A 72,089-nucleotide genomic window follows, 5' to 3' on the forward strand; every position below is an offset into this window, starting at 1 on the left:
GAAGAAGAAGAAAAAATTAAAGTCATGTATTGACTTTGGAAAAAAGCTATGACAAATAGCAAATATGTTGTCTAGTTTCACCAAGAGATTTGAGGCCTCTTTACTACAACTTACTTGGTGAAAAAGACATGATGTATTTTTTCATATATTTGGTGATTGTGAAATTAATTTATTGGATATAAAGAAGTAAATAAAATAGTCAAATATGAAATTGTCATGATAAGAAAAGGTAAAGTGATCACTATAATTTGACAATAGCAGAAAGAATATCATTGATAGTATTCTTTTGCGAAAGAATCGATAATTGAACATAGTGGGGATGTTGGTTTTGTGAATTTTCAAGATACAAATAAATATAAAGTTTCAGCATATGGTATAGATAACTAAGATAGCTATGTTGGAAAGTCAAAAATTTGGGGTGAGATACAAGCCCATAATATTTAAGTCACCCATTATGGAAACTCAACTCAACACTTGGTATAATGTCAAGTCTTGAATTTAATGAGACAAAGTACATCATCAGTATGTGACTGCTAGCACTATAAAAATAACAATATCATCCTAGGATGAAAAATGCTAGGTACCCATAATAATAAATGGAAGGATGAATATTATACTCTTAATAGACCCATAACATAGATGTGTTAAAGTGTTATAATTACGAGAACACTCTCGATGAGATCTACTTATGTGACTGGAAGTGTAGCCGCTTCTAGGACCTCAAGGGCTTCTCTCTGACAGCACTCATGAAAAGAGATTACAAACACATAGCCATAATAGTGCCCCTGGATACTATACATTGATTGGTGTTGAAATCATTGTGTGAGATGTGTTCGGTTAATCAAATGGAATAGTTGGTTCAAAGCATAATCTACCATCCAATTTTGATTAACTTTAACATGTTTTCATTAAGTGAAGGTTTAGTCGTAAGACACCTTCGTTTATGCAATTGAATTCCAAGATTAACAAAATTTAAAATAAATTGAAAATGGGAGGAGATTGTTGGAAGATTTTCAAAATATTTATAATGTTCTAATAGTTATATCTGAAAAGTTACAAGTGATCCAAAAATAATGTCACTTGGTAATTAAGCTAGAGTTGTCACTATTCATAGTGATCAGTTATGTCTCTTGTCACCAAAAGTTATATCACTTAATTAGTAAAAAAGGGTCATAATTATTCAAGTTAATACCTATTAAATAATTACGCTTGTGGTTAAAGATATGACTATCCATTTGGGTAGTATTGTCCCTATGAAGAGACATGAGACCTCCTATAAATAGGAGAGGAATTTCATTTGTTGTGTACACCCATAAACATAGAAAAAAAGTTTATTTCTGATCTCCCACAATATTTTTATATTCTTAGATTATTCTATAAGGAATTACTGTAGAAATTCTATATAGAAATTGGTATCCTTGTTATCCTCTGCTTAATGCTTAATGGATTGTTTCCATTAATGCAAAACGTAGACAATCATTAAGCTTCAATGTATCCACAAAGTTTATTTGCTAGCAACTCCTTTGCATACTATATATAGGTGAGGATAAATAGAACCTTAAAGAAAATGACATTGCTACACGCCTTGAAGCTTTCATTAATTTTTGATAAGTTTATTTTTATCTTTACGCACCAACATGTTAATTAATTAAAATCATTACATATTAGTACTTGATAATACCTATATTTTCCTATTAATCACCTTAGCCAAGATTTTTTCTTATTATTTACCTATAAAAATGGTAAAAAAATATAAAATATTATAGAAATTCACTTCTTCGTTCAAAGTGTAGCAGTTTAACCTCCACGATTGCATAACATATCTTTTTCTTCTTTCTGATTCTTTTCATCACGTTCTTTGGCTTTCAAGGCAAATATATAACAAAAACTGAAAAAAAAAATTGTTAAAGTTTATTCTTTTAAAGTGTTTTTCCCAATTTATAATTTTTATAATATTATATTTTAAATATTTTTTCTAAGTTTTTATATATATTATTTTTGAGATAGTTTTGGGTATTATATATATTTAATTAGGTGGTGAATAGTTGCTTTATCCCAAATCTAATAGATTTGAGACATAATACATGAAGAAACTGAATGTAGTAACTATATATATATTAGCAAACCCATCATTTTATTATAGATACATGCAAAAGAAACATAAAAGCAATTACTAAAAAAGTGTAAATTCCAGGAAATATATAAGGACTGTTGATTGCATGCATGATGCAGTAATCACTCATGAACTTCACACGTACAGTACATGGATTGTTGAAGGCAAAGAGTAGCGAGAGAGAGACAGCGATGGGCTTGATTTGACTAATTAAGTAGAAGGGCTTCCTTCGCAACTAAAAGCCTCGGGGTTGTTAAATCCGCAATACCTCATGAAGAGCTTCGTAGCTTCGTTAAAGTTGATAGGGAAGGCGCTCTTGGCTATGAAGGCAAAGCATACGCAACGAGCTGCATCTTCATCGCTGCAACCCTGAAATTGGGAGCAGCATCCGCAGTTAGGGTCAGGGGCTGCACCAAAGAAGGCCTCCACGAGAGTGGCTGGGCTTGCACTCAGATCTTGAGGACATTTTGGAGTCTGAGAGCTAACCAAACTGAAGAAAACAAGGTTGAGGGAATGGAGAAAGACAGTTGATGCTGAAGCCTTTGAACCCATTTTTTTTTTTTTCCAATTAAGAAGCTTTGGAAATCGGAATTGCTTGTTGCATAAGGTGTGAATCGTAGGGTTGCATGGTGAGAGGATTCTTATAGAAGGGAGATTGGATGAATTTACACGGGATGTATTGATCGTAGGTTGACACACCATCAGTAAACCACAAAGCATATTACTTGTTAAAAAAATATTACAATTATATCTACTTTTAATGATTTCAAAATTTATTTTGGATAACTTACTTAATCATTAATATATTTCTATTCTTATTATCGAAATATCAAAATTTTCAATTTAATAACTAACATATTATTTATTTTCATTTTAATTAACCTTAAATCTAAATAATTTAACAAATTTAATCTTCCATTTGTATTCAATTAATTTGGTAATATATCTTCATCATGCATCTAAGCCCCACTTCTGTCCCACCCCCATTCTGCATCCATTCTACATTCATTCTTCTCTTTCTAAAAAAAAAAAACCGAATCTGTTTAAAAAAATTTCAAAATAGTTTTTAAAAAACGAAAGCATTTTCAAGAAAACATATCCGCCACTTCTTCTTCCTCTATCCTTTTCAATCTATTAACTTCTCAACTCTGCAACTTCAAGAAAAAAACTAGAACTGATCATGTGGTGGGCTAGGACTCGCCTGAAAAATAGGAGAATTCTGGTAAAAATATAGACTCGAAAAATAGGCTTGGACAAAAACCTCGGGCAAGATTTTTTTAGCCTGGGTCTGGCTCCGGCCCAAATTATATAATAAATATTTTATTTTATTTTTAATCATTTTATATTTTTAACTTTATTTTTCTAATTTCACTTGCACTTTCCATTTGTACGTCGTTTTAAGAATTGTTTTAGTATCATTTATGTTTTTAAATGTATTTGATTTATTATATTTTAAATTGTTTTATTTAATAAAATAAGCTTAAAAATTTTAATATGGATCGGACCGACTTAGACTCGGGCTCGGGTTTAATAATTTTATTTTGGGCAGGGCTTAAATAATTTTTTAGATTCATATTTTGAGCCAGACTCGAATCTAAAAACTGATCTAGAATTTTGTTTGGACCGACCCGGCCTTGCACATAATAAGCTATAGAAAAAACCCTACTATCGCCTTTATGCCAACATTCTCAAAGTGGGTCGTTTTGGACCCACACTATTGCTGCATCTTTGGGTTCTTAATTTTAGTGCAATTATATATTTTTTAAATATATTTTGCAAATTAAAATTTGAGAATTTGGTTAGATTTGTTTAGAATTGAGATATAATTTATAGGAGAATGGCATAGTTTTTACTTAAGAATCTTACGTTAAGTTTAGTAGGAGTATTATACATATTTTAGTATATGAGTTAATAATAAATTAATTTAATTATAATATTTAATCTCTCCTATTACTTATTTTAGTAAGGACAAGGATTTTTTACTTATTTTAAAAATATTTTATTTTTATTAGAGTTATTACTCATGTTTCTAATTTCAAGTTCAAATTTATATTAACTATTCTTTATTTTATGTCTAATTATGGTAAGAGAATAACTTATATTAAGATCATCCTAAAAATATACTTTTAAGCACCAATAAAATAATATAGAATATTTTAAATTAATTGAGTTACTTATCCAATCTATTGAACTGAAACTTGAGTAATGATTTAAATAAATTCCTAATAACCTAACATTTAAGAATGAACATTTAATCAATAAACTATAAACTTAAAAGTACTAATTTTTGTGTAATCTTAATACATATAAATTATGTAATAACCTTATTAATAAACTAACACACAATAATTATACAATTTAATAAAATGCATACATAAATATATACAAATAAAATATGATTTTCTACTAAATAATATTTATTTGGGCTGAAAATATTTTTAAAAGAATTTAAATTTCAAAATCTTAAAATTCAAAAGCTTAATTAATCATCATTTGGTTTTCTTAGTCCATTCAAATCCATAATTCATTTAGTATTTTCATAGTGTAAAAATATGAATTTAAAGATTGAGTGTAGTACTAAAACATAAAAACTTGTATCATCAAAATCGGTTACCAAAATCTTAAGTTTTGAAGACCAAAACATAAGAAATCATTACAATTTGTACAGATTTTCCGAGTTAACAATTCAACTATCCTATTTTAAGGTCTCATATCTCTTAGCACAAGACTTATATGACCGAGTTAATTATTCCAAATGAAAATATACACTTCATACTATGAAAAACATCTAAATTTCAAAACAAATGAGCAACTAAATATGAATTTTTTTAGTTTGTAAAAATCAACTACTCAAAACTATCAAAACACATACATCAAAAACTTCAAAATTTATTCTCCTAAATTATTTTACCAAAATAGATATTACACACATCATTAGAAAAATCTTGAAGAGACATTTCAATTGATACCAATAATATCATCAAAAATTCGCATGAAAGTAATAATAATAATAATAATAATAATAATAAAGAGGATAGGTTTTACACCCAACCACTCAAAACATAAAAATATCAAATAAATATACACCTCTATTGCTAAAATCAAAATCGATTTGCCATTCCTTTTACCTTTCTTCCTCTTCTCTAAATTAGCTTCTCCAAAATTATCAAAGTCACCTTAAAAAAAAATGATACCTGAGTTTTTTTTTTTAATCTCTTCTTTTTATTGAAAAAAATACCTATAACCTATCTATTAAAATCGAGGTTGACAAATAATGGACTAACATAACCGCAACATAATTAATTGAGTATTTTTTTAAAGGTTAATTTATTCAATAGATGAAATCATACAATTCAGGAGAAAAAATAGCAAACATTCGTCGTACATGGTGGAGGACAAGCTCCATCAACACAACAAAGGCTTCAGGCTCAGCATCAATAGAATATTATGACACGTTGACAATTAGTTTTGTTACGACTCAAGCACGACATATCTAGAGTGATTGCAAGCACTCAATATGATAAGGAAATTAATCCCAAATGGTTTAAAGTGGCAAGCAAAAATCAACAAAAGAATCGAGCGTTCATCAAATTGGAGAGGATAACAACAAAATCATCTCTAAAATCACTTGTAAAACTAAGATTACATGCATAAGCAAGACTATCAAACGTGCTACAATAGCAGACAAAAACTTCTAAAACTGAAGACTTATTAAACAATAGAAAAACAAACAAAAAACATATAAAACTTAAGACAACATAGATCCAAATCGACTCATAAAATCATGTATTATTCTGAAATTATTAGAGATGTGACCCAAATTCATGATAAAATAAAATCAAGTGTGCAAAAGAAGTTTGAATAGAAGTATACTTCCTATGTTTAATGTTGATTTGAATAAAGTGTTTTAACCTTATTGCATTTCTTTTATTTTATTTTGATTAGAATATGGTTTTACACACCTATAAATAGACCTAGTCTACTCCTCTTGTAACCAATTCAAATTCAACATAGTGAATTCTCCTCTACCCGTGGTTTTTTCTCGAAAGGGTTTCCACGTAAAAACATGTGTGCTCTTTATTTTTTCTTTCTTTTTCTTTGTGATACATTGTCATTATCGACGTTTTATTTATTCGTAAATTGGTATCTGAGCTTTTTGGGTTGCTTATCTCAATCACGGTAATGGCGCCGTTGAAGTATGAAATTTCGCTGTTGGATCGCAACACCAGATTCGCGTTGTGGTAGATTAAGATGCAAGTAGTTCTCGCGCAAATGGATCTAGAGGATGCCCTGCTAAGGATAGATAAAATGCCTTCGACATTGACGGATGAAGAGAAGAAGTGTAAGAATTGAAAGGCTTTGACGCAATTACATTTTCATTTATCTAATGAAATTTTGCAAGATGTGATGACAGAAAGGACCGCTGCTGCATTATGGAAGAGGCTGGAGCAACTATGTATGTTGAAAGCTCTAACCAACAAGCTGCATATGAAGCAGCGTCTTTATGCTCATCGTTTGGAGAAAGGTGCGTCTGTGCACGAACACTTAACAGTGTTTAAATAAATTCTCTCAAACCTTGAGGCCATGAAGGTTCAGTATGATAAAGAAGATCTAGGGTTGATTATGCTTTGTTCATTGCCTCCATCTTATTCAACCTTTAGAGACACGATTTTGTATAGCCGCGAGTCTCTCACAGTTGATGAGGTTTATAATTCTTTGACCTCTTATGATAAGATAAAACATCTTGTTATTAAACCCGACTCTCAAGGAGATGTCACATTATTCGTATGAGACAATATTAGAATGTTGATGATGATCGTGGAATGACACAGGAACGGAATCCTCGCGATAAATCTAAAGGAAGATCAAAGTCTTAAAATAGAGGTAAAAATTGTAACTTCTATAAGAAGAATGGGTACATTAAATCTGAGTGTTTTAAGCTACAGAACAAGATCAAAAGGGAAGCTGTGAATCAAAAAAACAAACAACCAGAAAAATCCGGTGAAGCTAATGTTGTAGAAGACTACAATGACGTTGAACTTTAGTCACTTCTGTTAACAATTCTAAAGTGAGCGAGGAGTGGATCATTGATTCAGGTTTTACCTTCCACATGAGTCCCAATCGAGATTGATTTACAACTTACGAAATAATGTCTAAATATGTTATTTTAATAAGAAGTAATACTTCATGTAAAATCGCTGGTGTTGGAGTGATTAAAGTTAAGATGTTTAACGGAGTTGTCAAAACACTTAGTGACGTGCGACATGTTCCAGAATTGAAGAGAAATTTGATTTTTTTGAGTACTTTTGATTCAAAATGGTACAAATACACAGTTGAAAGTGGGGTTTTGAATATTTCCAAAGGTTCCCTCGTTATGATGAAAGGGTAAAGAAAGATTGTCAAGTTATATGTATTGCAGGTTTTACAGTTACTGGTGATGTCACTTCTTCTTCCTTGTTAGATGATGACATTACTAGACTTTAGCATATGCACTTAGAGCATATGAGTGAGAATGACATGACAATTGAGCAAAAGAGGATATCTTTATGGGCAAGGAATTTGTAAACTAAAGTTCTGTGAGCACTGTATTATTTGGGAAGAAAAAGAGATTTCGATTCACCAAAGGAATCCATAACACAAAAGGAACATTGGAGTATATTCATTCTATGCTGTGAAGGTCATCCAGAGTGCTTTCGAGAGGTGGAGTTAATTATATGCTAACACTTATTGATAATTTTTCTAGAAAAGTTTAGGCATATTTCCTAAAGCAAAAAAGTGATGTGTTTACCGCATTTAAGTCCTTGAAAGCTATGATTAAAAAATAGACAGAAAAATAAATAAAACACCTCTGCATAGACAACGGCTTAAAATTCTATTCTGATGAGTTTAGACACTTGACAATTCGTCATACTTCACAGCAAAACAGTGTTGCAGAATGAATGAACAGAACGATCATGGAAAAGGTTCGATGTATGTTATCGAATAACAACTTACCAAAGCCGTTTTGGGCTAAAGCAGCCTCTACTACATTTTTTTTATCAATTGATCTCCATCTATTACCATTGAGAAAATGACTCTACAAGAGGTATGGTCTGGTAATCCTATTGATTATTCTGATTTAAAAATCTTTGAGTGTTCTGCATATACACGTTGATAATGGAAAATTGGAACCGAGATCCATTAAATGTGTTTTTCTTGGTTATAAAACTGGTGTAAAAGGGTATAAGTTATGGTGTCTTGAAAATAGAAAAGCTGTGATTAGCATAGATGTTGTTTTTTTATGAAAATGCTATGCTACCTAACTTATTTCTTAAAGACTTTTCCAATAAAGAATAGCAAAAGCAAGTGGAGCATCAGATTAATCCAGAATCTATAACAAAGTCGACTTCTCAAGTCAATACAGAAATTCAAATAAAGTTAATTCTTCACCACAATACTCTATCACCAAACACAGAACTAGAAGAGAGATTAAACCTTCAAAGAGGTATGTCGAGGCTGATCTAGTTGTTTATGCTTTAAATGTGGCTAAAGATATAGATGCAAACCAAGAGCCATCTACTTATTTTGAGGTGAATAGTTGTGAATACTCAGAAAAATGGATGTTTTCTATACAAGAAGAGATGGAATTACTCCACAAAATAGAACATGGGTCTTGTGAAACTTCCTAAAGGCAAAAAGGCTATTCATTGTAAATGGGTATTTAAAAAGAAAGAAGGGACTCTAGGAGTTGAGAAACCCAGATATAAAGCAAGGCTTGTTGCAAATGGCAACAGTCAAATTCCAGGTGTGGACTTCACAGATGTATTATCTCTAGTTGTGAAGCATAGTTCGATTTGAGCTTTGCTTGGTGTTGTGGCCATATATGATTTGGAGCTTGAGCAATTAGATGTGAAAACTACATTTTTGCATGAAGAACTTAAGGAGGATATTTACATGCAACAACAAGAAGGTTTTACAATCTCAAAAAAAGATGAATATGTTTGTTTGTTGAAAAAGTCTATTTTACAATTTGAAACAGTCACTAAGATAGTGATACAAAAGGTTTGATTCCTTTATGACTTCTCATGATTTCAAAAGAAGTAGTTTTGACAGTTGTGTTTATTTAAGAAAAACAATGATGGTTCTTTTGTGTATCTACTCCTCTATGTTGATGACATGTTGAAAGCAGTAAAAGATAAAGAAAAGATAAGAAAGGTCAAAGCCCAACTTAGTGAAAAATTTGAGCTGAAAAATTTGGGATCAGCAAAGAAGATACTTGGTATAAAGATTCTCATAGATAGAAAAGCAAGTAAATTGTACTTAAGTCAGAAGGGGTACATTGGAAAAGTTCCTTGCAGGTTCAATATACAGAGTACTAAGCCTGTTAGTACTCCTTTAGCAGCCCATTTCAGACTTTCATCAGCTTTGTCTCTACAATCAGATGATGAGATTGAGTACATGTCACATGTTCCATATTCTAGTACAGTGGGATCTCTTATGTATGTTATGGTTTGTTTACGTCCAAATTTATCATATGCAGTCAGTGCAATTAGCAGATACATGGCGAATCATGGTAAAAAATACTGGAAAGCAGTTCAGTTGATTTTAAGATACTTATGAAGTACTACTGATGTTTGCTTACAGTTTGGAAGAATTAGAGATGTAGTCATTGGGTATGTTGATCCTAACTTTGCTGGATACCTTAATAGAAGAAAATCTCTCACAGGTTATATATTTACAATCAGAGGTTGTGCTATCAGTTGGAAAGTCACTTTTCAAACTACAGTCACTTTATCTACCACTAAAGCTAAGTACATGGCGATTACTGAGGCTTGTAAAGTAGTCATTTGGTTGAAGGGACTCTTTAGTGAACTCAATGAAGACTTTCAAATAGTACAATATTTTGTGACAGTCAAAGTGTCATCTTCCTTACAAAAGATTAAATGTTTTATAAAAGAACAAAACACATTGATGTTCGGTATCATTTTGTTTGTGATATTATTGCTCGTGGTGATATTGTTGTGAGCAAAATTAGTACTCATGAAAAGCTTGCAGATATGCTGACTAAACCACTTCCTATAACCAAGTTTGAGCATTGCTTAGACTTGGTTGGTGTTCTTTATTGAAGTTAAACCCTTAAGGGGTTTTATAGAAGAGATAGAGAACTTGTTCGTTGAGAGTTCGTGATGAAGAACTTGTTTGTTGAAGAATTCGTGTCAAGGTGGAGATTGCTAGAGATGTGACCCAAATTCATGATAAAATAAAATACAAGTGGTAAAATACAAGTGTGCAAGAGAAGTTAGAATAGAAGTATACGTCATCTGTTTAATGTTTATTTGAATAAGGTGTTTTAACATTACTGCATTACCTCTATTTTTTTTATTAGAATATGGTTTTACACACCTATAAATAGACATAGTCTACTCCTCTTGTAATCAATTTGAATTCAACATAGTGAATTCTCCTCTGCCCGTGGTTTTTTTCCGAAAGGGTTTCCATGTAAAAATCTGTGTGTTCTTTATTTTTTTTCTTTCTTTTTCTTTGCGATACATTGTTATTATCGACGTTCTATTTTTTCACAGAAATACTCTCAAAATATAAATAAATTAAGAAGCTAATGAAGAGTCATCCACTTTCCAAGAAAACTACAGGTGGCCAATGGAGTTTTAGCAAATGACAGACACCGTCATCTGTCCATCTCAATTTGTGAAGACAACAAAGATACCTATAAAATAGATCTGCAAAATGAAAAGATAGAAAACATGTGAAGTGAATGAGGAAAAAATAATTGGTGGAAAGGAGAAAAAGGCAAGTGATAGCCAGCTGGAGACTGACACCGTCGCTGGGCAAAATAAAAAAAATAACAAACAAACGACTTAATTATTTGAATATTTTAAATTAAATGAAATGATCCATTTAAAATAATAGGTATTACATTCTCATAATAAAAGATTCTTATAATTGAAAATTACTGAAAAAAGAAAAATAAATTTAAGGTGAATTCACCAATTAAATTTAAATTTAAAATCTCTTATTTTTAAGACTTTCAATTTTATAAATTATTAATATAATCAATAAAAATAACTTTTACTTTTTAAAAAATCCGTTTGTTTTTATTTTTAAAAATTATTTTATATTTCAACCAAAATTTTTTAATATTTTGAAAATATAAATCTCAAGATATGTAAAAGGTACATTCAAGCAAGGAAAACAAAGAGGTTAAATCACATTAATGTCGGCATCAACAAGGATCCATACTTTAAAATATGCTTAGTAAGGGTACATTATTTCTCACTTTGAAAGATGCTCTTTTTTATGATAAAAGTATTATTTAAGTTTTTTATAATTCTCGAAATATAATTTTTAAAATTTATAATTATTACTCTTAATAATATATTTTTAAATTTAAATTTAAATTCAAATTTCGCTACACTTATTTTATTAGCATAAAATTTTATCAACCACCAACAAAATTTGAAGATACATACATAGATATTTGACCTTTCAAGCAAATCTGAATGATAGAGTACTAAACTTTTTCATATTACATCATTTTCAAAACAATTATACCTTCTAATTAATTATGTTTTCATTAGGTAAAAAAATGAAACTAAGGGTTTTTTCCAAATAAAATAAAGTTTGTATCGTGGAATAATTTATAAGGTTTTAGGCATTACTAAAATTTTGTTACATCATCAAATTTTAAAGACATAAAATTATTATTATACACTCATCTATATTCAATTCTACGTTTAAAAAAAACATAAGTAATTAAAATAAAAAAATCAAATAACATAGAAACTTTAAATTTTACACAATTTTTATTACCAAAGATTTAATGCTATATAATTTTACTTTTAAAAATATATAATATGAAATAGAAAACAATTTAAAATGGAAAAAGAAAAATTCACTGTTTAGAAACTTAAAAAAACTTTTTCCACAAAGATTAAAAATATTAAATTCTATAAAAAATAAAATAATTAAAATTGTAAAAGGAAAAGGAAAAGAGATGTTTATTTATAATTTAAAAAACAATTATTTTAGGTAGTTTAATTAAAGTTAAATTAAGTAGCATTTATTAAAATACTAAAACGAATTGTAGCGTTGATTGTAGAACGATTCATTTGTGTTTTGGATGGTTTCAAAATGCATTTATTTGATTAACTTTGCATTTCTAGGTGATTTAAGGTTGTGTCTTCAATGCCTAACCTTGCGTTGTAAGAGTGAGAACAAGAGTTTGAATTTTGGTGTCCCCTTTTCTACTCTTCTTGTTTGATTAGGATTAATTTAATGCAACTTGAGGATACATTGAGTTTACAAACCCAATATATCATTATAGGTATACCTGTTTATGGCCTAGTTTGTTGCCCAATTCAAAGAAAAAATCAAGCCCGAATCTCTTAACCCAAGCGTATGACCCACTTTGCTTTTCATCTATTAATAAAATACTAAAAGTATATTTTCATATTAAAATTCATATGTTTTATAATTAAATTTAAATTAAAACATTCATTACTACTTAAATTGAATTTGGGACCTCTAGTCCGAAATTTACCAACTCAGACAAACCACTCAACCTGTAAATATGTCTAGCTACACAAAATCAATTTTCCTAATTCATTTAGGATTTGCTTTGCTGAAACTCTCATTCTTCTAGTGGTAGGGTTTTTCTTTTTTTTAGAAGGCCTTAGCTAGCAATGCATCTAGTTCCCGATGTAAAACCAAAATCAAATTGTAGTAGCTTCACCATTCAAAAGCCTTTTGTCGTATCATTTGGCACAATGTTTTTACATTTCATATTTCCATGTTATTTTTATGATGCACAAATGGAGGTGGTCTCATCTACTTGTTACTCTGTTGGTTGAAACTTAAGAAAGATCATTTTTGTTGGAATTGCTTGTTATACCTTGTGTAATATGCTTCGCAAACCTTATAGTGCACCTTGATACCTTGTGTAATGGGCTTCACAGACCTTATAACGTACCTCACAAACTTGATTGTGTATCTATAGAAAGTTGAACACATGTGAACCTAGGCTAGTTCATGAACCCCAACTCGCATAACCTTTAAGACTATGTGAGGGCTACATAGAGACTCAGAGAAATTGATTGTTAGCTACCCTAACATGTCTTATCGTAGGATGTCATATCACCGTCACTACCAAGGGTATTAAATCAAACTTTCACGTCAACAATCTTATGACAAGTAGCTAAGTTTGCCCCCCACTATAAAAGTTTTATGCAAACAACTCACGTAGGATCTCTCTCTCCCTCTCACTCTTCCCCTTCTAAATCTTCAAAATCTCTTCACGAAACTGCAATCTCTTCCCAACCTTCATACTCCTTCCCTTTATTCTATCTTCACCTTCTTTCCTTGTTCACCTCACTGGTTAACATTGCTCAACTTCAACATGGATTCTTTTGTGGATTCCAACATCATTATATTTTGTTAAATAGGAACTTAAAACTATTAGTTTATACAGTTATGTTTGAATTTCAACTTATTCAATTTATTCAGAAATTTTCAAATTATGATCTAATCTATTAGCATTCATGTAGGTAGTCTTGGCATAGATAAAAAAAGGGTACATTGAAATGTCTAAGAAAGAGTAAACTTCCTTTTTTTAAGAATGACTTAAAAACCAAAACTTAATCAAACTTTCTTTGGAACATAAATAAAATAGGATATTGTTGACATAAGAAAACAACAAGATGTAATGAGGAACGATGGTGGTGATTCACCTTGGCAGGGCGGAGAACCCTTGTACCAGATGGATAGGGACGATGGAGAAAATATCAAAGAGAGAGAGAGAGAAAGAGCAAAGAGGGGATCATTATGTTATGCTGTTGCTAGTTGCCTCCTTAGTATAATGGGAAGGCTTATATACATGAAATAAGGGCATGCCACATGTTAGGATCGCATTAGCAGTGAAGTTATATCTTCCCTTCTTATAGGAGTGCTAATGTGCCTTTATAAGATGGTTGAACAATCAACGGGCACAAGGTTTCATGCACTCTTAACGGAGGTAGTTCGTGGTGGAGGTCCTTTGGGCTTACTTTGGAGCTACCCGATGTCATAGGTTCACCCGGTGTGAATTTCACCTAAAGGGAACACGAGTAAGGCCTGTAGATTTAACACCCCTTACCCAACCTAGTCGTTGGACTTGAGCTTTAGGATGCTACAATAATTAACGGAACAGTATTATGCAAATCTAAAACCAAAAGTTCAATTAAACATCGGATGATCTCAAACATTTATACAAAAATCATGCTTTGCAAACAAAATCAAGTTTAAATTGAGCCTACGAAAGCTCTAAAGTTGACCCAAAATCAAGCAATGACTAATTTGACACTTTTACAAAATGAAGGCAAAAATGCAAACAGAGACTTGAACTATAGGATGCTACAATAATTAACGGAACAGTATTATGCAAATCTAAAACCAAAAGTTCAATTAAACATCGGATGATCTCAAACATTTACACAAAATCATGCTTTGCAAACAAAATCGAGTTTAAATTGAGCTTACGAAAGCTCTAAAGTTCACCCAAAATCAAGCAATGACTAATTTGAAACTTTTACAAAATGAAAGGAAAAAAATGCAAAACAGGGGTCACACAGCCTTGTGCTCAAGCCGTGTAACTCACTGTAGTCGCGTGAGTTAAAATACCAATTTTACCAAAAGTCACACGACCATATGGCTAGATCGTGTAACTAACTGAGGACATGTGTTAGCTCGTGTAGTGCAAAAATGTGCCATTAACAGCACATTTGGTTGGCTATAATAGTCAACCGGTTCCATGTCTATTCAGAGTGCAATGGTTCTCCATTAGTTTGGTTGGCAGAATGCTATTCTGCAGAATAGCTCATTACTTGACTATTCCCCAAAGTCCCTGAATAGCCATTCTTTACTTCATCTTCTCAATGGTTATTCCAAGCAACTCAGAACAGATATTTTTTTTATTATTTCTATTTTAACCCAACCAAAAACCAAAAGGAAAAGGAAAAGAAAAAAAAAGGTAAGAACAAAAATCATTCAACACATCCCCAATAGGGAAACTTGCAGCAAATTGAAGAGAAACTCTAATTGAGTTAATTCACAGTCATTAAATTTTCCTTAATTCACGGACACATTTTGGCTCCATTAGTCAAAGATTTTCAAAATATTATTCCCTTGAATTTATTTTAAAAACCTAATAATCAGACAGGGAAGATACACACTGAAATTTTCCAAGTTTTTGAGATATTTTTTCCTGCGTATTTTTTCAATCTGTTTTCCAGTGATAGACGAAGGCAAGGTTATTGTTCGTTGATCACTGCAGCCGTGCTACTGCCGTGTTCTTCTTGTTGTTGTATCCTGGGAGACAGTCGACCAACATTTCTCCAGCACCAAAAGAGCGGTTGAATTTGTCTTAAGGAGACTGTTAAAATAGGCCTCAACTACTAGTATAATATTTCAATCTAATTTTATTTTCTGTTTTCCAATTTCATATATATATATATATATATATATATATATGTCTATATTTTGCTCTGGTTCGATCTTGTGATTTAAATAAATCTTTTATATTACTATTATTTTACTAACATTTGAGCAACAAAATAACTTATATATTAATTAAAATTAATATTTTTATTAAATATTTTACTATTTTATTGAAATAATTTGAATATACATATTACATATTGAATAATAATTATATTAAATTATTTTTTATTTTTATTAAATTATATTTAATAATAAATTTATTAAAATTTAATAACAATAATAATTATCTATCTTTTTCTTTTTTTTTTTTTTTTTGCTAAGAGTACTCCACTCATTTCAGCTTTTTTTTTTTTTATGATATTACAAATCTATTTCATTCAACCAAATATAAGAATACTGTTATAGCTCTATTTCATTCCATTCAATCAAACAATTGAATTACTAATTATAGCTCTACTCCATTACAACTTTATTCTGTTTCAGTTGTATTTCATTTCCAGTTAACCAAACATAATGCAAGTGTCTAACTTGTGTCAAATCAAACCAATGACTCAAATGGTGCATATTTGGCCATTCAAACCTTCATAAAACCAATCTAAACACATGCCATTTCATTCATATTTGGTGCATCGGGATTGACGATCTACATGTAGGCCTCGGGATCATTACGTATAACGACGTCACAACTCGAGTTTCCTACCAAAAAGGCGTAATCATTTCCATCATTCGTTACATCAAAGTCACTAAAATCTTCACCTTCATGATCAGAACAACCATTATTATCGAATTCATCTTCACCATGCTCATCGATCTCAATAATGACTGGATGTATCTGTAAAGCAACATGGAGTGGATTTTCGGTCCATGTCAATATGGTTCCACCACCGTACTAGTTTAAACATCCAACATTAAGATCGATGTCAAAACTGCGCACAAACAACCTCCTATCAACGAACACTCTAGAAACTTTTGTACTTGGGTCTTCAACTCCATATTATTGACTCAACGGAGTTACATATTCAACCAGCTCCGCATTGGCTAAATCAGCAAACAACTGAATTTGTTTAGTGTTCACCCTCTCTGGCAAGCAATACAATGTGACCATTGTCTCGAGGTCGATAAATTTGATAGGATTTGACAAAATTAGAAATTTGTAGAATAGTTCCGACATCCTCCTTCCGTAACGCAGGGAATTTTTTGCACTGATCTTCTCTTTTATATCATCGATGGACACATTTCTATCGAACCTCATCCCTATTTTCTAGCAAGTTTCAAAAGTACAACTAACGATTGTTTCTAAAATAACACCATCGAAATTAATAGCTGCAAAAAATTGGTTCTCCACTTTTTTCTAAAACTGCAAAAATACAACCAAATTTATCTCAATAAACAAATGTTACAAAATAAACCTACACAATTCCAATAATTTAAACAAAATATAATATTGAAAATATCTAAATTAACACAATTCTAATAATTTTCATAGTTAACATACCTTCTAAACTAATAATAATGATTATTACAAAAAAATAATATTACAAACTAAAATATAAATAATTCTAAAATTACAAAAAAATATTAAAATACCTTTATTTTTCGACAGGGAACATTCCTCCTCCTTTTTTTTCAGCTGTGGCTAGATGTTAGTTTTTTTTCTTAACAGATTGTTGTTTTGTGAGGGTTGGGGACGAAACCAACCCCTTTTATAATGAAATATTTAATATATATATATATAATTTAAACAATAGATTTAAAAGAAAAAAATTGAAATATCTGGTTTTGGGACCTAGATCCGTGACTGACAGGTCACATCGGTGATAGGCTATCAGGCCGATGTCAGCTCGTCAATCACGGGTCCAATTCTCAATACTCAAAATTTCAAATTTTTTTTTAATTTAATAAATAAATAAATAAATAATTATTAAAATATTAAATAATTTCGATACCGCCTAACACATTATTGACACCATTAAAATATAACTTTTCAACAAGAAACGGTATAAATACATGGGCAATACAATATCGGTGTCGTTGATTACTAAGGCAGAACCAAAAAAAAATTTTATGCCAATTGGTTGGGCGACTCCATTTTATACTGAACATTTTGCCTGTATTGCCTATATTTGTAAATAATGGTCCGTTTAATTTATTTCAAAAAAAAAAATCAAAGAAAAGAAAATATCCCAAGAAAGGAAAGTTTTCAATGTAGTGTAGCACTAGCAGCATTAAAGGCCCAGGAGTGAAAGCCCAAGATAGAAAATTTGAAAGGTCTAATTTTAACTTTACTCCTTATATGATGTTAAAAATTTAAGATTTAATCATTTATTTTAATTTCGTATAATACTTTTATAACATTATTAGTAAGATTGCCTTTGGATGCCCAGTTGAGCATGGTTCAATGTGTTTAGTCCCCTTTTTCTCTCCATTGTTATGTAAAATAGTGTTTAAATAAACTATAACAAGTTTCAGTTAAATTTTGGTATCGCATTGGACTTCCTAATTTTCACTGATGTAAAATGCTTCGATTGAAAAAAGCTTCTGCAGTGGCAGTATATTTTTCCTATACTAACCCTTACTTTTTTTTATTAAAAAGAAAAATTGCCAGCTCTCTTTAGTCTTTTCACTCTGTAGGTATAGGCATATGGAGCTTGACTTTTTTTTTTCTCCTTCAATTAATTAAGTAAATATATAAAATTTAATCTAAGTATAATGTATTTTTATGAAAATAATAATTTTATTGTTATAAAAGAATAACTAACTATAATAAGTAATTAAAATTGATTATCATTTTATAATAAATAATTTAAATTGAATATGTAATTAATTAAAATATTTATAATAAAATATAAGAAGAAATATTTTATATTTTATTAAATAAATTTATAAATTCACATATTTTTAATAATTTCGTAAAAGTAAAATAATTTAAATAACTTTTATTATATATCATCTCTAATCTAATGTACTTAATAGTCATTTTTTATTATCATCTTACCGCTACAGCTGTGTTTAAATTCAAACACCCACCCACCGTTATTTCTAATCTCATCACTATAGTATCCAATTTTGAACTTAAGGTAAAACATTATCAATTTATACTTACTAGTAACATTATAAAAACTATAAAAGTAAAAACCAAATGGGTTAAAATTAAATAGGCTTAAAGGTGTAAAAAGCCTTCAAATTTTTTAAAAAAAGCAATTAAACCCCTCCTCTATTTTTGCACTCAATTGAGCACTTGATCTTTCAAAATGCATCAAAAAGGCCCTCAAACTTCTTCTTTTTTTTTTTTCATTCAATTAAGTACTTGAACTTTCAAAATGAATCAAAAAGACCCTAAAAAATCTTCAAAAAAGCAATAAATGTAATGACTCGATGGTCACGAGTGTCGAAAAATGTATTTCTGAGACTTCATTCCTGTAAATCGGATTCGTAAATATTTATTAAAAATATTTATGAAGCTAGTTGTGTGGTTAAATAGGTTTTGGTTAGATGGATTTGTATGAATTAAGAATAATTATGTATAAGAACTAAATTATATATAGGGTGAAAGTTGAATTATAGATTAAAGAATAATTAAAGGGATTAAATAAGCAATTATGCTATTGGCATTAAATGTGGCGGCATAAAATTAAAAATGTGTAAGTTTATTATATAATATATAATATAAAATCTTAATGTTTAAGTATATATATTATATTATAATAATAAAATAAGTAATAAAAGAAATAGAAAAAGAAACAAAGTAAAACGAAACAGAAAAGAATAATTAGTTAGTTAATTTAGTCTTTTTTTATAATTTTTATGTTTTTGGAATTCGTGTAAAAATACTACCTAACTCGTGTCAAAATTTTAGAAATTATTGAGTTTTTAAGTATTGTCTATGTTGAATAATTTTAGTATTAGGGGTTAAATTGATAGATTTTTAAATAAAAAGGATTAAATTGTAGAATAAATTGTAAATTTTGAGTAATAGGGACTAAATTGTGAAAAATTTAAAATTTAAGGATTTAAGTGAAAATGTGGAGTTAAATTTAGTCTAAAGTGAAATTTGCATGAAAATAAAGAATTAAATGTGAAGAATAAAAGTTAGTCTCGGTATAAGGACTAAATTGAAATTTAGACAAATATGGAATAAAAATTGAAATATTAATTATAAGATTGAATTGTGTTGTATTGATGATTTTTTTAATTGTTTTAATTCTGTAGCTAACATTGTATCAGAATCCTCAACTAAAAAGGGGAAAGATAAAGTCGACGAGGAATAGCTCAGAATTTCTGGTTTGTATTTTTATAATTTGAATCTAGTTATTAATTGTTGTATTTTTTATTTAATGTATATGATAAGTGTTGAGGTGAGTAATTGATATTTTGATAATTGATTGAATGAATTGAATAAGTAGATATATATATATTGAATTAATTAATTTTTGAATTAAAATGAATATATGTGTAATTATGTGATTATATGAAAAACCAGTATTGGATATTGATTATATCTGAAATGTAAAATTAAACCCTATTAACTATATCGGATTGAGTTGGATATAGATGGCATGCCATAAGATTGGAAGAGTTCAGGGATTTCTTCGAGTTCAAGTCAATGAGACACTAGGTGTCAATTTACTACTTCGGATTAATTTGATAAGGCGCTGGGTGTTAATTTACTTTGGTTTAGCCGATGAGACACAATGTGTCAAATTATTACTTCAAATTATTCGATGAGGCATTGGGTACCAAATTGATGTATTTTGGTTAGATTTGTGTATCCGTCTGAGTCCGAGTCATGTTAATAGGGGTAAATAAATAATAAAGTTTTATGATTGATATGGACATGACATGGTATGAGAAATGGAAGTGAAATAGTGAATTGAAAATAAATTATGAAAAACTATTTATATAACAAGTATGTGAATTTAGATATTTGTGAAACAAATGAAATATGATATGGTTGTTGTAATAAATATTAATATGTGTTTATATTTCAATTATATATTGTAAATTATTATCTTTAAATATTCGGATTATAGAAATACCACTGAGTTTTAATTAGTGTACGGTTTGTTTTCCATGTGCAAGTTAAGTACTTAATTTTGATCGCCTATTCAGCATCCAATAACAATCTCGATCTCAAACGTGGTGATGTTTATTCTTTTGAGTCGGCATGTACCTAAGGTGGCTAACAATTAATCATTTTGTGGATTGATTGTAAGTAAGATTATAAGTTAATATTGGTTGGTTATATACATATAAATATGTGTTTATGTTGAGGTCATATTATGACATGTTTAAGTTAATGTTTAAATGAACATGAAATAGGCAAAATAGATTGAATTTGGCATGTTTACAAATTAGACTTGGATGATACTTTGATGATATGATTTGATGATATAATTGTGATACCAATGAGGGTACATTGGTTAGGTACCTAGGATGTATATTTTGATATAATTTGGATGTGTTTGATCATATTTTGAATTGGTTAAATGAATGATTTTTGAGTTTCTAATTGTCCAAGCTTGCAAGAAATGGTAAACTTGTTGTTTAAGGTTCATTTTGAGTCCATACGGCCAGACACACGGGTGCGTGACTAGACTGTGTGAGACACACGGTTAGCATACAAACGTGTGAGGCCATTTCGAAAAGGCACACAGTTTGGCACACGGGGCGTGTGGCTTGACCGTGTGACCCAAGTCAAAGAGTTACATGGGTATAAACACGGGTTGAGACACCACCGTGTGTCCCTATTTCCAATACCCACACTGCCTGAGACACGGGCATGTCTCTTGACCGTGTGAGTCACACGGCCTGACCACACAGCCATATGAACCTTGAAGCTTTGAAAATTTTATTATTTTTCAAAAAAATTTCTGAGTTTCTAAATTAGTCCCAATTTGTTTCTAACACATATTTTTGGCCTCGAGGGCTCGAATAAGAGACAAAATGTATGAGTTTGATTGGTTTTGACTTGAATATTATATAATATGAAATGTTTGAAATTATGTCTGTTTGATCGGAAATGCTTCGAAATCCTATTCCGACGACGGATGTGGGTTAAGGGTGTTACAATTAAGCCCATGCTCTTACTAAAAATTAGAAAAAATTATAAATAAATAATAAATAAGAAAATTTAGAAAATTTATTTAATTTTAATAAAATATAAAATATTAAGATTTATTAAAATTATAATTTTTTATAAAATCATAAAAAATAAAAAACTTGTAAATGTTTATAAAAATCATAAAAAATTATAAAATACATCAAAAGTCCCTTTAACAATTAACTATAACTGTTGATCTTTAAAGTTAATAATCACTAGTGTTTTTTAATTAAAGTTATCACGTGTCGCAACACAACATGTCATGTGGCGAAAATGATAATAAAAAATAAATAAAATTTATAGAAAAATTATAAAATATTTCTTTTGGTATGATAATTTTATAATTTTTTTAAGAAATTTATATTTCTTTACATTTTGTATAATTTTCTTACGACTTTATAAAATTTTATATTTTTTACATTTCTATATATTTTATGATTTTTACTATTTTTATAAAATTTTACAATTTTTATATTTTTTACGATTTTATATTTTTCTAATTTTCAATAAAATTTTAATATTTAAATTTTATTAAAATTTAATAATATTTATAGCTTTTATTTTAATTTTTGTAATTTTTTTGTAATTTTTAATAAAAGCAGAGGTAATTTTATAATAAAAAATTTATAGAAAAATTATAAAATGTTTCTTTTGGTATGATAATTTTATAATTTTTTAAGAAATTTATATTTCTTTACATTTTGTATAATTTTCTTACGACTTTATAAAATTTTATATTTTTTACATTTCTATATATTTTATGATTTTTTACTATTTTATAAAATTTTACAATTTTTATATTTTTTACGATTTTTATATTTTTCTAATTTTCAATAAAATTTTAATATTTTAATTTTATTAAAATTTAATAATATTTATAGCTTTTTATTTTAATTTTTGTAATTTTTTTGTAATTTTTAATAAAAGCAGAGGTATGATTGGCTTTTTGGAAAAAGTTTAAGGGTCTTCTGGATGCATTTTGAAAGTTCAAGTACCCAATTGAGTGCAAAAAAAAGTATGGGCTTAATGGCTTTTTTTAAAAAGGTTTGAGGATTTTTTTGATGCACTTTAAAAGTTCAAGTACTCAAATAAGTACAAAAAATAAAAACAGAGGCTTAATTGTTTTTTTTCAAATTTTAAGGGCTTTTTGCACCTTTAAACCTATTAAATAAAAAGATTAAAAATCAAACAGTAGCATAGTATAAGGACTAAAACAACAATTAGACCAAATAGAAAAACCCTAGCTGAACTGAGCTGATATCCCTCAGTCGCCTCCACTCTCACGTATTTCGTCGCCATCGCATCGAATATAAGTACCGAATATCCTCCTTTTTATGCCCTTCATTTCCACAGAGAGAGAAAGAGCGTTCCAACAATCTTCGTCTCTTTCTCTTGCTTGCCGTTTTTTTCTCTTAGGTTTGCTCCTGTTGTCTTTCAATTTTATTAAGATTCGTCTCGTTTAGATCCTTGTACCCTCTTTTCTTGTTCATGATCTTAGATTAGATCCTGTTTTTTATTTTGGTTTTCTTTTCTGCGATGTCATAGGTTGTAAATCTGTATAGTAGTAAATCATGTAGTTAGTTAGCTCTGAAATATAGTTGAAAGTTTTTTAACATCTCGGTATTGGTTATATCTTATAAATAGCTAATATGATTTTAGATCTCGAAATATTTGGTTTTTTTTTATTTATTTATGGTTGAATTAGTGTTTTTGAGATTAAACTTGTTTAGATGTCACTGTGAATGTGTACTTTTTTGAAGACTAGAGCTTATGTATTTTGTTTGCTTGGCAGGTTTTGATTCTTCTTTATAGTTCGAGGTGTTTTAAAGACAAGTCAAGATGGTAAGTTGATTGAACTTTTTTCTTTTTTGCCTTTTTTTCTTTGTTTGGTTTTTATTTAAGACTTTTCTGTGACTTCCTTTTGATTTGATTTGAGTTGATGTTGGATGTATTACAGGTGAAGTTTACAGCTGAGGAGCTTCGTGCCATTATGGACAGGAAGCACAACATCCGTAATATGTCTGTTATTGCTCATGTGGACCACGGTATGCAGGTTTTTCTTTTTTCTTTTTATTATCATTAACTTGAAGTAAAATGATCAAAGCTCATTTAATTGGTGTTTATGGGTATTTTTATGGAATTTCATCTGTGTTTGATTTTTTAAAAGATGGTAATGGTAAAATGAAGATGAAACCTGTATGGAAGTTAAGCTAGATTAGTCTCAAATTGAGAGTCAGTTTACTGCAATAGCCCTTCAATTGTTGATGATTGTCAGGTGTTACTAGTTATTCTGTCCTTTGTGAAGTGTTGGCATTGGTTCTCATTTATTTTTTGTGATATGCAGGGAAATCAACTCTTACCGATTCTCTTGTGGCTGCTGCTGGAATTATTGCACAAGAAGTTGCTGGTGATGTTCGTATGACAGATACCCGTGCTGATGAGGCTGAGCGTGGTATCACAATCAAGTCTACTGGTATCTCTCTTTATTATGAAATGTCTGATGACTCTTTGAAGAGCTACAAAGGAGAGAGACAAGGGAATGAGTACCTCATCAATCTTATCGATTCCCCTGGGCACGTTGACTTTTCATCCGAGGTCACAGCTGCTCTACGTATTACTGATGGTGCCCTTGTGGTTGTTGATTGTATTGAAGGTGTCTGTGTGCAAACAGAGACTGTTCTCCGTCAGGCTCTTGGAGAAAGAATCAGGCCTGTCTTGACTGTTAACAAGATGGATAGGTGCTTCCTTGAGCTCCAGGTTGATGGAGAGGAGGCTTACCAGACATTCCAGAGAGTGATTGAAAATGCTAATGTCATCATGGCCACCTATGAAGATCCTCTTCTTGGTGATGTTCAAGTCTACCCAGAGAAGGGAACAGTTGCTTTCTCTGCTGGTTTGCATGGTTGGGCTTTTACCTTGACCAACTTTGCTAAAATGTACGCCTCTAAATTTGGAGTTGATGAGGCAAAGATGATGGAAAGACTTTGGGGTGAGAACTTTTTTGATCCAGCTACCAAGAAGTGGACCACCAAGAACACTGGCTCTGGTACCTGCAAGCGTGGATTTGTTCAGTTCTGTTATGAACCCATCAAGCAGATAATCAACACTTGTATGAATGACCAGAAGGATAAGCTCTGGCCCATGCTGCAAAAGCTTGGTGTCACCATGAAGTCTGATGAGAAGGACTTGATGGGGAAGTCCCTAATGAAACGTGTAATGCAGACGTGGCTTCCTGCTAGCAGTGCTCTCCTGGAAATGATGATCTTCCACCTTCCCTCTCCTAGCAAGGCTCAGAAATATCGTGTTGAGAACTTGTATGAGGGTCCTCTTGATGATGTCTATGCCAATGCTATCAGGAACTGTGATCCTGAGGGTCCTCTTATGCTCTATGTTTCAAAGATGATTCCTGCTTCTGATAAGGGTAGGTTCTATGCTTTTGGTCGTGTCTTCTCTGGCAAAGTTTCAACTGGCCTGAAGGTCAGGATCATGGGTCCAAACTATGTCCCTGGTGAGAAGAAAGATTTGTATGTCAAGAGCGTACAGAGAACTGTTATTTGGATGGGAAAGAAGCAGGAAACTGTTGAGGATGTTCCTTGTGGTAACACAGTGGCCATGGTTGGTCTGGATCAGTTTATCACCAAGAATGCTACTTTGACTAATGAGAAGGAAGTTGATGCGCACCCAATTCGTGCAATGAAGTTCTCTGTCTCTCCTGTTGTTCGTGTTGCTGTTCAGTGCAAGGTCGCATCTGATCTTCCCAAACTTGTTGAAGGGCTGAAGCGTTTGGCCAAGTCTGATCCTATGGTTGTTTGTACAATTGAAGAGTCGGGAGAGCACATTGTTGCTGGTGCTGGAGAGCTCCACCTTGAGATCTGTCTTAAGGATTTGCAAGAAGATTTTATGGGTGGTGCTGAGATCATCAAGTCAGACCCGGTTGTCTCATTCCGTGAAACTGTCCTAGAGAGGTCTTGCAGGACTGTGATGAGTAAGTCTCCCAACAAGCACAACCGATTATACATGGAAGCTCGACCCTTGGAGGAAGGTCTGGCTGAAGCCATTGATGAAGGTCGTATTGGTCCAAGAGATGATCCCAAGGTTCGTTCAAAAATTTTGGCTGAGGAGTATGGATGGGACAAAGATCTTGCTAAGAAGATATGGTGTTTTGGCCCTGAGACCACAGGTCCTAACATGGTGGTTGATATGTGTAAAGGAGTTCAGTACCTGAACGAAATTAAGGATTCTGTAGTCGCTGGGTTCCAATGGGCATCAAAGGAAGGTGCAATGGCCGAAGAGAACATGAGGGGTATATGCTTTGAAGTTTGTGATGTGGTTCTTCATACTGATGCTATCCATAGAGGTGGGGGTCAGATCATTCCAACTGCTAGGAGGGTTTTCTATGCTTCTCAGCTGACTGCCAAGCCGAGGCTGCTTGAGCCAGTGTACTTGGTGGAGATCCAAGCCCCAGAGCAAGCACTTGGTGGTATTTACAGTGTTCTTAACCAGAAGCGAGGACATGTGTTTGAGGAGATGCAGAGGCCTGGTACTCCACTATACAACATCAAAGCATACCTTCCTGTTATCGAGTCATTTGGATTCTCGAGCACCCTGAGGGCTGCAACTTCAGGACAGGCTTTCCCACAATGCGTGTTTGACCACTGGGATATGATGTCATCAGATCCATTGGAACCTGGTTCCCAGGCAGCCAACCATGTTGCTGAGATCCGTAAGAGGAAGGGATTGAAGGAGCAGATGACCCCGCTCTCCGATTACGAGGACAAGCTGTAAGCTAAGCAACAAAATAATAATTAATTGAAGAGGTTACGTTACCCATTTTATGCAATGCCGCTAGTTAGTTCCTTCTATATTTTGTTTACTGGTGGACTTCTTAGATGGTTTTTACAATGGACACGATTGTTATGTTTTTTTGTATTCAAATAGACAATTGGCTTTGTTAATGTTTTTGACCTCCATAATCTTCATTTTCTGACTTATTTACATTGCTTATATTATATGTTTATTTATATTTTGCTGATTTTCCTTAAATTACTTGTAATATTTAAAAAAAATACAATTCTATTTGTTATGTCTAGTGTTTGATATTTTGACCATCAATTTCTTGTTCACTTTTTTTCTTTTTAACTTCTTTAGAAAATGCCAAATGGTGATGGATCAGATAATTTCTTTTATCAAAAACTTCCATGTTACTTTTACCATAATTCTTTTACATATGAGTTCCATTAATTTTAATATTTAAAACATGATATATATATTCAAATTAAAATTTACTTTTAGACTTCACAAGTAGGGTTATGGGGTTGACAATTATCTTATGGAACATAATATAATATTAAAAACATGTATTTTAAAAAAAGACGTCTATTTTTTAAACTATTTGTAGAATTAAGAAAGAAAATACATTTTGAATGTATCAAATACTCATCTTTTATATATCATAATATTAATAAACTTAAGTTTCATTTAAATTAAAGTTATTTTTATATTCTAATATCATATTTAAAATTAACGTGTTAACATTTGATAAATGAATATCAAAAGTTAAAACATCTAACTTTTCACAACACTTGGAATAATATTGAGCAATTAAAATTCTAAATTATATGCCAATGAAATCTTCGTTCAATTGGCAAAATAAAGGTTTTAGTATCCAGGTTCAAAATTTACTATATTTAATTAAAATGTTTAAATGTTTAAATCGATGGTACTATAAGTGGATTTTAATTCAATTAATTAATTCGTAGTTTGGACTATTTTTAGTTTATAATTTTGTTATAATAGTTTAGTTCTTTGTTTTAATTCTTAATCCATTTATGTTAAAATAATTTATTTCTACACCAAATAATTCCTCAAATATGCATTTATTCTTGTAAACTTAATAAAAATTCTGAATCACTTTTCAAACCACTTTGAAGACCAACGTTTTTCCAAATCCAACTTTCCAAAATCACACTTTGCATCTGATTTCTCTTCTTTTTCAAAAGTTCCAAACGTCTAATAAAATTTTATAGTATTACTTGGTTGAGTAAATAAGTGAAAACATGTGAAAAGAAAACAAATTGAATGTGACTTGTAGAGAAAAAAGTAGTAGAAAAAAAAATTCATAATACATTAAGGGTCAGTTCTGCGTTGCTTTAAAAATGTACTTTTGGCCCTAAAAGCACTTTTAGAAAAAAAGTTGTGCAGAACAAGCTGCTTTTTGCTGAAATTTTTAACTTTTCAGAAGTGCTTTTGAAAAGCACTTCTTAAAAAAGAAGCTGAAATTTTTAGCTTTTTCTCTCCCAAAAGCACTTTTAATGCTTGATTACTTTTTCACCCCTCCAATAACATAGTACTTTTCTTTTTTTTTTCTTGGTGCTTAATTATAAATGTGTTAAAATTATTAATTAAAAATAAAAATATTTTTCACATACTATTTACAAATATTTAATGGTTATATTTAAATATTTAAAATATAATTTGTATATTCTAATTAAATTTTATAAATAATTAATATTTATTACTTAAAATAATTTAAAATTTATATTTCATATATTAAAATATTAACAACAAATTATAATAAATTTTTATATTCTTACTAAAATATAATAATATTAATTAATTTAAATATTATTTAAATACATATTTGCTACTTGAAAATAAATTTAGACATTTTATTTTTCAAAAGTACTTTTTGACAGTAATGCTAAACACTCAAATTTTAAATCAAACTTTTCAAAAACACTTCTCAAAAGCACTTTTTAAAAATACTTTTCAAAAGTATTACCAAACTAACCCTAAGACAACTCATTCTAAATTGAAGTGATACAACATAAAAAATGAGAGAAATCTATTTTCATTTTTTTTCTGTTCATTTTTAAATCTTTAACAAATAATAATGTAAACAAGATTACTTTTTTTTTTCAACTTTTACACTTTTCCAATCACTTACGAAAAATAAAAATAAAAAACTATAATTTCCTCTTCTCATGTTTTCAATTTTCTTTCTACTCTATCAAGCAAAGTTCAGTTCCTATTTATCAGGAAAATTGTAAATGACACATGATATTACTTGGGAGATTCAGAGCCGACAATTTGACATTGTTAAGATCCAATTAAAATAGATAAAGTCAAAACTACAACTCTGATATTACATCATTCACAACTAAAACTAAAATCCATTACAATAACCCTACTGTTTACGGCTTACGAGGCGGAGAACTATTGCTACTGCTGTTGCTGCTGCTTCTTCCCCTCAATGGCCTGCGCATCAAAATACTATCCCTTAATATTTTTCATCTATTGGATTTGAAAACCACATTACTCTTAAACTCTGCAGTTCCCGAAATGAGGCCATCTCGGCCAGCCACACGCAGACAATTTTCATTGACAAGTCCATCTGTTTTAATGACTAGAGGCACAGGTTAATGTGTTCGCATTAATCATGACTTTCCGAGTCACAGACTAATAGCCCTAGTACTTCCCCCTAGAATTCAGATATCCTAAAATAATTTCTGTTAAAACTCCAGCTTTGAATAAAAGCATATATCATCCAATTGCTTGGCCATAATAAATCAATGTTCCATTAGAAAATTATAAACATTTTCAATGCTTGCAAGAGTGTATGTTGGGCCATAATAAATCAATGTTACATTAGAAAATTACCTTCTAGGACTGCGGCTCCTAGAAATCCTCCTCGGTACCTGTCATAATTGACAATACAAAGGTCATATATTAAATAACACTACTAAATAAAGTAAAGTGCTCCTTGAATAAAAAATAATAAGCACAAACCTTCCAGGGGCTAGGTGATCTGGAATAGGATGATGACCTCCCACGTCTCGCTGCTGGTCCTTTACCTCTGTTTTAAAGATAATAACATACAGAAGTAAGATCCCGAGACATGGAAACACAAGGTTCACGTTGTCTTGTTAACACGTATCTTCTACTACTAAACTCTAGCTTTAAAATTAACGAGAAAAAGAATACAGCCAGAAAGGAATATTACTAGTACTAGCAACACTTCTGACCCTGAATACATCATTACTTATAGCCCTGAATACATCATTACTTATAGTCACAAATTCTCAAGCTGCCCAAGTCCAACTCAACATCAATGAGAAGGGGCATGAAAAGGCGCTAGCACAAGCTCAAACTTTAACCAAACTACAAGAACTTTCACCCCATATAACTAAATTTACTAAAACTTTGCTTTCTTTCTTGTAACCAAATAGAGAGAAATAACAAAAGAAAAGACAGATAATTTAAAAGCAAATGCACCAGATGGAAAGGTTTTGGTACTAAGGTATATTACCTACGAGGTGAGAATGACCTTGAACGAGAACGAGCAGGTCTACGAATTGGAGAACGGCTCCGTCTACGACCTAGAGGAGACCTTCTTGGAGGACTACGTGCACGTCTAGGAGGTGAACTGTAATAAAACAAGATAGCATAAGATCCAAATTACAATAAATGGGATAGTTCAAGTAATCCGTCTCAGCTCATCCACAGTTCATACCAACAAGAGATCAACACAAATGTCTGTGATAACAGCCTACAATATGAATAAGACATAATATGACTACATAACTAACACTTCTTAGTTTGTGTTTGATTCCACTATAGCCTTCTTGATTCCTCAGATTCACTAAGATCTTATGCATCCATTCATTTGTTCACAGGTTGTGATCAGTTCACTTATGCCTTAGGCAATAAAGTTTAAGACACGGGAAAATAACTATATGTTTTATTACCGGCGCCTTGGAGGAGGAGAACGTCTTCGGATTGGACTACGCATCCTGCGAGGAGATGCCCTGTGAAGATTAAATGGATTAAATTCTTTCAAAAGCAGCTCATAATTACACAAGATATTAGCCTATTACAACTATAAGACCTTGGGGGAGATCTAAGCCGCCTTGGAGGAGACAACGGAGAACGACCTCTGACAGGAGATGCAGGGCGGCGCCTGGGAGGTGTTTCACCATTACGACGAACAGGAGAATCTACTCGACGACGTGGAGACTCTGGTGGTCGTCTGGGAGATCCACCTCTTCGACCAACAGGTGATCTCTGTCTAGGTGAGGGCAGGGATTTCCGTTGAGGTGAAGCTGATATCCATCAATTAACAAGTCGATAAACATGTATGTAATATACACATCAACCATGAATCAAGCAGAACTTTTACTATGTTTAACATACACTCCCGTGGTCGCTTTGGCCCACCCCTCTCAATATCAGCACTGGCATTATCAGATTTAGGAACATCTCCTTTAGCAGCAGAAGAAATTGGCTTTGGAGGTGGTGAAACTTTTGGTCGTGGAGGAAGTGTAAACTTCGCTCTTACAACATTGCCATCAATCTGAGCCTGCATTAGAGCAACAAATACCATCAATTTCACAAAATACTAGTTCTGAATACTGTTAAAAATCTTACTTTGGCATCTTAGAAAAACCTACACCATCCATGTAAAGTAGAGCTTTTTCAGCATCTGCTCTTGTCTTGAATTCAACATAGCCATATCCTCGCGGAAGATTAAGCTGTTAATGTGAAGCATGTCAAAATAATTCAGTATTACTAATATCGAACACTAAAATATGACTGATATGAACTTACAATACGGTCCATGGCTAGATCCACATTTACAACTTCACCAAAATTACCTACAAAGAGATGAAGACGATTATGAACAGCATTGAACAGTTGAATTGTCCAATGGTTTAAAAATATAAAGGAAATAAATTCTCATCCAAACAAAACGTTAACAAAATGACATTTACTTAAGTACCAAACCACCATACAAATTATATACAATTATATGAACTTATTGAACATATAACAGGCATGCAAATCAAAAGAATGCATAGAAGATGAATTCCTGTAAGATTGTGCAAATTTGTCAAAGCCTAATCTCCACCTACTTTCTGTTGTAACCCTAGATAAAGTCATAAATAAAACAATTATAATAATCTTCAGATAATGCAAAGACAAACTGATAGTCAAAAGCTCTAAATAAGCTCCCCCCTAGAAGCATCAATCCTGAAAAAAAAGCTGCTTTTGTCACCTGATGGTCTCATTGCCACAAAACCAAGGTGGGACCTATTAAACAGGTTTGTGGATCAGTTATCACAGTGGACCATTTAAGTTAATCATGCTCTTCATGCTTCTACATCTTTGGAACCATGTAATAACTGTGGACATAATTCATAATAGTTTTCCAAAAGCAATTTTTTATATCAAAGAGAGGATAAAGATTTTGGAACACAAGGACAACCTCAAATACAAGATATAATCCCACAACAGAAACATAGTTCAACATACATGATTTGCAGAGACAAAACTAGAGCATATACAATAATTATCAAAGCTTCTAGATAAAGACCAATTGAATGTCATGTAATTTTACAATATATCTGCAGAAATACCATGCCTAAAAGTTAACATGCTCTCAAGAAGTATCATCTAGTCTCAGTCCTGCATTTAACTATTCAAAGGTTAAAGGGTAAAGCATTTACTGAATATTTCTCTTAGATGGCCTTCATTGACATTCCTGCTCAGTGAGTCAACATAGAGAACCAGAGACTCACGGATGGGAGAAGCCTTCCTGAAATCAGTGCAAGCAACAAACTTGAGCATCAACTTCAATCCTTCTCAATTACATATTATTTCATTGTTTTTGTTAATCTGGAAACATAATCATGCACTTACATTTATATAAAACATTGAAATTCAAATCAGGTCAAAGTTTCTCAGGCAGAATTTGCTCATGATAGAACAAAATAGGAAGAAAATGAAAATTCCCCATAAAAGAAAACAAACATCATTTGTTTCCTGAGAAACTAAATACAAATTAAATAACCGTTATCCCATGGAAGCATAACTAACTTAGAAACTCTTAAGCACTGATTCTCTCTACTACTCAATTTCGAAAATATAAAACAGATTAAAAACAAGCTTCATTTCGAAAACATTGTCATTTTACAAATCACGTATTTTAAACCTATACAAACTCAATTTTCCTAGTTGCTAATATTGTAGAACATATTAAATACATATAGAATAAAATAGAATCTTCCACGGAAATATAAATTGAAAATATTTGGTAAATCTGAACCGAACATTGCTTTACCTTGGGGCTGGAGATGACTTTTTAGATTGTGGTGGAGGGGAATTACCTCGCCTAGATCCAGGCACAGGACTGCAAAAGGAAAAGAAGAGAAAGATATGAATTTAAAACTTTTAAAAGGACGACAGCCACATTTGAAAAAAAAAGGTACAAAAATTAAAGTATCTTAAAATTGGCACATCAATATCAGTAAAGAGGATGGCATTGACAATTGAAGAAGACACTTTGATCCAAAAATCTAAGTTTTATTTCGTTAGATTGACAGCTTTACCACCTATCAACTCGTAATTTTGATCCATATCTCGTACATCATACAAATATATGAGCTTCTAACTAAGCCAGCTGCCATGAAATCTTTGAATTCACACGTACTATTCTACCATGCAACCATATCTGAATAAAGTTAAATTATTGCATAATAGAATTGGAATAACTTGAACCCCATGAACCAACTTTCTGAGTGTTTATTATTATGTAGCCGTAGAGCATTCATTTTCGGCTATTAGCAACAATAAAGTGCAGTAACTTCAACAATGCCAACACTATAGCAATCAAAGTGTACCTAATCAGCTTATAACTAAATTCTCTCGTATCTTTTTAGCTATTAACAACGTAATCTTAACAAAAAAAATTTCAAAAACTTCAAATTAGTTAAATTCTTGTGAACAATTTCAAATTTGCTAAATTCTTTGGTTTCTTTAAGCGAAAAGAAATGACCTTCGGCGCTTAGGAGGGCTGCGACTTCGAGAGCGACCGCTACGAGAAGGAGAAGAAGAGAAGGAAGATCTGGAGCGAGAGCTAGAAGGAGAAGCGGATCTCGACCTGGACACAGAGCGAGAACGGGAACTAGACTTTGAGTCGGAGCCGGAATAAGAGCGGGAACGAGACTTGGACCGTGACCGAGAACGGGAAGAGGAGCCGGAGATAGAAGGTGAGCGACGGCCTCTCGTCGTCGGCTTCGCCATTGCGGGAATAGAAAGAAAGGAAGAGTCGAAATTCGAAACCCTAGTGGGGTGTGGGTGATGGTAGTAGAGAGTTCGATAGTGTTTAGTTAAGTTTGAGCCCGCGACAGACGTAGAAAGTTTTCTTATTTCCAATATTATTTGTCCACGTAGGCAGAAAGCTTGCTTCATCATTCGCTTATTGAGGATGAGACAATTTTATCCCACGGGGCATGCTGTGTCATGTTTCTTTTTAGGTTTTTCTGAAAAAGGGAATTTATATAAAAAGCATGTTCTTGACACCCTTATTATTTCAATTGGTTGAGCATCGTTCTAAATTTGGGCTGTCTTCATTCCTCCCTTGTCTATTTCGTCGTGAGTTGAATAGCAATATAATTAATTTCATACTCGCGAGAATTTATTATATTTAATAATTAAAAAATATTTTATATATCGTTCGACTTAATTAAAGATATTCAAACTCATAATTTACTTAGAAATTTAAATTGTGTAAAAGATAAATTTAAAGATTAAATGTAATACTAAAACTTAGAAACTTGCTTAGCCAAATCATCACAATTTGTCGAGGTTTTCTCAATTGATAATTTTGACTTGCTTACTTTAGGTGTTAGAATTAAGTGACTCAAATTTTTATTTAAATAAAATACGATGAAAAATAAAATAAAAGTAAAATCCATATAGAATTAGACTTCTTTTATTTTATTTTAGAATAAGGTTTTTTAAACCTTATTAAACTCCATCTATTTTATATTGATTAGGATAAGGTGTTTCAATCCTACTAGAATATGACTTTACAAGCCTATAAATAGACATAGTCTATTCCTCTTGTATTGATTAAAATTTTCGACATAGTAAATTTTCTTCTCCTCTGCCCGTGGTTTTTTCCCGAAAGGGTTTCCACGTAAAATTTGTGTGTTCTTTATTTTATTTTTTTATTTTATTTTATTTTATTTTTCACAAATTGGTATCCGCGCTTTTGGTTGATTTGTAGGGACTAATCCGCGATTCTTTTTTCCCTAGTTATTATTTGTACGATTCAATTCTTAATTTATAAAATGATTAAATTCAATATATTAATTTCAAATATATTATCAAACTTATTTCTATGTATATACCATTGATTTTTTATTATTTACATATCTTCCCTAAACTTTTACATTTTTTTCAATTTAGTCCCTAAACCCAAAATTCCAAATTTATCAAAAATTTCACAATTTACCATGCTAGCCGAATTTCTTCCTATACTAGTATAGCCCATATTTGCTCAAAATTCACAATAATTCCACATCAATTTTAAGATTTTATCAAATTAGTCCTTTAACTAAAAACTAACAAAAATCATTTCATAAACTAGTCTAAATCAACAACCAATAATACAAATTCATCATTTAACATCAAGAAAACGAATATTCATTCATGGTAAAATCTAAAATCTTTAGTAGTTTTGAAAGCAGAGATACGAGTTAACGGACCTAATTGCAACAATCTAAAACCATAAAATTACAAAAAATGGATGAAAAATGACTTACCATGTAAACAAACTAGCTTGACCGAAACTTTCAAATTACAACAATGGTGGTTCGGCTATGAGATGAAGAAATGAAACATGCTTTATTTACGTTCCACTATCCACATGAATTAAAAATGGCCTATATGCCACATAAATCCTCCCTCATTCACTAATTTAACCATTTAATCATTGAAAGTCAAAAGTGATTAAGTTTAACATCATTGTTTGCCTTTTGGCAAGTCTTTGTCTGCAGCTCTCTGGCACGTTTTGGGGTTTTTTCCCTACTTTTGAACTTTTCAATCTCTTTTCTTTTGATTCCTGATTGCTGAATATTAATCTTCTATTGGATTGGAGGGTCATTCAGCCTTGGTAAGAGAAACGTATGGAAAGGGGTTTGGAGGATTTGCGCTTAGAGGAGAATGAGGAGGATGCTTTATCTATCCCAATTGGAGACGAAGTACAGGGTCCAGCGTTTAGTTTCTGTTTAGTGGGTTGTTTTCTTACTGCTAGTGTAGTTCATTTCCCTGCTATGAGAAATACTATGGCCAATCTCTGGCATCCTTTAGAAGGTGTTCAAATTTCAGATTTGAGTGATAAGCGTTACTTGTTCAATTTTTTTAATGAAGTGGACATCCATCGAGTTATTACTGGTTCTCCTTGAACATTCAACAACCATCTTCTGATCTTCCACAGGATTAAAGAGAATGATGATCCTTTGTCTATTCTTTTGGTGTTTTCGGATTGGTGGGTCCAGATTTATGATTTGCCTCAGGGGTTTATTAGAGAATCCATGGCTGTTCTCTTTGGCAATTTCATTGGTAAATTCTTGGAATATGATTTAAAGAATTTATCAAATGGGCATAAGAATTACATGCATATCCGGGTTCAAATCGATGTCAGAAAGCCCTTGAAATGAAAAAAAAAAAATCATGTTGTCAGAAGCAAAATTTACTTATGCAACGTTCAAGTATGAAAGCTAACTTTGTTTTGTTTTTTATGTGGCTGCCTCGATCATGGTGAAGTTTTTGCCCAAAAAGACTACAATGTGGGGTGCAGGAGGTGGATATGGGTTGGGATCTGTCTTTGAAGGCTCAGCTGAGGAAGGCCACCATCGTTAGCAGCATCTGGCTAAGGGAGGAGGGTGACAAATCGTTTTTTGGAAAGAATTGTGATGGGCAGAAATCTGGCCCAAAATTAAGGAATAATTATGGGAAAGGATCATGGGCAGATTATAATTCCACTATTGGAATAAATTTGGAAGGTACCACATTTCCAAATTTTTTAATTAAAAATTAGGAATCTTGTCATTCTATGGGGAAAGATTTGGCACATGGTGATAGTCAACAGCTGAAATCTCGAATGAAAGTTACGGGTTCAACAAAGGCCCAAGATAACATGGGTCAAAATAGTGGGACGGATTTGACAAGAATGGATTGTAAGTTGGAGGATGAGAGGATTTTCAATGAGGAGGGAAAGAAACGTCAGAGGTTTGAGGTCTTGATTTCTAATGTTTCCAACGTTCAAGATTCGGTGGAGATTAGCAGTGTGCAATCAGCTCATCAAAAAAATTTACCGGTGGCTACCAGGGGATATGCCGACCGGCAGCTATGAAAATCTTATGCTGGAATGTTCGTGGATTGGGGAGTCCACGAACAGTTCGTTGTCTTCAGCATATGCTGAAATTTTACAATCCCCAAATTGTCTTCTTTATGGAGACAAAACTGAAGGTTAATCGAATGGTGAATGTTAGGAGACGTTGTGGTTTTCTAAATGGTGTTGACGTACCAGCAGAGGGGACTCGAGGGGGATTAAGTATTGGGTGGAATGGGGATCGTTTGATTACTTTGAAGAGCTTCTCCAAAAACCATATTGATGTGGAAATTTAAGAAGAGGATGATAGTCAGAAATGGAGATTTACGGGTTTCTATGGGGCTCCAGATATTAGAGAGAAAGCAAGGACTCGGGAGCTACTTCGATCTTTAGGAAGGAACAATTCACTACCTTGGTTGGTTGGAGGAGATTTTAGCGATATTCTCTTAGCTAATGAGAAGCAATGAGGGGTTTTGAGAGAAGAGGCTCGAATGGAAGTTTTCCGGTGAACTTTAAAACTTTGTCAATTGGTTGATGTCGGATACTTAGGACCATGGTTTACTTGGAAGAAGGATTGAACTTTGGAAAATAACATAAGAGAAAGAATTGATAGAAGTGTTGCTAACGACGCTTGGTTTCAACTTTTCCCATCTTTCTCGTTGAGGCATCTTCTACACTCTTTTTCAGATCACTGTCTTTTGCTTATAGAGACAGAGTCCAGTGGAATAGGTACTAAGCTTGATCATTTTCGTTTTGAGGCGTGGCGGGTTCTAGAAGAGTCATATGGTGAAGAGATTAAAAAGTTGTGGGAAAATAGCTTGGGTTCTTATCCGAATCGGTTGTTAACTCTTGCTAAGGGGTTGAAAAAGTGGGCAAACATGATTAAAGCTAAAAGAGGATGTGATGTTAAAAGCTTAACTAAGAGATTGGAGGTTTTAAATAGTGCTGAGCGGTCGGATGAGTCTTTGGCCGAGATTGTAGAGGTCAAATTTCATTTAAATATGGAAATGAAGAAGGAAGACCGATACTGGGAGTGTAACACCCTCTAACCCCAAACCGTCCCCGAAATAGGGTTACAGGGCATTACCGAAAACAGACAAACTTTATTATTACAAATCGAAAATAACCACAAAATTATACTCAAAATAAGGTTAATTACCCTTATTGAGGTTCTACGGACCTAATATGAACCTTTCGTGGGGTTAGGATTCGAATCCTAACTCTACAGGCCTCCCTGAAACACTAAACACAATTATACAAACCAGTCCAATTCACTTCCACATAACATGTAACTATATACCATTCATTTCATAAACTTAGGAATCGTCCCTTTATACGTCAAACTCCTTAAAGTTTATACACCATCTTTTACATTCAAAATATTAAATATATACAAATAACCACCTAAAACCTAGTACATGCCACATTACCAAAAGATAAGATTTTTACCACAAAATGAGCTGGAGTCGGAGATGATTTTGAATGCAGAACCGGACTCTATTTTACCTAACTCACAGACGAAAAACAACAGTACATCGAAAATCGAAAATACTCAGTGGTATTATCATAATTCAATTCATAACATCAAATCAAGTTCAAAACATAAATGCACAAGTAGTCAATTGAATATGCCAATTCATGTCATATTAATGTCATTCAAATGATTATAAAATTTTCACCAACATGTAAACGCTTAATTCATAACACTTTCATCTATACATAATTCATAAACATAAAGTTCATGCTTTCAACTTCACAACACAATTTCTTTTCACATTTCGTATCATCATTTTCTTTCACCTTTCATTTGATAATTCAGATAATCAGATTCAGATAATTTTGCTTATTTCACTTATAGGCCCTATTAACTTGACTCGGACCAAGGTGGATACGCGGATCCAACCAAACACACCAGAATGGCGACCAACGCCTCATCGGATAGTTCGAAGTAAATCAGATCTATGGCACACCAAGTACCTCATCGGCCAAGCCAAAGCAATGTGGCTATCAAAGCCTCATCGAAACTATCTGAAGTAAATCTATGGCACACCTAGTGCCTCATCGACTCGAGGTCGAAGAATCCCTGAACACTTCCAATCCTATGGCATGCCAACTATATCCACTAAGCCCGACTAGTTAATAGGGTTTCGATCATATTTCCATTTCCGAAACATTTTCACATTTCAATCAATTCTCTTATATTTCTCAATGTAATCACAATTAATCAACAATTCACATTCAAGTCATTTTCACGCACATTCATATATATATATATATATATATATATTACAATTAAATATGCAATAATAAATACTTTGAATTATGATAATACAAACCGATTTTCCCCGAGCTGTTCCTCGACTACTTTCTTTTTCCCCTTTGTATTGGATGCCTCAGTTCCTTTGTTTGCAATTTAACTTTCAAGCTTCAATTCTCCAATTTTTCCCTTTTTTTTTCTTCCTTTCCTTTCTTTCTCTGTTTCGTGAGCTTCTCGTTCTTTTCTATCTTTCTTTTCTTTTATTTCCTTTTATTTACTTTACTTTTAATAATAATAATTTAATATATATTTTAACACATAAAATCTCAGATTTTTATGTTTATGCCGCCTCACTTAGGACAAATGGCATAATTTCCATTTTGGTTCTTTTTATTTTCTTTTAATCTATAATTCAACTTTCACACTTTATTCAATTTGGTCCTTTTACTTAGTCACTCTTAATTAAATTAAATTCACTTAATTAAACTCTAATTTAACTCATAATTATCCTCATAAATATTTTTAATAAATATTTACGGACTTAATTTCCTAAGACGGAGGCCCTACGACTCATTTTTCCGGTGCCCGGGAATTTGGGTCATTACAGGGAGCAAAGAGCCAGAGCAAACTGGTTAAAAATAGGGGATAAGAATACATCATTCTTTCACAAATTTGCCTCTCAAAGGCGACGTATAAATCATATTCATGGTCTACAAAGAGATGATGGCTCAGTGGCTACTGATAGCATTGAAATTGGAAACATTGCTCGGGATTATTTTGTAAATCTTTTTTAGTCCAAGGGAACAGGCAATATAGATCATATTCTATCGGAAGTCTCTTGTTGTATTTCAGACAGTATCAATCAATGCTTACTTGCTACCTACTCTGAGGAGGAAGTCATTGAGGCATTAAATGGAATGGGACCTATAAAAGCTTCAGGTCCAGATGGTTTTTCGGGAATTTTTTTCCAGAAGTATGGGAATATCATTGAAAAAGATACTTGCAACTTCTGCTTGGGGATCTTGAATGATGGTAAATCGCTGAAAGAAATTAACAAAACCCAATTGGTGTTAATTCCTAAAATTGTGAATCCTTCCAACCTGAAGAATTTTCGGCCAATCAGTCTTTGTACGATAATTTATAAAATTATCGCCAAAACAATTGCAAACCGATTAAAAAAAGTTTTGGATGGTTGTATTGATGGATCACAAAGTGCTTTTGTTCCAGGTAGACTTATAACAGATAATGTGTTACTGGCGTACGAGGTCCTTCAGTATTTTAAGAACAAAAGATCAAGAAGAAATGGTTTTATGGCTTTGAAGCTGGACATGAGCAAGGCTTCTGATCGTGTGGAATGGCCTTTTATCAAAGGTATGATATCAAAATTAGGCTTTTCCAATTCTTTTATTGACCTTATATTTCATTATATAAGCTCAGTCTAGTACTCAATTTTGCTTAATGGAGAAGGAGGACCAAATTTTAACCCATCACGAGGGATACGTCAAGGAGATCCTTTAAGCCCTTATTTATTTCTGTTCTACGGTGAAGGCCAGTCTGCGTTGATGAGACTAGTCAACCAAGAAAAGAAAATGGTTGGGGTAAAAGTTTGTCAGTCGACACCACCAATCTCGCATCTGATGTTTGCAGATGATTGCATACTTTTTGGAGAAGTTTCGGATAGAGGGATTCAAGTGATTAGGGACATTTTATGAGAATACGAATCATGTTCAGGCCAATGTGTTAATTTTGAAAAGTCGTCGGCCTTTTTCAGTTCGAATGTTACTGATCAAGATAAAAATCTAGTTGTTGAGGCCCTTAATGTTAGGTGCTCGACTGAGGCTGAACGATACCTGGGACTTCCGAATATGGTGGGGAGAAGGAAGAAAGAGGCTTTTCAAGTTTTGAAAGATAGATTGAAACGGAAGATTGATAGTTGGAGCACACGATATCTATCTCAGGGGGGAAAAAAGGTATTCATTAAGGCAATTTTACAAGCCATTCCTACTTATACTATGTTTTGTTTCCTTTTACCAAAAACTTTGTGTGTGGAATTAGAAAATATATTAAGGGTTTTTTTATGGAAAAAAAGTCATAGGAATAGGGGAATACATTGGTGTAATTGGAATTCGCTATGCGTACCAAAGGCTGAAGGGGGGATGGGGTTTCGTAATTTAAATTCTTTTAACATTACATTACTGGCCAAGCAGGGTTGGCGTTTGTTACGAAATCTTAATTCGTTACTAGCACGTACGTTGAAGGCAAAATACTTTAAAGATTCAATTGGTCCCTAAACCCAAAATTCCAAATTTATCAAAAATTTCACAATTTCCCATGCTAGCCGAATTTCTTCCTACACTAGTATAGCCCATATTTGTTCAAAATTCACAATAATTCCACATCAATTTTAAGATTTTATCAAATTAGTCCTTTAACTAAAAACTAACAAAAATCATTTCATAAACTAGTCTAAATCAACAACCAATACTACAAATTCATCATTTAACATCAAGAAAAACGAATATTCATTCATGGTAAAATCTAAAATCTTTAGTAGTTTTGAAAACAGAGATATGAGTTAACTGGACCTAATTGCAACAATCTAAAAACCATAAAAATTACAAAAAAATGGATGAAAAATGACTTACCATGTAAACAAACTAGCTTGACCGAAACTTTCAAATTACAACAATGGTGGTTCGGCTATGAGATGAAGAAATGAAACATGCTTTATTTACGTTCCACTATCCACATGAATTAAAAATGGCCTATATGCCACATAAATCCTCCCTCATTCACTAATTTAACCATTTAATCATTGAAAGTCAAAAGTGATTAAGTTTAACATCATTGTCTGCCTTTTGGCAAGTCTTTGTCTGCAGCTCTCTGGCACGTTTTGGGGTTTTGTCCCTACTTTTGAACTTTTCAATCTCTTTTCTTTTGATTCCTAATTGCTGAATATTAATCTTCTATTGGATTGGAGGGTCATTCAGCCTTGGTGAGAGAAACGTATGGAAAGGGGTTTGGAGGATCTGCGCTTAGAGGAGAGTGAGGAGGATTAGCAATGTTTCCAATGTTTCCAATGTTTGAGGTTTGAGGTCTTGATTTCAAATGTTTCCAATGTTCAGGATTCGGTGGAGATTAGCAGTGTGCAATCAGCTCATCAAAAAATTCTGGGTGGCTACCGGGGATATGCTTACCGGCAGCATTATGAAAATTTTATCTTTGGAATGTTCGTGGATTGGGGAGTCCACGAACAGTTCGTTGTCTTCAGCATATGCTGAAAATTTACAATCCCCAAATTGTCTTCTTTATGGAGACAAAACTGAAGGTTAATCGAATGGTGAATGTTAGGAGACGTTGTGGTTTTCTAAATGGTGTTGACGTACCAGCAGAGGGGACTCAAGGGGGATTAAGTATTGGGTGGAATGGGGATCGTTTGATTACTTTGAAGAGCTTCTCCAAAAACCATATTGATGTGGAAATTTAAGAAGAGGATGATAGTCAGAAATGGAGATTTACGGGTTTCTATGGGGTTCCGAATATTAGAGAGAAAGCAAGGACTCGGGAGCTACTTCGATCTTTGGGAAGGAACAATTCACTACCTTAGTTGGTTGGAGGAGATTTTAGCGATATTTTATTAGCTAATGAGAAGCAATGAGGGGTTTTGAGAGAAGAGGCTCAAATGGAAGTTTTCCGGTGAACTTTAGAACTTTGTCAATTGGTTGATGTCGGATACTTAGGACCATGGTTTACTTGGGAGAAGGATCGGACTTTGGAAAAAAAACATAAGAGAAAGAATTGATAGAAGTGTTGCTAACGACGCTTGGTTTCAACTTTTCCCATCTTTCTCGTTGAGGCATCTTCCACACTCTTTTTCAGATCACTGTCTTTTGCTTATAGAGACAGAGTCCAGTGGAATAGGTACTAAGCTTGATCATTTCCGTTTTGAGGCGTGGCGGGTTCTAGAAGAGTCATATGGTGAAGAGATTAAAAAGTTGTGGGAAAATAGCTTGGGTTCTTATCCGAATCGGTTGTTAACTCTTGCTAAGGGGTTGAAAAAGTGGGCAAACATGATTAAAGCTAAAAGAGGATGTGATGTTAAAAGCTTAACTAGGACATTGGAGGTTTTAAATAGTGCTGAGCGGTCGGATGTGTCTTTGGCCGAGATTGTAGAGGTCAAATTTCATTTAAATATGGAAATGAAGAAGGAAGAGCGATACTGGGAGCAAAGAGCTAGAGCAAACTGGTTAAAAATAGGGGATAAGAATACATCATTCTTTCACAAATTTGCCTCTCAAAGGCGACGTATAAATCATATTCATGGTCTACAAAGAGATGATGGCTCAGTGGCTACTGATAGCATTGAAATTGGAAACATTGCTCGGGATTATTTTGTAAATCTTTTTGAGTCCAAGGGAATAGGCAATATAGATCATATTTTATCGGAAGTCTCTTGTTGCATTTCAAGTAGTATCAATCAATGCTTACTTGCTACCTACTCTGAGGAGGAAGTCATTGAGGCATTAAATGGAATGGGACCTACAAAAGCTTCAGGTCCAGATGGTTTTCCAGGAATTTTTTTCCAGAAGTATTGGAATATCATTGAAAAAGATACTTGCAACTTCTGCTTGGGGATCTTAAATGATGGTAAATCGCTGAAAGAAATTAACAAAACCCAATTGGTGTTAATTCCTAAAATTGTAAATCCTTCCAACCTGAAGAATTTTCGGCCAATCAGTCTTTGTACGGTAATTTATAAAATTATCGCCAAAACAATTGCAAACCGATTAAAAAAAGTTTTGGATGGTTGTATTGATGGATCACAAAGTGCTTTTGTTTCAGGTAGACTTATAACAGATAATGTGTTACTGGCGTACGAGGTCCTTCATTATTTTAAGAACAAAAGATCAGGAAGAAATGGTTTTATGGCTTTGAAGCTGGATATGAGCAAGGCTTCTGATCGTGTGGAATGGCCTTTTATCAAAGGTATGATTTCAAAATTAGGCTTTTCCAATTCTTTTATTGACCTTATATTTCATTATATAAGCTCAGTCCAGTACTCAATTTTGCTTAATGGAGAAGGAGGACCAAATTTTAACCCATCACGAGGGATACGTCAAGGAGATCCTTTAAGCCCTTATTTATTTCTGTTCTACGGTGAAGGCCAGTCTGCATTGATGAGACTAGTCAACCAAGAAAAGAAAATGGTTGAGGTAAAAGTTTGTCAGTCGGCACCACCAATCTCGCATCTGATGTTTGCAAATGATTGCATACTTTTTGGAGAAGTTTCAGATAGAGGGATTCAAGTGATTAGGGACATTTTACGAGAATACGAATCATGTTCAGGCCAATGTGTTAATTTTGAAAAGTCGTCAGCCTTTTTCAGTTCGAATGTTACTGATCGAGATAAAAATCTAGTTGTTGAGGCTCTTAATGTTAGGTGCTCGATTGAGGCTGAACGATACCTGGGACTTCCGAATATGGTGGGAAGAAGGAAGAAAGAGGCTTTTCAAGTTTTGAAAGATAGATTGAAACGGAAGATTGATAGTTGGAGCACACGATATCTATCTCAGGGGGGAAAAAAGGTATTCATTAAGGCAATTTTACAAGCCATTCTTACTTATACTATGTTTTGTTTCCTTTTACCAAAAACTTTGTGTGTGGAATTAGAAAATATATTAGGGGTTTTTTGATGGCAAAAAAGTCATAGGAAGAGGGGAATACATTGGTGTAATTGGAATTCGCTATGCGTACCAAAGGCTGAATGGGGGATGGGGTTTCTTTATTTAAATTCTTTTAATATTGCATTACTGGCCAAGCAGGGTTGGCGTTTGTTATGAAATCCTAATTCGTTACTAGCGCGTACGTTGAAGGCAAAATACTTTAAAGATTCAAATTTTTTGAATTCAAGGTTAGGGAATTTACCTTCTCTTACCTGGCAGAGTATATGGTCTGCAAAAGGCCTCCTTATGAAAGGAATGGGGTGGAGGATCGGTGATGGCAAGAATGTCTCTATCTGGGGTGATGCATGGGTCCCTGGAAACAGTGATTTTAGAGTCCAGAATTTGGGTGTTAATTCGAATCTGTTAGTAGTAGCAGATTTAATTGAGGGGAGTACAAGGAAATGAAAATCTGACTTGATCTACAATACCTTTTTAGAAAAGGACGTGGATCAGATTTTATGTATCCATCTGTCCATAAACCAGCAAGAAGACCACATAATCTGGTGTGAGGAGCTGACGGAAGAGTACACAGTTCGAAGCGGTCACAAACTTCTTTTACAAGAGGGACAGACTCAAACTCTTTCAAATTACAGCCATTTTTACAAAAGATTATGGAATCTAAATTTACCTCCTAAAATTAAAATTAAAAATTGGAGGATTTTTCACAATTTATTGCCTATTTTCTGTAATCTACACTACAGGAGACTTATGGGATCTGCAACTTGTCGAAGGTGCCAAAACGGACTGGAATCCAGGGAACACGTTTTCAAGGAGTGCCCTATAGCAAAGGAACATGGGACAGATTAGGCTTTAACTGGCCTTTTCAAGAGGAACTTATTGATTTTAATGCTTGGATTAACAATATCTTTGAGAATAATTCTTTAAGATTAACAACATCTTTGAGAAGGGGGCTATGGAGTACTAGAAATAGATTTATTCATGAAGGTGAATCAAAATCTGGTTCTCAAGTGGCAGATTTTATAAGTGATTACATTAAAGAACTGGATGGGTTGAGTTCGTACTTACCAGTGAGGCGGTTTTCTACGAGTCGATGGGCTGCTCCGACAAATCCGTGGGTCAAAATCAATTTTGGCGCTGCCTTTAACAAGGACAAGAATGAGTCATGTTCGGGAATAGTCGTAAGGAATGCAAGGGCAGAAGTGATTCATGCTAAAGTCGTTTTTTATAAGAATATACCTTCGACTTTTGTTGCTGAAGCGATGGTGTGCGTTCAGGCGATTCAACTCGAGCTTCACTAAGGTCTAAGTAAGGTAGTGGTTGAAGGTGACTCCCAAACAGTAATCAGAAAACTGCAAAAGAAAGATGAAGATAGGTTAGAAATCAAAGTCTTCATAAATGATTCAAAGCACCTGAACATGGGTTTCGAATCTTGCGATTTTTGATTTGTGACCAGAGAGGAAAATAATGTTGCTCATATTCTTGCAAAAGAGGGTTTACAGAGGGGTGAAACAACTTATCTGCGCTTGTTGTTTACTACTAGAGTGGAGGAAGCTCTGTCTAAGGATCGGCGATGGTCGGATTCTTGAGAAGGTAAAATGCTGGGTGTGTTTCTGGAGGGTGTTGGGAAGAAACTTTGTACAAGGAAGAAAGAAGCTCTTTTGAATTTCTGAGAGAAGTACTGGAAATTGAGTTTCATTAAATGAGGGTAATTATGATAGTGACGTTCCCCAAATTTTTTGTTGTTGTTGATGGGATGGGTTGTATTGGGTAACAGCTGGCTGCTAAGAAGCCTTTAGAGCTCCCCGTCTTTCTCTTAGCTGGATCTTTATTTATTTTTTAGTTTCTAGTTTTGTTCTCTATTTGGGCTGGGTTTTGGCCTTTTTGTTGTTTTCTATTTTCTGCTTTAGTCTAGGCTTAACAAGCCTGACTCTTTGTTATTTTGCTTTTTGAATAAAGGATCCAGTTTATTTGATTCAAAAAAAAAGTTTAACATCTTTTATAATTTAGTCATTTTTTCTTTAATTAACTATCTAAACAATAAAATTTCCGATCCGAACCTTCACATATCAAAATAATAACTCCATAAATATTTAATAAAATATTTATGAGCTTTGTTTACAGAAATGAGGTCCTAATACCTTATTTTCCAAAGCCATTTGATTTAAGGAATTAGCTACTTAAACTTGACTATATGATAAATTAACGAAATTTATTAAATCAAAATTTCAACATAATTCTATATTTGACTTGTAAGTATTAAATAATAATATTTATGGACTCATTAGCCTGATTTGTGGCCCCAAAACCACCGTTTCCAACACCACTAAAAAATAGGCTGTTACAATTCAACCATTCAAACACATTCCCTTAATGATACTTACACATACACACTCATCTATACATGCTATACCAAAGTGTTAAACATAAGTTTAATATATATATATATATTCATCCTTACTAACCAATGAACACCAAACCAGTTCTTCAAAGCATTTCATCATGGACATGTATACTCACATACAAATTTCATCAATTGCAAAACATACACTTCCCAAAATTCAAATGCATGCATGCACCTATCAAGGCTAAGTGCATACTATGTCCCATTCAACAAATATATACATGTCATTCCATCATCAATCCAACATCCACTTCCGCCTAACAAAATACACACACACACACATATGAACATGTCCTTAAACATATCAAAAGTAAATGATTAATTTCATATGGACCAAGACCATTTACATTCAATAGATGTTATTGTTTAACATTCAACCTATATGCATTTATAACTCTTTATACATGCTAAAATATCATATATCTCCCTTTGAAAACAACTAGTTCAACATTTCAACAAATTGGTATTTTCCAATCAGCTAACCAATATGCCTAAATAGGCACTAGAACATACCAAAATCACTTATTCAAACTTAGTCTATACTTTCATACTTTTAAACCATTCCACATCAACATATTCCATAGTTCAAATATTATCCAAGTGCAAACCAAACTATGCAACCAAGGTAAACATATATTAGTACACCTATATACATGTTGCAAAATCGAGCTTTAAATAATAGAAAGACTACCAAATCAATACCGAGATAGTGTGAGCTTCTTGATGATCCGCCTGACATGTTCCGCAAGTTAGCGATCTACAGGAGAAGGGGAACAACAAGGTAAGCATATCATATGCTTAATAAGTCCATATAAAAATAACTAAACATACCTTTCCATTTCAACTAGTTGAAGTAATTTGAAATAGAATTGTACAAAACATGGCACTCCTTTGGCACCCTTATGCATACATATACAACTTCACAAATTCACCACAAGGTTAATTAATCTATTTAAAATAAGATCATATTTTCCAATTCATACACAAGTACAATCATGCTATTCAACTTTGCTCATTTATAAATATATCAATCTCATAACTTGATACAATTTAGCCTGACATAGTATTTTACAATATTAAGATGAATTTAACGTATAATAGAGTAATATAGCATTATAACATGTAACATATTATTCAATATTTTGCCATTAGTATCATTTTTTCATCATATAACCAATTGAGCGTGTAACTCGTATCATTTCACCATCATTTCTCTTTTTCATTATTTTAGTAGCCCGGTGAACTATAATAAATATATTAGGATTCACAGGTAACTATACCACACTAGAATGCTCATAAGAGCTCAAATTACAACACACAAGAGCACCAAAGTGCAAAGCCTGTAGGAATCATATAATCAGTAACAATACATCCCTCTACCACACTAGTATAACTCGGTAATCTACAACAAATGTTGGATTCCGTTATAATCAGTAATATCTTCATAACAACACATATATCCTATACAACACGCTAATAACCCTATTGACATGCCAATCGTATCCCATCCTTTAATACATTCACTTGGGCATTTTTACCACATACAATTCATTAGGATCCCAACAACCGTATACACACTTTTCACTTTTCAAATAGCACTCCATTTACAATTTTAACATTGTAACATCATCATAAACATACCATCCAATCATATAAAAATGTCACATTCAATCAATATAATTTATTTATCCATATTTACCATTTAATTTATATTTGACTTTTCAGTCCATTTGATGCCAAAAGACAATAATTACATAACAATTCAAACTATAAGTAAAAAAATATAATACGAACATATTTTGAATTAATAAATTAAGTCTTATATGAACTTACCTAACCAAAACAACCACAAATACGACCTCGAGGACTAATCTATAATTTTTTCCTTTTTCGCGTTTATCTACCGATTGGTTCAAATCTCAATCTATAATATAATATAATATAATTTATCAATTTCAAACTTCTCAAAATATCCTATTTGTAATTGTATAATAATTAAATTTTATTTTTCAAATGTGCCCTAAAATTTTATATTTTATTCAATTTAGTCCCTAAAACCGAATTTATCATATCTTCCAAATTTGAACTCCAAATTTTAAACCCACTTCAATTATGTTCATAAATAGCCTCCTACTATCAAATTTTACAAAAAATCATACCAATTTCAATATATTCACAATTTAATCCCTAACTCAAAACTAACAAAATTTATTTAATAAATTAATCTTATTTAATTTTAAGCTTCAAAATCTGTCATAAACATTCAAAAACTTCAAATAACATTAATGAAAACTTTTAAATCTTTGACAGTTTTAAAAATAAAGATACAAATTAATTACACTTAATTGCAACTATATCAAAAATATAAAAATCACGAAAAAAGGTACTTGGTTTACTTACCATGCAGGAGGAAATAAGTTTGGCCGAATGTTAAGAACTCAAACAAGGCTTCTTTGCTTTATTTTCTTGTTTCGAACGGTGGGGGAAAGAAATGTGGAAGATGGTGGCCTTATTTTATTTTATTTTTTTAACTACTGTAATTATTATCCATTACCAATCGTCCACTTTAATTAAAAAGTGGATAATTACCACACAAGTCCTTGAATATTCTTCAATTAAACATTTTAAGTAATAAAAACCAAAAGTGATTAACTTTTATAATTTTTACAATTTAGTCCTTCTACCGTAACTGATTAATTAAACATCAAAATTTCCGGACCAAGCTACAATATACCTATAAAATAACTTTGTAAATATTTAATAAAAATATTCACGCACTTGATTTATAGAAATGAGATCCCGAAACTTTATTTTCCAAAACTACTTGACTTCCGGTACGCACCACTTGTACCTTAACTAACTAACCAATTAATAAAATCTATTAAATCAGGATTCACTATTATATTATATTTAACTCATAAATATTAATTAAATATATCTATAGATTCTCTCGTTAAAATTGTTGTCACGAAATTACTGTTTCCGATACTATTGAAAAATAGACTCTTACAAAGTATTATAAATACCACTCAATGTAGTAAAAACATATCAGCAATGTGCATATGCTAAAAATATGGCATGTCCATAAGCCTCTAGTGATATTATGGTTGCAATCTATTTCACCAATATGGCATCCAAACAAATTACAAAAGGAAAGTATTACATTTAAGCTCTATTATGAAGTGATATTGATTAAAGTAAAAAAAAAAAAAAAACTCAACAATATAAAACACAACTTATTGAATCATTACATTGTGTATTAATTGATGCTCATATCTCTAGCAAGTCGTCCTAATAAGTTCTACGATCTCTATGTCCTAATCACCTATCAAAATATAAATGTTAGTAGAGATATAAAACATTTAGAAAGTAATAGGTTAAGAAGGTAAGAAACAATCCACAAAAATTGATATCACCTTACGATTGTAAAATCGTAAGACAACCATTTACTTATTCGTTTCTCATCTTGCACGCATTACATAGTACCTTGAATAAGTAACCTAAAATAGTAGACACTCAACTATATTTATCAATCATTTGCAAGTATGAAAAGACGGGAAGTGCATGGTATGAACTAAGTAGCTAGACTTTTTTTTGTCATCAACACACCTTTGCTCAAGCGAAGAATGTACACTTTAGATTGACAATCAATATTATTGAGTGCAAGGTTCTTTAAAAGATGCTCAAAATGTGTCTTCAACTATATCATCTTAGTTTAATATCTTTAAAAATCAAGCTTAAGGTTAGTACCTACTTTGAGCACTCAATAAAGGCTTTGCCCTAGAATGTCCTCGTAACTTCCTAATACAGGATGTTTGTTCACTAGAAAAACCTCGTCAACAATGCTACATCCTCCAACATTTTTGTCGCATAAAACCTGAAACACATGAGTCTCGAGTCTTTGTCATTCAATCAAAGCAAATAAGGATGACGACACGAAAGTAACTTTCCCAATTTTGCTAGTGATAGAAATAAATTTGCATTAACTTAGAAATAATTTCGTTGTTAGAAAATCTAAACCCATATTACTGTGAACTAAAGCTACAATATATTACTATAATGTTGTTACATTGTTGACAACGTGTCCTTGTTCTAATCTCAATAAGTTGACAACCATTACAATATGCTGGAAAATTGAAATTTTGAGATACTTAGGTATGTAAGCTTCAGTATAATGTAGAAGACGATTTTCTTTGGTTTTATGTGAAAAACTAACAAGCTTGACTATTGGCTACTTATTCATAGATTTTAATTTTTTAGGGTTCTATTAGAAATTTTAAACGAAACTCAACACCTACAAAGATCGATGTTCATTTAATTTTCTATTAAAATAATTTCCAATTACGTATACATTTTTAAAATATATATTTGTAAGTCAATATTAATGTATGTCAAATTCATAATTAAATGTTATCCTCTCTGTTTTAAAATTAAACTATATTGCACAAAGAACTCAACACCTATAATGTTGAGTTTTTATAATCATATCATAATAATTACAACGATTTCAATGAAGTGTATAAAATTTTACGATCTCGATATCTTCACTAAACTCGATACTCATAAATATTGAAAAGAAACATTCTTAAAATAACATTTTATTAAAAATACATTATAATAACTTATCAAACCTTTAAACTAGTCCAGAAAATCTCACTAAGATATCAAATAATTATTCTTATGTTAATGAAATAATGAAATTAAAAAAAAAACTTTTTAGTACACCTTCAGATTTTGTGAATTTTTAATTTTAAATTTTAAATAATTTTACGTAAAATATGAATGTATGGCTTATAAAATTTTATAAAACTTAACTTTAATCGTAATTGAATATATAACTAAAATTTTAAATTAAATTAAATTAACAAAATAAAACTTAATCTGAAACTCTTTTTAGTCGACTCAATCGCTTCAAGAAATTTCCTTCGGTATCTCTTCCGAAGGGTTCCCCCCCACCCCCTCTCTCTCTCTATTTGTCTCAACAAATTTGATCTGAAAGAAAGAAAAAAGAAAACTATTTCCTTACCATGAAATACATACAGATCTTCTCTCTACCAAACATTTTTTCTTTGCTAAGGGTTCTTGCTTTTCAAACCATTTTTTCGCCATTTTTCTTGTTAGAGTTCAGATTTTAGATTTTTTAAAAAAGAAACGATTAGATTGTGAGGTTCAGTTAATTATTAGGGTTTTCTGTTTTGGGTTTCCCTGCCGCGTGATAATTTTGAAGTGCATATAAAATGGATGCTTCTGAGGATCTTAAGCAATTCAGCGATACTGATAGAGGTTGAAATTCGATTCATTTTGCTTTAATTTACTTATTTTATGCATTTTAGGGATAAAATTAGCTTTGTTTTTTTTCTCTTTTGGTTGGCTTTAAGTTTAGAGTAAAATTTGAAACCTTTATGGTGGAGGAGTTACCGTTCTTCTGAGATCAAATGTGTAACCGGTTAGAAGGAAATGAAATTAGATCCTTAAATATTGTGTTTTCAATGCTAAGGGCAGGCTTTTGTTGCTAAAACAATTTTGGTAACACTGTTTGATTCAGTTAGAAGTCAAATGTCGTTTCCACATGTGAACAATTTCTGGTTTTTAAGTTGCGACTTTATTTCATGTTGGCCTGGACATTTTCCAGATTAGTAATTAGAAGTTTGAATTTGGCTACTAAATCACGCCAATTAATGATTTCAATGTGCTGGTGTTTCAGACATTCAGTTGAATTGACTTTGGTTTCGAATATTTTTAGTGATGGAAATAAGCACGATTTATTTGAATTATGATTGAATTGGAGAAACTGCTTTTTGTACTTTTTGAGAAATATCAGGCCTTTGGATACACAAAGGGTGTTAACTTGTGCCCATCTCAATTACCCAATTCCTGCCCATTGAATTGGAGAAAGTGCTTTTTTTTTAATGATTCTGTGTTGCTACTGATTTTTAGTGAAATGATATTTTCCTTATGATGTGTTTTCTTCTTTATGTAGAGCTCATTTCAGTAAAGTTAAACTTTTCTATTATGCAGGAGGTGCAGTATTTGATGCATCACAATATGCATTTTTTGGAAACGATGTTCTCGAGGAAGTTGAATTGGGGGGGCTAGATGGTGATGATGAGGATTTACCTGCAGCTGGACTTGATGAAGAGGAGTTTTTGTTTGACCAAGAGGAGGTTAATTCTTGTTTCTTTCAGTTTTATTTTTCCTGTTTCGATTGTTCTTGCAAGTTTCTGAAGTATAGCACAATCGGTGACTATTCGATCGGAAAATAAATGTCTCCCTTCCAAGCATCATGCTAAAAAATAGCCTTTTGGATTATTGTTGGATGTTTTACTCCATGTTCTTTAACAGATAGATTACACTGCATTCAATTAGTGGTTGGCATGCGAGGTTTATTTGTGGAATAAAGCTCTGTGGGAGTTCATATTATATATTGTTCTATTTGTCTGTGAAAAACATTGTGAACCTTGTTCTCTGTATTTATAAGTTGACAATGTAGCCATCTTGGTTGGCTGCTTTCCGAAGTCAATTTATTTGTTTCGTTCTCTTTGGTCTTCACAATGAGAGGTAGCTCTTTTGTACTTTTTTAATAAAATCATATTATACATGCTCTTTTGCGGTGGTCTAGTGGTTTAGTATCTTGTTAATAAAACCATATTGTATATTTGAATAGTTTGGAGATTGTGTTAACTGTATTTGGTGCATCTTGAAGTAATGTTTGTTGTTTCTTATATGCTTCCTGAAGCAAATATGGAGAGAAGGTAGTATATGGAGTTTGTATTTTCAAGTATTTTTCACACAATTGATTTATCTGTTCCCTTCATTGAGGGGAAAACACTGGAATGAATTGACTTACAACTGACTTCTTCCTCAAATACCTTTTGTACCACTTATTTTCATAAAATGATAAGGATCTTTTCAGATTACAACTTCCAGAGGTTTATGTCACCTTCTTGACAATCAGGTTTTTAGGAATCTTTTTACCCATCATGCAGAAGTTTTAGATGAAATCTTGTTCCTGGTTGCTGCTAGATGCAGGTTACTGCCTCATTTCCTCAGTGGTGGTTCTTCAATCTTCCCCTTCTTAGTATTTTTGGTTGTTGAGTCTTGGAGGCAGTTGTATTCAGTAATGGCTGGCTTGCTTTGAGGCATTGCTTCTGTATATCTTTGTAGAAAATGAATCTATATCTATTATTAACACAAATTTGATTAGTTCATGCCAATGGATTTTTAAAGTTAAATTAGTTATTGGCATTAGAAACTTACTCTTATGCCTGGAAGGAGATGTGGCTTACAGATCAACTACTGGAGTTAATTGTGGAAATTTGTTTGATTTGGTTTCTTATAAAATTGTTACCCTGTTTTATTTATGTTGGAGTAGCTGAAATCTGAGGTTGCATTTGTCATTAACAAATAGAAATCCAAAAAGAGAGGAAATTGATATCATCCCCTCCACTTTTTCCTTGGAATTGCGTACTTCAAATGTTCACTAATATGGTTAAAAATTCATGTTTTAATCAAGAATTTCCATCACTCTTAGGTGTTTCTTTTGGCACATCTAACTAGCAAACCTCCAAGATTATTCATTATATAGCTGATTTTATTAGACTGGTCATGTGCTAGATGCTTCATCTAAATACTCTCCATATTTGCAGGGTGGAGTTTTGAGAGCCTTATCAGACATAGATGATCTTGAAAGTACATTTTCAAAGGTTAGCCCACTACATGGTTACTGTATTTTGCAACTAGTACGATTGTTAAAGATCTTTTCCCTTTCTAAGGATTAGCTACTAATATAATCTGTTAACAAATTTTTTTTTTTTTCATATTGTCATGGGGCTTAGAACAATTTGATCCTTGCCATTATTCTAACAGTGGATCTGTTGAGCCTTCTATCCTTTAGAGGTTGGTGAAAATGCCCTGGGATCTTGTTGACTCTTAGCTTTAGAACCTATTCGCATACGTGAATTAGAGGGAATGAAATCTAAGTGTCTTACCAAATCACCCCCTAGCTTTTGAGTGCATGTCTGTCTGGTTTCTGAAGATACACTAGTAATGTTTTACTGTCTCCTTCTCTAACCCTTTGGACAGTGTTCTAAGATGATTGATCCTCCAAACTTTTATTGTAACTCTGCCACAACGGCATTAGTATTAATCTACTTTTAGAATGAACCTTAATTTTTGCTTGATATTGGCTTAGTTTTTGTATGATAATTAGAAAGATAATTTCCTTTTAACTTATGTCTCCTTGTTCGCTGGTGCCAAGATCAAATTTTTGGACTATAAAAAACCATAAAGGACAAAGTTCTTATCTTTTTCTTTAATATTTCTTAAAATGACAATTCACCAGTGGCATTTACCAGAGATGCATGTTTTTTGGTGGTTAGTTCTGGCTGGGCATTGGTGGTGGAGTGTTTGCTGATGGCAGCTTGTGATTTTGTTGCAGTTGAACACAGCTGTTAGTAGACCAAGAGGCTCAGGGATAATTGGTGATAGGGGATCCCGAGAAAGTGAGTTTATTTATCTCATTACTTTCTTCTAGTAGTCAGTGATGGTTGATATTTTTTGAGGTCCAATCTTTTTTGGATTTATTTATTGTAGAAGCTTTTCATGTGTTTTATTTAGCATCAGTGCTGATTGTTGAACTTTGACATAAGCATCCCCCTGCCTATTTGAAGTGTGGAGTGTAGCTGTTTGATTCCTATGCTTTAATGGAAAATTATGTTCAAGTTCAGGAAAACTACCAAGTGATATAAGAAAATAAGACATCCCTGGATCAAGGGGAATATATATCAACAATTAGATTGAGTTAACCATTGTCATAGAGTTTTGGGTTGTTAATGATTTAACAGCTAGAAAAAAAAAAGATAGAACACGGGTTATTTGTATCAGGATTATGATTTGAGTTATTTGGTGGAAGCTCATTATTTGTAATATTTGATAAGACTCCAATATGTTTAAGAGTATAAATGCTTAGGTGCCGTGGGCATGCCTTCACTGTGACACAGTCAAGCAGAGACATGCAAGAAGTGCATTACACTAGCTTTGTTTCCCCCCTGCCATCCTTTTTTTCTTTTTCCTGTTTCATATGATAATTAAATCATTAATTTTTTATAAATTTAACCTAAGCATCTCAGTTGTGAAATTCATTGATATGTTTGAAGTTCTGAATACCCTTTGTGCCATGACATGAATTTCTTGTCACCATATTTATGAGACAGAATAATTGGTTACTGATTGAAGGAAGACGTTTTGTTCTTTGATAGCATATGCTTGTTACATGATTTGTGGAAATCCATTTCTGATGATGCTAACCTCCATTAAAATTCATTTTGATGATGCTAACCTCTGTCAAGCTGTGGAAATTCCATTTGCCACTGTCTTGGAATTTATTATATGCAGCTCTAAGCAAGACATTTGAAGGAATCCGATCCTGGTAGACAAAAAAAAAAAAAGAGTTTAAATATAGCATTGATAGCGCTCTCTTAGTTCATGGCATCTATGGTACTAATTGGTTAAAATGTTGGATTGTATTATTGTTGTTCACAGAGTTATTAGTCAAACCTCTTATAATCTACATTTAATTGTCCATGTGGCATTAGGACTCTCAAAATCTTCTACACTTTTCCCCTGCCCTTTAGCTAACATTTCTCTATCTCTCGTTTAGTCTCATTTTAAGTAGTATGATCGGATTGAGTTAGTGAAGTGTCAAATTTGCAAGTTGCAATTTGGTACTCCTTCCATCTTCAGAGTGAAGTGAGGCATCGATTCCCACAAACAGACAGATATACATCTATAATTTGATTTTTATGTATATCTAATAAGCGTAAAATATATAAAACTAAAGAGTTTGATCCATTCCATTGCCAAATGTGTTCCATAATGATGCATTATCATAATTAATAGTCATCATCTGACCCTAGGGCAATGTTTCCTTTTCGACCATTTATGACAAAAAGTGTCATGATCTGTATTACCATTATTTCTCTTGTTGGAATCAATATCTTAAGCACAAGGACCCTACATCATCAAAGTGAGTTCAACAACTATACAGGCAAACATACTGACATATGTGTCATTATTCTGACCACGTTGTTTCCCTTTAAGGTTCATCTGTTGCTGAGTGGGCACAAGGGGAGGAATTTCCTTACTGGCTCGACCAGCATGCTCTTGAAACTGAAGGTATTCCTGAACGCTGGTCATCACAACCATCAACCAATTTGGATCCGAAGCATCTCCTCAGGACATCCTCATACCCTGAGCCACATCAGCAGCAACCACAACAACGCCACCATCTACATTTCTCTAGCGAACCTATTCTGGTTCCAAAATCTTCCTACACTTCATACCCTCCCCCTTGTGGCAGGTCTCCTCAAGCTTCACCAAATCAGCAACCTGGTCATCTGAATATTCCATATATGGTTGGTGGATCACAGATGACATCTTCTCCAGATCTCTCTTCCTTCTCTAATTCTCAGCCTCAAATGCCAGGTTTGCATCATGGGTCACATTATGGTGGGAATATGAATCATTTGGTTCCTGGTCTGTCTGTCAATAGTCGTGCATCGGATCAATGGGGGAGCCAGCCCAAATTATATGGTGGAGATGGTTCAAGTGTTTTGAACAATATGTTGCAGCAACAGTTATCTCATCAAAACGGTTTGATTCCGCCTCAATTAATGCCCCACCTACAGGTGCACCAGCAGAGACTGCAACATCCTGTTCAGCCATCATTTAACCGTTTGCCAGGGATTCAGTCACAACTGTTTAATCCTCATCTTTCTCTGTCCTCACCTCCAATGAACCAGTTTGAAGCTGTACTTGGTATTGGTGATCTTAGAGATCACAGACCTAAATCAGCTCATAAAGGAAGGCAAAATCCACGACTTTCTCAGCAGGGTTTTGATATTGGATGGCCTCAATTTAGATCCAAATACATGTCACCTGATGAGATTGAGGGCATTCTTAGAATGCAGCTTGCTGCAACTCACAGTAATGACCCATATGTGGATGATTATTATCACCAGGCTTGTCTTGCAAGAAAATCTGCAGGGGCAAAGTTGAGACATCATTTCTGCCCAACTCATCTTAGGGATCTTCCCCCCCGAGCACGTGCAAATGCAGAGCCACATGCTTTTCTCCAGGTTGATGCTCTTGGGAGGGTTCCTTTCTCTTCAATTCGGAGGCCTCGTCCTCTTCTGGAAGTTGACCCTCCAAATTCATCTGCTGTCAACAACAATGATCAGAAAGCTTCTGATATGCCCCTGGAACAAGAACCAATGCTTGCTGCTAGAGTTACAATTGAGGATGGTCTATGCCTTCTTCTTGATGTAGATGATATTGATAGGTTTTTACAGTTTAATCAGTTACAGGATGGTGGAGCACAGCTGAGACAAAGACGGCAGGCTTTGTTGGAAGGGCTGGCTGCATCACTTCAATTGGTTGACCCTCTTGGCAAGAATGGCCACACAGATGAGCTTGCTCAAAAGGACGATCTTGTCTTTTTACGAATAGTGTCCCTTCCTAAAGGCCGGAAGCTGCTTGCAAGGTACCTTCAGCTTCTTTTTCCAGATGGTGAGCTTATGCGGATTGTCTGCATGGCCATTTTTCGTCATTTAAGGTTCTTGTTTGGAGGCCTTCCGTCTGATCCAGGAGCAGCTGAAACTACTAGTAACCTTGCAAGGGTTGTTTCCTCTTGTGTTCATCACATGGATCTTCGTGTGCTTAGTTTCTGTCTTGCAGCTGTGGTTTGTTCCTCGGAGCAGCCTCCTCTTCGTCCTCTTGGAAGTCCCGCTGGAGATGGGGCATCTTTTATTTTGAAATATGTTCTTGATAGGGCAACAAAACTGGTGACTGATTTTAAAGCTGGTGGGAATTACAATATAAGCAATCAGTCCCTTTGGAAGGCCTCATTTGATGAGTTCTTTAACCTTCTTACCAAGTATTGTGTAAATAAATATGATACGGTAATGCAGTCCTTGCGTATGCAGGTCAAACCAAATATGGTAATTGATGAAGCAGATGCTACCAAAGCAATTAAACGAGAAATGCCAGTTGATCTGTTACATGCGTGTCTACCCCACATTAATGAGCAGCAGAAAAAGCTGATATGGGATCTCTCTCAGCGATCCATGCTTGTAGGACAGTCATGATAAAGAAATGATAGTGGGAGAAGCTTAAATTCAATCATGTTTAGACAGCCACATTGAAGTGATGCCATGTGCTGAAAGGAACACGCTTAGCTTATACCATTTCATCCCAGTGGCTGATGGCCATGATGGAGCACCCAAGATGGGTTCATTTCAGGTGAAGCGCTAGATAAGTTAAGGTCCTATTTTAGTTTTACTAGTTGAAGTGTTTTAATCTTTAAAAATAACATGCTTCTGCTTTTTTAGCAAAATATTGAAGTGGGTCTAGCTATTTGTATTTATGATAGAACCTTGCAGAGATTTTCCTTTCCTGGGGTTCTTTTTCATAGATTGGAGCTTATGTTGAAGATCCATTGTGAAATATGTGTATGGAGATGTAGTTAGTGTGTAGGGGGTTAAGTGCAGAAGATATCCCGAATTCCGACTGTCAATTTTTTTTTTTTTTTTTTGTTTAAAGGAGGTGGGATGGATCGTCTCTTAGTCTGTTGGAAGTGTCTCTGCGCGATATAGCAGATACTGAATAAACGGTCAAATAATGCCAGCATCATGGGAGGGGTGTGATAGCTTCAATTAAAATGCTAAGATTAGCTTTAATATTGGTAATGTCATTGCGTTTGATTCCTTGTTTTTCTTTTACTTTTATGGAGGAAAGATTGTTCATATCCTTCTTTGCCCTACACTGTGGCGTGTGTGTAATGGTGGTATAAATTATTTAGAGCCTTGAATTGCTCTGAACTGTTGCTAGTTAACTTTCAAGTGTTTATGGATTTATGTATTGTCACTGTGCAGACTTTTAATATACAAGTGGCTTTTACTCACGTTTCGTGTTGGGTCAATTATTTATTTTTGACTAAATTATAGTGTAAAAATTTAAAAATATAATTTTATATTTTTCTTTTAAATTTAAAAGTTTAAGTTCATTGTTAATATTGTTAGAATTATTTTATGTTAGTATGATATTTTAAAAATAAAATAAAATAAACGTGATATCTGTGTAATAAAGAAATAACATTGTAACAGATCTAAATTTAATAAAGTATGATGTTAACAATTCTTAAAATTTACATTATTATTTTAGTTAGAATAAAACATTTAATGATATTATAAAATTGAGATATCAAATTATATCAAAGTTAAAATATATAGATTAAATCTTAAATTTGAGCGAAATATGGAGGTACAATTGAAATCTAATCATTCTTTATAATTTGAAAAATCGAGAGGTTCACCTTGGGATGGAAGAAATGGACAATAGAATACTGATGTTAAGACGGTTGCTTCTATGGCAAAAACAAAAGATGAATAACCAGAACCAATGGAAGATAAATAACCAGAACCAATGGGTAAAAAAATACCTAATGAGTATATATTTAATGTTTCTTTACCACACGATGTCATCTAAATAAGAAAGTACACATATGGGTGATATAATTCCTTAGAGACAAAGAGATATCACTCCTTAACCAAAAAATATGCCGAGCTAAGCACCAAACAGATCACTTTGGACGCTACTACAAGAATCACATCCTTAATATTACACATTCAATTCCGTCATATCAAAAGTATGTCAATTATAACTAAAAACTACTTGCCAAATTCAGAGTTGAACCATCCTGTTCCATTAGGAATCGGACTGGACAAACCAGGTTGCTGGGGCTTATGGGGTTTTATAGATCGGCAAAATAGTGTTTGTAAATTCTACATGCAAAGAGAGCCGGTATCTGGTGCCGCATCAGATGATTCTGGCAGTATGAGAAACGGTTTGAAGACTTCTTACCCTAATAACATCGGATTCAGTAATCGCCTTCATCTATTATAGATGAGGAAAACCACCACTCCCCTGAGAAAGCCTGACAGAAGCATCACGAACTAGTTCAATTAACAGTTCATCAAGTTGTTCAAGAACACCGGAGTCTCGGAGTTTATGATAAATAGGGGCCATATAATCTGCCGCTACCTCTGCTAGCTTCCACAGAGAGAAACCAGCTGCAAGTTTCATAACTTCAAGAGCTAATTGTCTATCAGAATCCAAGCAAGATATAATGGTTGTGAAGCAAGCTTCTTGAACATCTTCCAAAATCCAAAACTCAGCCAGCCAGTACACTTCTACATAAGGTTTCAACTCGTATAGCCTTTCCTTGGTGTCCATGTTGTCCCACAAACATCCAAAGGGAGGATCTGGCAGCTTGCGACTATAAATCAATCGAACTAACTTGATTAATGCTTCCCAGCTCACAGGAACCTTGATGCTTTGTGAATGGCTGCAACAAATTGAACCTTTGCGGTGAACATAAACCAGACACAGTAATGAAAATACGAAGTAGCAAAACAAGGCACATAAATCATCTCCTGTTTTGAAAAAGAAATTCAACACGATATAAGAATCAAGAAACATCAAAATCAATACACTACCATGCAAAGCAATCAAGGAATGAGTGATTGGAACATCCAAAGTTACAGAGCGATTCCGATTATAAACAGGACAACATTGTTAAAGTGGTCAAAGAATCGCGACAGCAAGAACAGAGCGATTCCGATTATAAACAGGACAACATTGTTAAAGTGGTCAAAGAATACCGACAGCAAGATTCCTAAATCCCCTACACCTGAAATTCTTCTAAACTGGGACAACCCGGAAACAGGAATTGCCAAGCTAAATGTTGATGGAAGCTGGAATCAAAGAGAATGGAAGGCATGAACAGGCAGTCTATTCAAAGGAGAATGGGAAATTTGGACGAACTGGGACAACCTGGAAACAGGAATTGCCAAGCTAAATGTTGATGGAAGCTGGAATAAAAGAGAATGGAAGGCATGAACGGGAGTCTATTCAGAGGAGAACGGGAAAATCGGACGATTGGATACTTGTTTCTTAGGTGATTTTCCACTCGACTTGGCAGAACTTTGGGCAATCTATCATGCAACTAAAGTTGCAAAGAATATGGTATTTGAAAAAGTGGACATTTCAATCTGACTTGTTAAGTTCAATTTAGCCAAGTAAAATAATCAACGGGATTTGCAAAGAATAAATGGGAAAATTTTGGTTGAATATCAATCCATTTGTCAAATAATCAACATTAAAGAGGCTAACATACATTCAAACTAGTCCAAGTAAAATAATTAACTATTTAGCCACAGAAATGGAATAGTAAAACAATAACATAAAAGACAATAAAATATTAATGGGCCAATATAGAATAGAGAGATTTACCTAATTTTAGTTAACCCATAAACGAAAAATGTCATAATATTTCTAGGTTTTCAACCTATCTAATATTTGCTGCCAGCAACAATTAAGGCTACCATGCTCATGGACAATTCTTATATAAAGAAACACCTAAAATCACTTATCATGACAATGTATGCAAAAAAGAAAGAAAAGATTTTCAACATACAAAAAAGAAAAGCGAAGTGGTTTCTGCGAACCTTTCCTGCATTCCTGATAGAAACAAGGCTTGTAGATATTTACACCTTGATTGCAGGATGAATTTGTGAGCATGCATGTGTGGCAACAATAGAGAGCAAAAACTGCATGCCCAGGGCATTTTTTCTGTCTCTTCAGCTTCCAAGATTATATCCCTGAAACAAGAATATAACAACTTTGATTCACATTACAGAAACTTAAATGATCAGTAAACTGCAGATTAACAGTTCATTAGCATATCCTTTTGCTCGTGTACTTTCAAAATGTTATTTGCAATGGAGCCACTACATCAGATGCAAAAATTGAGATCATAATGACAGAAAATTATACTGACATAATGCAATAAGGGTATCACTAAGCAAAGAGAGACAGAGAAAGACACACGCGAACTGGAACCCCAAAGGGCCAAGAGCATCAGTGAAATCAGAGCTTGGAATTGGAGTACCCCACTGAGGTATCTTTCTGCAAAGCATTAGATATAGAGGTTGCATGTTACAAGACTTTGCTAGAGTTTTCAACTTCCTGGCAAGGTCTTCTCCAGCTTCAACATAACCAAAGTAAACATAGTCCAACAACTTTAATAGTGCCTGCTGATCAACCCGAGCAGAGAAACGAACTTCTTTTTGCAACATTGGGCAGCACTTCCTTGGAACATCTTTCACTAAAAAATTATCAGTTGTTTTTGCACTCCGAGGAAATTGCTCAGGAGGTAGCAATGATGGACACTGGACTGCAAGAATAATTTTGTGAACACTCACAGACTCGCCATTAGCAAAAAGGAGTTGCAGATCAGTATGCTCCTTGTCTTCAAGTGCTCTCCCAAAGCCTTTGTCATGTTTATTGGGAAAACCGTAAACTCCAAAATAACTAAGAATATTAGCAGCCAACCATCTTGGTCCAGGAGCAGATACATTATCTAAGACTTCTTGTACTGTCTTTATTAAATTAGATTTGATATGACTATGATCCGTATCAGAGGAATGCTGTACCAACTCAGCTAGTCCCCACAAACTGTAAAATAAAAGAGCATCTTTTCCTTCCCACTCTTCAGCAGTCATCCAGCAACATGTCCTCTCATAAAACACATTATGATAAAAATGAAGGGCAAAGCTTCTCCTGCTAGTACAAACTCCATTGCTCAAGCACCGTCTTATGGAAGTCACTAGTGTCCTTATTCCATCGCCTCTAGTAACATTTTTTTGATATTCTGGCAATCCAGAATAACAAATCAAACAAACCAATTCGACAACAGTTTTAGGAATGTTTGCTGAGCCAAAGTTGTTTGCAGATGATCCATAATCTAGTAAATACAGCAAGCGTTTCAGACACTCATTTCCCTTTATCTCTAGAACACCAGAAAGGATGAGCCTTACTTTTGATGCAATATATGTGCTGCTAGAATGCATCATAACTAAAACTGCTCTTGATGATGATTCACTTCTAGAGGTATCATCATTTTCAGAAATTTGGCATCCTTTGCAAATTGCTTCTACAAAAGACAAGCTATCAAAAAATATCAGCATAGGCAAGGAGAATATCTGAGTAAACTAAAAAAACAGAAATAATGAACACAACAGTATAAAAAAGATTATAAATAAAAACGTATATCAATATAGAATAAAAACATGAAATGCACATAACTGGATAGGCAAAACAAGAGTTTTTGATGAAGAGGAATATCACCATGCACATGTGATAAGCATGTCAATATAGAGCTCAGTTCGATCCGTGCTTGGTCTAAAATCTTTTCTACAGTGCACTGCAAGCCATCCAAAAATCTCCCATATGTATGGCCTTAGTGCAATAAGAAAATTAGTATCAAGGCCTTGCTGAGCAATAGAGATTCGTGCCTGAGGTGTCAAAGTGTGCTCCGATGCTTGTTTGTCAAAATTTTCAAGAAGTAGATCAAGAAGAACTTTGTCAATCCCTTGCTCCCAAAAGTGATTGTGATGTTCTCCTGGCCAGCGAGTAATTAGAGCCAACCGACAGGCCTCATCTAGCAAAGACACCAGATCATTTACACCCTTTCCAGAGCCCAACCTCCATACTCTCATTCCTCCAATAATGGCTTTAATTAGAGGCCCAGAACATAAGCTTGTCATTTTTATGCATCGTTGTTCATCTGCCTAAGTAATGAATGCAAAAAAATTAAACAAACAAAACACACACACACACATTTGTTGAGGATGTCCAAAAGAAAACAAATTATAAGCATTACCACCAAATGTTGGGCAAGTCTAAATCCCTCTATTCTGACTGCCAGAGGCTCTGAGACATCCATGCAAGAAACCATCATTGTTAGAATTGTTTCCCCATTTCCCAGAAGCTCCTTGGCTACTTTATTGCATAAAGCTGGAACAAATAGGTGAGAAAAATGTTCAATCCAGATATTAAGGGATAAAACTAGCAAGTCAATGGATGTTTCATTACCTAAAGCAGAACATAATTTCAACACCGCAACTTTTGTAGAAAGATGAGATTTAATGCGAGAATCTTCTAAAACTTTGATCAAAATAGTATCCTTCCACACAAAATAACGAGATGGAGGCCACCGCCACAATATTGTATACAATAGTGAAACCATCTCTTGAAAATTCTCAATTGGCTGGGTGACACCAGGAAATTCCCGAATAATCCTAATAATTTGAATGAGAGTCTTTGCTTCTTTGACCATCTCCCAAACTTGTTTCTCCCTCTTAACACTTAGATTGGAGAGGACCATGTTCAAAGCAGTGGCACAGGAAGTAGCAACTTCTAAGTTGTTGGAACATAATAATGATGACAAAGGGTTGATGAGATCTGTCAAGTACAATTGCATCATTGAACTGTTACTGCTGACCAACTTCACCACCACATTTACTGCCATGCCTACTATGGCTTCACTTTTACAATGCAGAATCCACACCAATGCCTCAACAATATCAGCTAGAGAATCCTGGATGTCGAAGCAAAACATGAGAACTATTTAAAGGAGGATAAATGGTGTGTGATACTTACTAACAAAGTAGACTCATATTTACCGACTTCTAAGGGTAGAAGTACATATGTCCTACAATCAAACACTGCAGCATAATTGAACACAAATAACCCCTGAAATAACAGTCATCAACTATTCATACATCCAAAGTTCAGGAAAACAAGGAAAAGAACTAAAACAAAATTTTTTTTTTTTGGGGGGGGGGGGAGAATTTAAGGCAACATACCCTACTTCAGATATGTAATAATTACCTATATATGAGCAAGCCCAATATCCACAAAAGTGTTTTTGTTTCATAACGAAGTAATGGATTTACTTGCTACTTTTACTATTCTGCCTTTTGGTACTTCTTTCATCCACAAACTATGAACCAAGAAAGCAAATACTTTAAAGGCAAAGTCAAATTTGAATGCAAATTGAGAGCAAATGGCTAAACTTTTCCATTTCTAATTATTCAAAAGAATTATGTTTTCATATCCTAATAATACAAAAATCACAACCGGGCACTAATTTGCAGCAACATAGTGATTTTTCATAATAATCACATATAGAATTAATTCATAATCCCTTGAAAAGAACAACCTTGAGAAGCCGATGAGTCGAAGCATGCCCCGAAGAAGAATCAAGAAAAGCAGCAAGGGAACGAACCACATGCTTCTGAATTTCTAAATCCGTACACTTCCATTTCCTTTCTTTATCATCACTCACTCTGCCCATCAACGACCCGATTTGATAAATTGATCAGAAACCCCTCAAAAAAATAATTTTATTAATAAATCATCGAAACCATTAAAAGGGGAGGGGTAAAATTACCTGGTGGTACCAAGACTTAAAGCATGTTTGAGACGTTGATGAAGGGTATGTAAATGGTCAGTGCTGCTGCCTCCTCTACTGTTATCTGCAGCTCTCCGTTTTGATGATCCCATTAGTTTTGATGATTTCAATTTTCCCAAAAGAAATTTCTAGGAAAAGATTGGTAGGTAATAATAGTTCAATTTCTTCATTTCACAATTTTAATAATAAAACTTTATGAAGGAAGAAGCTTACTAAAAGGGCGGTTTTAAGAGCTTCTAGAGAATTGCGGGAAGAGAAGGGGGTTCAGGTTTGCTTTGGATATGTATTTTTAATTCATTTATCGTCAATAAATTATTTGAGTGAATTTGAATTAAATATTATTTTATCAAATATTTAAATTTATAAATAACAATTTTAATATTTTTAATCATTTTAATATCTAAATTGGTAAAAAAATTATGAATTCGTGTTTATTAAAACCTTTTTAACATATATAAAATTAAAATTATAAGCGCTTTAGAACCGTTGGATTCAGCTATTCAAATCTGTATGTGTATTTACGATTTAGACAATGGATATTTTAAAATCTAATTTTAATCAACAACCCGAATTGTAATCTCTACGCAAGTCCTTTGAACCAATTAGACTAAAGTTGCTCTAATGATGTTTTCTTTGTCCGCAAAACTCAAATCCAAAATATTACCAATAAGCAATTATATTTTATATTTTAATTATAATCATTCTTCTTACAAATTTTTATTTCATTTTGTTAGGCAATTTTTTTATGAAAAATAAGGTGCACCCCATTCAAATTAAATTATCTTAAATCTTGCTTTTCCCTCTAATCTTTTATTTAATTGCACACATTACTGTTAATAATTAGCTATTATTATCGATAATGTGTGAGTGTATAAGTAATACATATTATAACTTCACATAAAAATTTAAGTTTAAACTTTGAAAATAATATTTTCAAATAAAATAATTTCTTTCAATGAATCATAAACTGGATATAAAGATATTGTTGTTGAGCTTCGATGCTAATTTAACTTAGATATGATTATTTAGCGTAAATCTGTTGTGATTATACAAACAAGGTTTTCATTAAGTGATTGACTAGTTTTACAAGAATCTGTGGCAGATAAGTGAATATGGATATCTCACCATTGGACACATAACATACCTGATATGATATGATATAGCCAATCTTTTCTTCCTTTGTACTACAATTGAATGTTCAGACTTCAGCATAGCTCTCTTCACAGCTGATCTGCCAGCTGAGGAAATTGTTGTAACACCCATGTTACAGCCCTGATGGCACCCTGTAATAAAAACGAATCCCCATTCATCATCAAATACAAGGAGATAATAACGATTCCATGTTATCTATCAATAATGGACAATTTACATGCACGTCTACATTTGATTTTGGTTTCCTTCTATTGGGGTATATCCGCAATACGATTATGTGTACACATGCTCCATTGTTTTTTCAAGTTGGTTCATATGTTAGGAGGGTAATTTTCATACCAAAGCTGCCTTCCCAGGTTTGATTGCAGGTTCAACAACGTCTCGTCCATAGCTGTTCAAACGGAGTTTGGACAGAATCTTTAGCCAAAATGTGTGAACACATTGAAGATATCAGTCAAAATGTGTTATATAACACAAAAATGATACAAGTTGGTACAAATAGTTTTAAAGTTTATGTAATACAAATGGTTAAATATATCAAAAGTTGAAAATATAATTATGATATGAGAAAATAAAAGGAGCAATGTTGAGTATAATGCATACAAGAAATAATCAGTAATCACTTACAGTATTTGCCTTTTGCCATCCACCATTTGTAGCCGATAAAAGCTGCAACCTTTGCTAAAGGGAAAAGCCTTCCCTTTCCATTCTGTTTATACAAATAGACTATTTAATTAAAGTAAAGTATTATTTAAAGAAAAAAATATAAGAAATGGAAAAGATTGTAGAATTACCTAAATGCCATGTAACACCAACAGCAGATGAATCCTCGGAAGAGATGTCATCGATAACAAATTGGAGGTCCTTGCTTATTGAATCTATGAAACTTTTGAAGAACCCTAAAATTTCCTATACCCATCATTCTATTTGCTTTAATTTTTCACTCCACTCCAAAAAAATAAAATAAACAACACAACTCTATATACTTCAATGTGGCATTTATATAGTTAAACAGGTGCATGAATCATGATAATGGATTTTTTAATTATTATACTCGTTATATATATTTAAATATGAATATCAACAAGAAAATATATAAGTTTTCCACCAAATTTTTAAAAAGAAATTAAGTAAATATACTTCATTTCAAATTCTCTAAAATAATTTACAATTTGGTACAAACTATACTAATAAGAAAAACGTCCAATTTTGGCTATCAAACATTTACTTTGTAACATTAATATTGCCTTAACTTAATTGAGGTATTAAGAATTTTTTTTAAATTCGAGTTTGATTATGTATAAATATAATGTGTATCAATTTGAAAAAATAATATTTACTTTGTAATTGGAAAAAAGAGAGCATTACTTTGTAAATTTTAAGGGTTATATTTAAAATGCAGTAAATTATCAAAATAGTCACTTTTGTTTAACTTAAGTTACATTTTATTTACTTATACTTGAAATATTACATTTTAGCCACTTCCATTAATGTGTTGTAACATTTTAATCACTAAGCAGTTAATTGTCGTTAACGATATAACAATAAGCTAACATAGCACGTTAAATCATCATTTCAAACAAAAATTTTAGATTATTTTATACAATTAGTCCCCATATTTTTTCGTTTTAAGCAATTTAATTGTTTTCTTTTATATTCTTTTAACTTTCCTTTATTTTCCATTATTTTCTGCTTCTCCCCCTGTTTTCCTCTCTTATCCATCTCCTTTAACGTAGTTTTTCTATTTTTTTTAATTGTTGAAACTTTTTTATGTTTATGAGAAAAGAAAGGCGGAAGCTGAAACCAAAATAAAACTTGTTTCGCATGTTCACCCTACAATTATAAACCCTCATCATCTATCATTGCATTAACAAACCAATTTAGATCTCGCAATGACCTAATCCATAAGGTTGCCTCACTTGAAAACCTCATCAGTCTTAACTTATGGCAGTCCACCTTCAACAAAATCTCCCTAGCCTGTTCCCTTAACCTCCTAACTAACCTCCACGACCACCTTATCTATCTTATCTACAACATTCTCACCCTCTCAAAACTACATTATTTCATAGATTCTTCAAATGATCTCTACACTCTCCATGACTAAAATGACCATCATATAAAACTTACACTTAACTTTACCCAAATCAATTTGGCTCCATGCTCAGCTTCCAATCAAGCTTGCTTGAGAATATTTAAGAATGCTTAGATAAATTTTATTGTTTGCTTAATTTTATTCGTCAAAAAATAAAAGAGAAGGAAAGGAATAATCTACACGATTTTGTTAGCTTACCGTTAAACCGTTAATGGCAATTAAATCTCAGTGACTAAAATGTTACAACATGATAATATAAGTGACTAGAACATTATATTTCAAATATTTAAATGACTAAAATATAAACTAAGACAAACAAAAAAAAATGACTATTTTGATAATTTCCTTATTATTAAAGCAGCAAAACAGAAATATTGAACAGCTGAATAACTTTTATAAATATATATATATATTTCTTGAAAGAAATTAAGAAAAAGTTTAAAATTTTTTGTTTTTACTTATAAGTGCAAACCAAAAAAAAATTCCAACAATAACCATAATTTATTTATGCAAATAGATTTAGTTTAAGTAAAAAAGAAACTCACGTGACTTGCATGAGCAGAATGGATGGAAAATAAGAGTCATAGTAATAGTTTAGTCACCTCACGACCAACGAATGGACGAGGGAAGATAAGGTCCTCGTAGACGCATTTCTCGGCTATTAAGGGCTCCACCGACGCCAGATCACGGCGGTTGATTCCATCGTAGAACCTCCTAACAACCTCCGCCGCCGCATCCTCATCCTTTGGTTGTGATGCAACGTCGAAGACCGCCGCCTGATTTTCCGATGATGAAAAGACCTTGATAAGGGTGCGTGATGTGAAGGATCCTTTCCCTGGGGCAGTTAGCGTTGTTGAGTACGGTAAAGCTTTGGTAAAGACGTTAGGGAGATTGGGGATTCGAGAATGTACACTACAGAGGGGTGTTATTGTGGAGTTGAGCAACATCGTTGCTGATGCTACTCTGAGTCTCTGATATTCGCTTTATTTTTCTTTTCTGAGGTTTTTTTTTTTTCCCTTTTCAAATTTCTTTTCTAAGGATTTTTTTCATTTATTTAAAATATTTTGTCATGATAGAATATTATGCATCAAAACGATGAAATCTTAAATAACATTTTATTTTAAATCTTAATATAATTATATTTTAATAGTATATAATATTTTCATAATCATTTAATATTAATATTATAGGTGGGTATTTTAAATTATTTTTATAAAATTTATATAAAAATAAAAACAAAACAAAAATATCTCATAATAATATTTATCACTTTTTAAAACAAGTTTTTAAATTTTTTATTAACTGAATTTAAATTTATTTAATTTATGATACCGATTTAATTAAGAAATTAATAATAATAATATGGATATAATTAAAATTTAATACTTAAACCAAAAATCATATGACTATCACATAAAACTGTTAATTTTGAACGCCACACAAATTAGAATTGGCCTACCACATAGTGAAAAGAACTACATTCATATCTATTAAGAATGATCTAAATAAAAGAATTTATTGGTAATTATTAAAAAGTGTTATTAGTTTTTAATTCAAAATTATATTTTATTTAAAAAGTAAAAGACAAATGGCATGAACCTAAGATGTAGTATTTATTATTTAGGGAAATATTTGTAAATGATGATATAACATGAAATGAGTTGAACACATATATGAACATATGTTTTATGTTTAAAACAATTAAGTGATGTATTTTGATTGAAATAGGCAAAAATTAGGAAAATTTTTGAAATTTTGCGAAAAATTTTCTAAGTTTTCGATTGAGTCTCGATTTGATTTTAACACGTATTTTGGGTCTCGAGGACCCATAAAAGGGACATTATGATTAATTTATGTAATATATGTTAATCTCCGGTAATACTCCGTAACTCTGTTCTGGCAACGGATAGGGGTTAAAGGGTGTTACAGATAAAATGCAAAATATATGATAAATGAAAAAAAATCTTAAACATGGTTTAAATAAAATTTTAAGATAGAGAATGAGAAATTAATTTTAGATTTGCAATAGGAATGGAGAAATGAGTTGAGAAGGAGTTTTTCTTTTTTAAGATCCAATCCAATAATGTGACCTAAATAATTAACAAAACATGCCCTCCCTCCAAGGGCCTAGCCTCATTCCTCCTCTTTCTCTTTCATTACCAATCCCACCCAAGTCCATATGCATGTAAGTCATAATTACCCTTCATGATTATGGAAAAATATTTTATGAAGCTATTAGATTTTATAAGTAAATTTATGGATTGAAATTT

At 32.8% G+C, this 72,089-nt stretch overlaps 5 protein-coding genes across 9 annotated transcripts; 2 read left to right on the forward strand and 3 right to left on the reverse strand.

Moving 5' to 3' along the window:
• The first annotated feature begins 22,891 nt into the window (after positions 1–22,891).
• On the forward strand, positions 22,892–26,656 carry LOC108463871 (elongation factor 2-like). Its single transcript, XM_017763846.2, has 4 exons — positions 22,892–23,099; positions 23,476–23,525; positions 23,641–23,728; positions 24,028–26,656. Exons 2-4 carry the CDS (start codon positions 23,523–23,525, stop codon positions 26,466–26,468), a joined length of 2,532 nt encoding a protein of 843 aa, XP_017619335.1. The 5' UTR covers positions 22,892–23,099; positions 23,476–23,522; the 3' UTR covers positions 26,469–26,656.
• Positions 26,657–28,713: 2,057 nt separating this feature from the next.
• On the reverse strand, positions 28,714–33,897 carry LOC108461781 (serine/arginine-rich splicing factor SR45-like). Its single transcript, XM_017761714.2, has 12 exons — positions 33,517–33,897; positions 32,803–32,871; positions 32,189–32,277; positions 31,290–31,336; positions 31,133–31,213; positions 30,876–31,041; positions 30,571–30,784; positions 30,431–30,490; positions 29,992–30,108; positions 29,472–29,538; positions 29,343–29,380; positions 28,714–28,940 (listed from the first exon to the last, which is right to left on the reverse strand). Exons 1-12 carry the CDS (start codon positions 33,762–33,764, stop codon positions 28,877–28,879), a joined length of 1,260 nt encoding a protein of 419 aa, XP_017617203.1. The 5' UTR covers positions 33,765–33,897; the 3' UTR covers positions 28,714–28,876.
• An 18,150-nt stretch (positions 33,898–52,047) lies between these two features.
• On the forward strand, positions 52,048–60,161 carry LOC108463939 (protein PAT1 homolog). Of its 2 annotated transcripts, XR_001868206.2 has the most exons (6): positions 52,048–52,486; positions 53,222–53,367; positions 54,850–54,906; positions 55,641–55,704; positions 57,302–59,500; positions 59,801–60,161. XR_001868206.2 is itself a non-coding variant. In XM_017763955.2 (5 exons), the coding sequence occupies exons 1-5, from the start codon at positions 52,441–52,443 to the stop codon at positions 59,344–59,346; spliced, it is 2,358 nt and encodes a 785-aa protein (XP_017619444.1). In that variant the 5' UTR covers positions 52,048–52,440; the 3' UTR covers positions 59,347–60,161. The 2 variants fall into 2 exon arrangements, 1 of the variants encoding a protein (XP_017619444.1); XM_017763955.2 differs by having other exon boundaries at positions 57,302–60,161.
• Positions 60,162–60,683: 522 nt separating this feature from the next.
• LOC108464161 (BTB/POZ domain-containing protein At1g04390) lies at positions 60,684–66,880 on the reverse strand. Of its 2 annotated transcripts, none has more exons than XM_017764292.2 (8): positions 66,555–66,880; positions 66,324–66,450; positions 65,195–65,699; positions 64,983–65,116; positions 64,448–64,890; positions 63,149–64,267; positions 62,767–62,919; positions 60,684–61,604 (listed from the first exon to the last, which is right to left on the reverse strand). In XM_017764292.2, the coding sequence occupies exons 1-8, from the start codon at positions 66,665–66,667 to the stop codon at positions 61,157–61,159; spliced, it is 3,042 nt and encodes a 1,013-aa protein (XP_017619781.1). In that variant the 5' UTR covers positions 66,668–66,880; the 3' UTR covers positions 60,684–61,156. The 2 variants fall into 2 exon arrangements, with proteins under 2 accessions (XP_017619781.1, XP_017619785.1); XM_017764296.2 differs by having other exon boundaries at positions 60,684–61,692.
• Positions 66,881–67,557: 677 nt separating this feature from the next.
• LOC108464162 (uncharacterized) lies at positions 67,558–70,910 on the reverse strand. Of its 3 annotated transcripts, none has more exons than XM_017764299.2 (5): positions 70,422–70,906; positions 68,522–68,636; positions 68,355–68,436; positions 68,067–68,118; positions 67,558–67,858 (listed from the first exon to the last, which is right to left on the reverse strand). In XM_017764299.2, the coding sequence occupies exons 1-5, from the start codon at positions 70,764–70,766 to the stop codon at positions 67,796–67,798; spliced, it is 657 nt and encodes a 218-aa protein (XP_017619788.1). In that variant the 5' UTR covers positions 70,767–70,906; the 3' UTR covers positions 67,558–67,795. The 3 variants fall into 3 exon arrangements, 2 of the variants coding, with proteins under 2 accessions (XP_017619788.1, XP_052880249.1); XR_008277375.1 differs by having other exon boundaries at positions 67,753–67,858; positions 68,067–68,144; positions 70,422–70,910; XM_053024289.1 differs by lacking the exon at positions 68,067–68,118 and having other exon boundaries at positions 70,422–70,910.
• Positions 70,911–72,089: the final 1,179 nt, after the last annotated feature.

The sequence above is a fragment of the Gossypium arboreum genome, chromosome 13 (assembly GCF_025698485.1).
Source record: "Gossypium arboreum isolate Shixiya-1 chromosome 13, ASM2569848v2, whole genome shotgun sequence".
Lineage (NCBI taxonomy): Eukaryota > Viridiplantae > Streptophyta > Magnoliopsida > Malvales > Malvaceae > Gossypium > Gossypium arboreum.

Bases quoted from the DNA above. Each gene is read 5' to 3' on its own strand.
- LOC108463871 (XM_017763846.2), top strand. The intron at 23,729-24,027 runs GTATGCAGGTTT...TGTGATATGCAG, and splicing joins TATTGCTCATGTGGACCACG to GGAAATCAACTCTTACCGAT.
- LOC108461781 (XM_017761714.2), bottom strand. From the start codon at position 33,764: ATGGCGAAGCCGACGACGAGAGGCCGTCGCTCACCTTCTATCTCCGGC. The intron at 31,337-32,188 runs GTAAATGCTTTA...ATCTCTTTGTAG, and splicing joins CCATCTAAGAGAAATATTCA to GTAATTTTGGTGAAGTTGTA. The intron at 28,941-29,342 runs GTAATTTTCTAA...TTTGATGCGCAG, and splicing joins AGGAGCCGCAGTCCTAGAAG to GCCATTGAGGGGAAGAAGCA.
- LOC108463939 (XM_017763955.2), top strand. From the start codon at position 52,441: ATGGATGCTTCTGAGGATCTTAAGCAATTCAGCGATACTGATAGAG. The intron at 54,907-55,640 runs GTTAGCCCACTA...ATTTTGTTGCAG, and splicing joins TTGAAAGTACATTTTCAAAG to TTGAACACAGCTGTTAGTAG. The intron at 55,705-57,301 runs GTGAGTTTATTT...TTTCCCTTTAAG, and splicing joins TGATAGGGGATCCCGAGAAA to GTTCATCTGTTGCTGAGTGG.
- LOC108464161 (XM_017764292.2), bottom strand. From the start codon at position 66,667: ATGGGATCATCAAAACGGAGAGCTGCAGATAACAGTAGAGGAGGCAGC. The intron at 64,891-64,982 runs GTAATGCTTATA...TTCATTACTTAG, and splicing joins GACTTGCCCAACATTTGGTG to GCAGATGAACAACGATGCAT. The intron at 64,268-64,447 runs GTGATATTCCTC...ATTTTTTGATAG, and splicing joins ATGCTTATCACATGTGCATG to CTTGTCTTTTGTAGAAGCAA.
- LOC108464162 (XM_017764299.2), bottom strand. From the start codon at position 70,766: ATGTTGCTCAACTCCACAATAACACCCCTCTGTAGTGTACATTCTCGA. The intron at 68,437-68,521 runs GTAATTCTACAA...TTGTATAAACAG, and splicing joins TGGTGTTACATGGCATTTAG to AATGGAAAGGGAAGGCTTTT. The intron at 68,119-68,354 runs GTAAGTGATTAC...CCGTTTGAACAG, and splicing joins GATGGCAAAAGGCAAATACT to CTATGGACGAGACGTTGTTG.